Below are 72,089 nucleotides of genomic sequence, written 5' to 3' on the forward strand. Positions count from 1 at the left end.
AGGTGGGCACACAAGCCGCCCCATTGCCACACCCTGGTGCTGTAGGAAAAAGAGCTGTAGGAAAAAGAGATCTTTAAACATAAAAAAAGTCAAAGCAAATGCAAGCAAAAGCAAGAGAAACTGTAAATTTTAACTTATATTTAATAAAGTATTGATTTATTTTCATATAAATCTGTGTATGCAGTATGCTTGATACAGTCCTGATCAAAAGTTTAAGACCAGTTGATCATATTTAGCATGGCTGGATCTTAACAAGGTTCAAAGTAGAGCTTCAACATACAACAAGAAGAAATGGGAGTGAGACAAAACATTTTTGAGCATTCAATTTAATGAAAACAACGAATAAACTGAAACAGGCTGTTTTTCAGCTGATCAAAAGTTTGGGACCACACCTCCAAAAAACCTCTAAACCCCCCCAAAACAGAAATCCAACTTCCAAACATGAACTCTGAGTAGCTCCGCCGTTATTGTTTATCACTTCAAAAATTTGTTTCGGCATGCTTGATGCAAGCGTTTCCATGAGGTGAGCGGGAACATTTCCTAAGTGGTGAAGACGGCCGCACAGTCTGGAACTGTTGTCCATTTTTGTAAACTTCCCTTGCCATCCACCCCCAAAGGTTCTAAATTGGATTTAGATCAGGGGAATACGCAGGATGGGCCAAAAGAGTGATGTTTTTCTCCTGGAAGAAGTCCCTTGTCCTGCGGGCATTGTGTACTGTAGCATTGTCCTGTTGAAAAAAACAGTCGCTACCACACAGACGAGGGCCCTCAGTCACGAGGAATGCTCTCTGCAACATCTGGACATAGTCAGCCACCGTTTGACGCCCCTGCACTTCCTGAAGCTCCACTTCCACTGAAGGAAAAAGCACTACTGACCATTATGGCGCCCCCTCCACTGTGGTGCATAGAAAACATCTCAGGTGGGATCTGCTTGTCTTGCCAGTAATGTTGGAAACCATCAGGACCATCAAGGTAAAAAAAATTCTCATCAGAGAATAAAACTTTCTTCCACCTTTTAATGTCCCATGTTTGGTGCTCTCTTGCAAAGTCCAAACGAGCAGTTCTGTGGCGTTCAAGGAGACAAGGTCTTTGAAGACATTTTTTGTTTTTGAAGCCCTTCAGTCTCAGATGCCTTATGATGGTTATGGGGCTGCAGTCTGCACCAGTAAGGGCCTTAATTTGGGTAGAGGATCGTCCAGTGTCTTGACGGACAGCCAATTGGATCCTCCGGCTCAGTGCTGATGAAATTTTTTGGGGTCTTCCACTTGACTTTTTTGTTCCATAACCCTCAGGATCATTTAAGAAATTCCAAATGACTGTCTTACTGCGTCCCACCTCAGCAGCGATGGCGCACTGTGAGAGACCCTGCTTATGCAGTTCAACAACCCGACCACGTTCAAAAAGGGAGAGTTTTTTTGCTTTTGCCATCACAACGTGTGACTACCTGACAGAAAATAACACTGAATCCACATCTTTGCACAGATTTGGCCTTTTAAAGGCATGTGGTCCTAAACTTTTGATCAGCTGAAAAAACAGCCTGTTTCAGTATAATCGTTATTTTCAATTAATTGAATGCTCAAAAAATGTTTTGTCTCACTCTCATTTCTTCTTGTTGCATGTTGAAGCTCTACTTGGAACCTTGTTAAGATCAAACAATGTAAAATATGATTTTTTGCCATTTTTCAAGTGGTCTTAAACTTTTGATCAGGACTGTATCTATTTTTCGGTGTTTATCATTTAATTGCATCTTCCGGCAAGAAACAATCTTGGCCCTTTTTCTAGGTGTATTAGCTTTGGAAGTAGTCAACAACTCTGTCATGAAATTACCCAAAAATGTGGAAGTATTACTTTTTAAGATAGTGTTACACACCATAATTTTTCAAATCATTAATGAATGACCAATAGTTTGAAAAATCCTGGATATACATCATAAATTCCTCCCCACTGGGCAAGAAGCACCATTGTGTGCTAGGCACCAAAGCTTTTTGCAGGGGTGGACTGGGAACTTAAAGTGGCCCTGAAAAAAAAATACTAAAGGTGGTGCCATTTTGTAGTCAGGTCCAAATTGATGGATACTCACTGCAAATATAATTTTGCTAAAATGTTTTAAAATTAGCTTTTACAATTATCATGCTAATTACCAAAAATGTTGACCTATATCTGCAGTACACTTGTACTTATGGAAACATCGATCATTTAAACCCTAATTTTCTCTATTTCTGTGCGTAATATTATTTATTTTTGTCTGGTCTTTTGATCATTTTGCAGAGATCGATAAAAATAAGATCTGAATTTTCTCACGTTCATCCATCAAAGGCAGGCATCTTCCAGCATTTGAAGGTTCAGCCCTGAAAGAACATTTTCAAAGGTTTTCTGTAGAACCAAAAAAACAGCAAAAGAATTTGTGCCACAGTAAAAATCTGATTCCACCCTCACTGTAAAGTTCCCGTGCAGCCACCCATGTAGTTAGGTTAGAAGAAAGAACACTTTCAGTATACTTAGATTTCCTTAGGGTAGTGCCCAGCATGTGACCTCCCTACCTTCTCCACCACAGTGAGTCAGACTGATGAGGCTTTCATTTTGAACAGACAGAATGAGACCTTTAACATTTATGTGAAATAATGACTGCAGTTCATCTTTTTGCTGCACATCAAATCCTTTACAGCAATTCAAGACTAAATGTTCTCTACTAAGAGGAAGGAAGCTGGTAGGTTTGTAGATTTGCAAATATTTGGTGAAAAGTTGAGAATTGAGTAATGTTTATACAAAATCAATTTAATCGAAAATATATATAAAAAAAATCTAACTATATATATATATATATATATATATATATTATATATATCTTGCATTTGGAAAATCTTCGCACCCTTTCACCTTTTTCACATTTGGTTACGTTGCAGCCCTGTGCTAAAATAAAGATAAAGTTCAAAATATTTTCCCATCATTTTACACTCAATATCCCATCATGAGAAAGTGAATACAGAATGTTCAAAATCTTTGCTAATTTATTAAAAAAGGAAAAAGTATTCAGACCATTTACTCAGGACTTAGTTTAAGCACCTTTGGCAGTCATTACAGCCTCCAGTCTTCTTAGGTATGATGCCACAAAGTTTGCACACCTGGATTTGGAGATTTTCTGCCATTCTTCAGTGCATATCCTCTCAAGCTATGTTAGATAGCATGAAAACTGGCGGTGTACAGCCAAGTAATAGATACAACCACAGCTTGTAGATTTAAATTTTGAAGGTTGAGATTTTTTTATTCAACATACGGCAATTCATGTGTGTTACATTTCGGCATGCAGGCCTTCCTCAGACACTATGCCGCAGGTGTGGAAGAGGAAAAACAGAATAAAAGACGCAGTGTTCATAATTAGAGATGAGCGAATCAAAGTTAATGAAGTGGAATTCGATACAAATTTCAGGAAAAATTTGATTTGCACCGAATCAGAATGTCCTCATGCTCCGTGGTAACGAATCAATTTTTTTTCTAAAATGGCTGCTGCACGTGTTAGGACATGAAGCAAGGAACTTTGCAAACGAGGGATCACCCACAATGTCATGCATGCAGCCAATCAGCAGCCAGCCAGCCCTGTGATGTCACAGCCCTATAAATAGCCTCAGCCATCTTGGATTCAGCCATTTTACAATGTACTTAGTGCAGGGAGAGACGTCAGCAGCCGCTAGGAACAGTGACAGAAAAGATTTTAAAACTTTTTGCTGTATAGAAGTTCAGGGAAAGGATAAGGAGGAATCATTCCACAGTATTGAAGCAGAACAGGGTTCAGTAGGGGAGGTTACAATCCTATTACACCTTGCTGCACTGACTGCAGATCCAAATTGCCATTATACTGCTCTGTAATTCCAGCAAACCGTTCTTGTTATTGGGGTGCAAGTGCTTTTTGATACAGCCATTAATAGGGTTTATTACAAGGAAATTTTTCTACGTCTTATTTGCCCATATGTGGTGCAGTTATATGTTCTAAAACATTTTTTGGCCTGTATTAGTGGGAAAAAAGGGCTTATTTGCCGTTGTGTAGTGAAGTGAGAAAAATTACAGTCCGTTTTGACGTGTATTAGTGGCAAAAAAATATATATTTGCCACTCAGCGGTGCAGTTATATGTTCTAAAGCCCTTTTGTGGGTGTATTAGTGGCACAAAAAAAAGTATGATGCTGCTGCTGCCGCCACCTCCACATACTGTCATTGTGCCACTCTGTGGCCTCCTGATGTTGCTGCTACCTCCACACTGTCATTCTGCCACCCTCTGGCCCCTCCTGATTCTGCTGCTGCTACCTCCACACTGTCATTGTGCCACTCTGTAGCCTCCTCCTGATGCTGCTGCCACCTCGGCATTCTGTCATTCGGCCACTTTATATTCTCCTGATGTTGCTTACACCTCACCGGAAGTCATAGGGCAACTTTGTGGACTTCTCATGCTGTTCCCACCCTCCCTGCTTCATGACTGGGCCACTATTTTGCCTTTCGGCCTGGCTGAAATCATCATTTATTTGACCCTTCTTCTGATCTGTCAGAAGAAAGGAAAAATGAGACGCACAACGAATCCTGTCTATGTAACAGCTGTATGGCCTGAATGACATGGTCCCTATTTTGCATCAGAATTTTCTTATGATTTGATAGCCAAAAGCAGGAGTGGGTACAAAACACAGAAGACATGCAAATATTCCATTCACGTATCATCTCTGCTTTGGATCCATTCCTGTTTTTTTAGGCTTTTTTTAGGGGGTTATTGTTCTGATGGATCAGAGGATGGGCAAAATAATCAGTGACGTCAACACAAACTTACTGCTGACATCCTCTTCACTCTGTCGGGGGGCTCTACTTGTATAAGCGTTTAATAGAACAGGTTCTGTAGACATCTATGTGGAATCAGCTGCCGACGATGTAAAAGGAGTGCACTTCTTGATGCCAACATTGACCTGTAAGGCTGAGTACACACTTGAGCTTTTTGGTCAGTTTTGGCCCCGTAGCTGCCCAAATAAGTGAAGTGTGCAGGGATTCTAAGAGCGACGTCTGTCATCTGCATGTCATACTGACTCACAGTATTATTTCACTACCAAAGCAGGCTCCCTATGCGTGTTACTGCAAGGCACAGTGTTCTACACCACTATAATGACTCTCTGCAGCCAGGAAATAGCTGTTTTTTAACGCGATTCGCCGCAAATAAATTCATATCGAACCAAATATATTGGCGAACTGGCCAAATCTTTTTTTTTTTTTGTTTATTCGTTCATCTCTATTCATAATATGTGTAAACACATGGCATCATTTCCCTCACATGTGTTTACACATATTATGAACACTGCGTCTTCCATGCTGTTTTTCCTCTTGCACACCTGAGGCATAGTGTCTGAGGAAGGCCTGCGTGCCAAAATTTTATACATATGAATTGCCGTATGTTGAATAAAAAAATCTCAACCTTCAATATTTAAATCTACAAGCAGTGGTTGTATCTATTACTGAAGACAGAGTTCAAATCCTAACTACAGCAACATTACGGTGTGCGACAAAGATTTGTTGTCTGAGAGTCCTGTAAGTGCTTCTTTTGCAAACTTGTATGTATCTTTTACTGAGGAGAGGCTTCTTTTTGCCCATTCTACATCCATGTCCTGTTTAATGTAGTTCCTACCTTGGATCTTAGACACAGAAAATGGTGTTCTCCTTAGTGTCTTTTATACGTTACAGGACTGGAGGTAGTTGCTGGTGTCATTGAATGGCATTTTTTCCATACATGTATTCACTCCTTATTGGACTAGGCTTAACATATGGTGTCACTTATAGTATTATTATTCATGCATCCTGTGGGCATGTGCCCTGCTGTTGCTCTCGGGCGGTCTCTGTAATCAGCGGTTTAGGTGGAGGTATCCCTTTGTGTTTTTTTCCTCCCCCATTGATTGTTTTCACCCATGTAATTGTTTAATTATACTCATAAAAAATAAAAAAAATATTTATTATGATATTTTCTGTGAATTTGTTTGTGGCTATTAGTTAGTTCTATTGTAGGAGTTGTTTTATGGTTTACTAGGCCCCCAAGATATATTGCTTTATGTAATCTGAGGTACTGGTTGGTTCTAATTGTGCATTCTGCAATAAAGACCAGATTGGTAGAGTACTTCAGTGATGCTTTACCTTCTGGAAGTGTCTTCCATCTGCACACAGGATCTTTGGACCTTTTCTCTTGATTACATTGGTTACTTAGTTTGGTGGGGCAGTGAGCTATAGGAAGAGATTTGGTTCTTCAAAACTACTTCCATTTAAGAATCATGGACCATTGTTTCCTTGGGAACTTTCAGTGCAAAATAATATTTTTGTAGCCTTATCCAGATCTGTGCCTCCATGCAATCATGTCTCGGGGGTCTACACGAAGCAGTTTCCTTCTCTTGGCTTATTTTTTGCTCTGATATGCATTGTCAGCTGTGAGATCTTATATAAAGAGGGGTAGGTCTACAAATCATGTCCAATCAACTGAATTTAACACAAAGGGACTCCTATCAAAGAGTAGATGCATCTCAAAGATTATCAGGAGAAATGGGAGGCCCCCCAAAGCTAAATTTCAAGAGTCATAGCAAAGGGTCTGACTACTTATGTCCATGTGAAATTTTAATTTTTCCTTTTTTATATAAATTTGCAAACATTTCTAAAATTCAGTTTTCACTTTCTCATTAGAGGGTATTGAATGAGTGTTCTGAGATATTGTCACCATATTGTGGCAGAATTATCATCTCATTGCAAAGGCTAGACCAGTTGCAGAACTTTACATATAAGTTTATGTTGCAAGAGATGTGTGAAATGACCAACTTTAAAATGTAAAACACAACTTTTTACCTACAGTTAAATTTTAGAATTTAGCTTAGCATTCAACATAATTGCAGTATAATAATTTAATATAATTGGTGGTTTATATGGTATTCTATATGTGTGTATGAGTTTAGTGATGGTTAAAAGGCTTCCATGAAGTTTAAGACATTCCTTTGACACTCTTCTGGCTCCTTTCTTCTTCTTGTGCTTATTTGAAAGACACTGAAGTGTTGAGCAAAAGTCTGAAGTGGAGGAGCCACTCAGACTATAAGGTGTATGAAGTGACTTCTGACAGGATCTGTTACATAACAGAAAGAGTGTTTATTTCATGGAAAGAAATAACTTCTCATCTGGTCTCATCCGCCACTTTCTTTCCATGCCAGTCAAGTATTAGTTATATCCGGCTTCAATTTTCTGGTCTCACATTCTTGGAATTTCTTCCAGTTTCTGCTTTATCATTGTAGACAGTCCCTAAACTTTGTTTTTTCTGCTTAGGTTTAAATGATTAAAAATAATTAAAAATACAGAATTTTATAGTGGTTATATGAATTAGTTCCTGCTCAAGGGTACACTATAGGCCTATTTTAAGTTGTGGCTTTTTTGCATATTGGTTAATAGGTGCATTGATGGAAGACCAACCACTGGGACTCACAGAAATTCTGAGAACAAGGGTGCCAGATTACTGTTAGTGAAGAATAACTAGATGCATTTTGATAGATTAATAAAATTAGGGTTATTCATTTTAGAAATAAGACGACTGAGAGGAGATCTAATAACTATGTATAAATATATCAGGGGTCAGTACAGAGATCTATCCCATCATCTATTTATCCCCAGGACTGTGACGAGGGGACATCCTCTGCATCTGGAGGAAAGAAGGTTTGTACACAAACATAGAAGAGGATTCTTTACGGTAAGAGCAGTGAGACTATGGAACTCTCTGCCTGAGGAGGTGGTGATGGTGAGTTCACTAAAAGAGTTCAATAGGCGCCTGGATGAATTACTGGAGTGTAATAATATTACAGGCTATAGTTACTAGAGAGGGGTCGTTAATCCAGGGAGTTATTCTGATTGCCTGATTAGAGTCGGGAAGATTTTTTTCCCTCTTAAGTGGGGAAAATTGGCTTCTACCTCACAGTTGTTGTTTTTTTTGCCTTCCTCTAGATCAACTTGCAGAATAACAGGTGGAATTGGATGGACAGATGTCTTTTTTCGGCCTTATAAACTATGTTACTATGTTACAATTCATAATAGTACAATATTGGGGCTTTCACTAAGGTCAGAGATTACAGACTTCATTGATACCTTCTGACACATAGCTAAGATATATCAGAAGATCAATTGTGAATGGATTTCAAGCATAGCTTCATCCTCACTGAGATTTGCTGTAATTAAAAATTCAGTCACTGCATATTGTTTTTTTAAGAAGCCATAGACATGAGATAGATGTTGTCCATTTCCCATATAAACATGTGTACTTAGATTGGTCAAGTGAACATCTTTAGTGTAATAGAAAGTGAATACAATTCAACATATAATATCTGATCTGATCCTTATTTTAATTAATGGAAGATATTGGGGAACAGTTAGGCTTCCATTAGGCTTAAATTAGAATGCAGGTTCTTATGACATCTTGAAGCTCCAAAACCATGCAGAAAAGTGTAGCTTAATGGGTAAACACTCAAGAACATGATTTTATTATGGATTGTAGGACGCCATAAGAGAGGTAGATGAGCCCCGTTCCTCCTATGGATTATTTTTTTCTGCTTTAATTATTACAGACCTTATTATACATATCACAATACATTATAGAATATAATTAGTACCTGACCTCCCCTAATTCCCTGGGTGGCACAAAATATATATATATCAAAAGATACAACATATTCAGTAACATATAAATAAGTTTGAAACACATGAATAGAGACAAGCAATTTCCTAAAATGTATTTCTGCCTTCTGATCTATAAAAAAATTTGGCTGCCATTTTGAAAGTTATCATGGACGAATCAGAAAACTTTTGGATTCTCTAAAATTCATATTTTAGAAACTTTGTGAAAATTATCATTTGCGTAGAATCGATTAGATCAACTCTACACATGAACCCCAAATTTTTATAAACATGTCCAATTTGTTAATTTAGTAATAATTAATATTTTCTCAAACATTAGATATTGTGACGAATGCCATGCCTCGTGCCCGCTTGACGTCACCTACGTCGAGCTCACGAGACGCGGTATGGTCACGGGTTACAACAGCGTGACCTTACGCCCTCCAGAAGAGCAGGTAAGGTCAGCTTGGTACAGTTTACACAGACACCTCCTGTCCATGCGGGCACAGAGAGGCAACAAGCTGAGAGGGCCTTTTCACTGCCGCAGTGAAAACAGCGCCTCCTCAGCCCGGGAAATCTGCCACCAGCTCCTCGTTTGATATAAGCCCGGTCCGCTAACGTGATTATATAGGGTGAGAAAAAAAAAACGCGGTAGCTTATAATTAGGCCGAAACACGAATGTGGGGATTTGTGATCGAGATACAAGATAGCACAAGATTAAATTATATATTTAATTGCCTTAAGGGCACACTAGATATAACACAATATGCACAGAGAATATATACAGTGGTCTGAGCTTACAGATACAGGTGATATAGGTGCAACAGGGTTAAGCCAAACAAAAGTCAGTTACCGGGTAAGATGAAAGTTCCTTTGGGTTATAATGGTGGAATAGTCCTTGGCTGCGGTCACGTGGGAGCAGTGAGGTCAGCTGGTTCACGGTCTTTCCAAACACATTGGCACGATGTAACCCCCTTCAGAAAAGACACCGCCCGCTGGCTTGCATGGGCTTATGACCTGTAGCCGGCCGCTCCCCGCCTATGGGTAGATTCCACTCCTCTTTCTCCTGTTCTGGCAGCAAATGACCCATAAAACCCCCTAGGGCTCATAGCCTCAGACCAGAATGTCGCAGGAAGATGATTCCAGGCCCAATTGATCCGCCTGGGTTCTGGCTACAACTAGAGTCCAAACATGGTGCCGCTATGTGGTTTCTGTGGGGAGATATGTATATCTCCCCTCCGGGGCATCCTAGCCTGAAGCCAGGACAACGTGGATGTTTGCCTTTGCCCCAGGATCGCAAAAAGATAACCGAATTAGGGTTTTCCTGCAGGATTAGCTTGCTTCCAAACTGGCTGGTTGAGGTGTGACTTTATCCACCTGGGGCCTCCTTGAAGCCTGGACCCCTGGGGCTTCCTCCCTTGCTAGCTGACTGCAGATGGCTGGGGGGTGCGAACATATTATGCATGTACACTGACTGTGTACATGCCAAAAGGTGAATCAAATGACAATCAGGGATGCCAATAAATGATAATCCATATTCCTCACAGATATATCCACAATTCACAGTATGGGCTATCACTAGATATCTAGAGACATAAAATAACCTTACGGGCAGCATAAAGAGCACTCAAAATACCACATTTTTAAGTGGCTATATTCCTGGGAGTAGATAAAAAACAATGCAATGCAAAAAAAATAACATGGCATGGTCCTATAAATCACCTCAATCCTACAGTGAATTAACATGTACTGAATAATTCTATCTGGAATGGAAGGTGATAACTCCAACACTGACTTAACCCTAACCATGGAATAGGGCCACAAATCTACTGCCATTTTTCTCGAGCATTATGAACAACAACATTTTTATCATCTCCCAGTGAAGAGGTTTTTTTCTGTTTTTATAATTTTATTTTCAAATTGACTTTGAAGGTCAAAGACAAAAATATAATCAGTAGGAAATACCGTCTTCTGACAAGATGGGTTGAGTTGTGTCTTAAGGTGCCCATGCACTGCCAATAACTCATTCAGCTATCTCACCTGACTGCTATATGCACATACCATTGCTTGACAACTCTGCTGGTGGCTTTTATCCAGGAAGAACAAAAGCTGGTGTTAAAATTTAAAGCAACTCTTCCTTGCTGCTATCATCTGTTGGGGGAGAGTTGGGAGCTCACTATCAGATATTTAAGATTATTAACATTCAGTTTGGGTTTGATTTGTCCAAATCAACCTTGTGATTTGATTTGGATTTGGATTTTATGTATCCATTCTACTCAAATCGAAAATACTTTGCCTAGTAAAGTCTCTCTCACTCTACTTGATTCTCCCAAATTAGAACACTTAAAATTCTATTTTGGTAGAATCAGATTTTCTTGACAAATTTGGGTAGAATTTTTAGAATCAATTTTCTAATTTCTACTTGCCATACCCATCAATTTGTAGGCTGACACAGGTTTGGCTGACAATGCTCTAATATGTATGGGGCCTTTAGATTTCCACTGCCAAACATCTTCAATCAGCTCCCAAGGATTCAAAAACTTTACACAACTACATTTAGTAGTCCAAGTCCAAGGTTTCACAAGTTACAGATGACATCTTCAGACATGTTACAGTGAATTTCTTAAAGGGGTTTTCCAGGCTTTTGACATTAATGGGTTATCCTCAAAATATGTCATTAATATCCAATCAGTGAGGGTCCAACGAACCATAATCCTACTGACCAGCTGTTTCCTGCATCCTCTGGAAGCATACCTCCATTCAAAGTGTAGTGGCCATGGTAAGTTACTACAGATCAGTTCTTTCAATTTCAATGGAAGTTAAGCTGCATTAACCCAGCACAGCCACTACACTTTGAATGGAGCTATGCTTCCTGTTTCATTCAAAGAGCTAGTTTCAGTGGCAGAGCCTGCAGGGAACAACTGATTGGTGGGGGTGTAGGGTTTTGGACTCTCATCAATCAATATTAATGATCTATCCTGAGGATGTCATCAATATTAGGAGCCTGGAAAACCCATTTCATTCAATTTATTTTATTAAGAATTTTATTATTCAGCAATTTACACAGTCCCAGTAAATACATATGTAAGGACTAGAGAACATAGAGACTTGCACTCTCTATATAGTGTGCACTATTTTTGGTATGCGGTTTTGCATATCATGTATGTGCACTTGTGAAATAGCAAAAACAGACATTTCCGTAGAAAACTTGACATCCAGGAACTTTGCTCCAGGAAGTTTGAACCAGGCATAGTTTCCTATTTTGAGCATAGTTGGACAAGTAACTATTTGTTTTTGTCTTGTTGGAAAACTGAAGACTTTGGCACATTCCCTCCATCCCTTACTCCCTATAGTAACTATTATTTATTTTTCAAGATTGCACTTCCCATAAATTGTCAGAAACAAAAAACAGGAAATACTTAGACATTGTCCAGAGACAGAACATATCCTGTAGGGCTACTAATTGTGTAAAACTATACTCAATCAGAACAACAGGGCATAATTTCTACCCTGAGATAAATTATCTGGAACAAAATTAAGGGGGAAAAAATCCTATATACTCAATGGACATGATATTGTAATAAACAATTTTAAAGACGGCACATTATGTAAGATATGCATAACTGTAACCAGTTTCTCTGTTTGGAAAAGATTTGGCCTTGGGTTTGCTCTTGAGGGTGTTGTCAAGGTAGAACCCTAGTTTTCACCCTTTCACTCTCATACGGTGATATGGATTTCACAGTAGTACAGGCCACAACCTCTAGGAGTCGCCTCCATTCTGAAACTGCTGACCTAGGCAGGTAAAGAGACACAAGTGCATGGCATTAAGGGAACAAGAAAAAGCATGGTCATTGGATAAGCCATGGTCAGGACAGGCAGAGTTCTTGCAATACAGTAAACAGATATAGATACAGCAATAGATCAGAGCAGGCGGTACAGGGTCAATATGGTGATCAGAGGTCAGGCATGGGAGATTAGAACAATACAATAACACACTTTTGAAAGACTAGACAAGCTAGGAATCTTTGCTCAGACACCATCCCTGAAATTGGATGAAGAAAGATTATCTCATGTATGAGCGGGCCTTTTAAGAGCAGGAAAAAGCTCCCAAGTGCACCCTAAGTGCATAGCGATTTTGGCTGCAACAGCTGTTGTGTGACCAAAGATCGCAGTGTAGCAGGGCTGCCATAGAAATACATGAGGGGTTGCAGCATGACTTGCATGTTTGCTGCGACCTTGACATGAGAATCTTAAAAAACACTGCTGGATATTTTGTGATTCGCTTGTGGCAGACGCATGCAAGTCAACTGTGACCTCATTTACTCTTATGGCAGCCCTATACACTGCAATACTTGAGCGTGACACGTGTTGTGCCCAAAATCGCCATCTAAACATACCTTAAAAAAACCTCCTTTAATGATAAAGTTACATTTTTAGATGCTTAGTTTATACAGGAATTCACATCTTCATTTTCAGTTACCATTCGGTTAGCCAGGAAGCCAGTTTCTTCCGTTCCTCCCGTTCCTGTGCAGATGGAAACTACAAGCAGAGTCTGAAGGAAGCTCATCATCTGCTGTATCTCCGTCCCTAAGCAGCTCTTCGTTCCTCCCACTACAGCCCCCACCTCCTCCTTCTCCACACAGGCATAGAATGCCTGGGTTCACATCATGTTTTTGTCATATGTTTAATGTACACAAAAAAAAACGTATACGTTAACGGATGCCTCAGACGGTTGCAATGCTGTGGCATCCGTCACCATAGAGTTCCATTGTAAAAAAAAGTATACATTAATGTACACTTTTTTTGCAGGACGCTACAGGATGGGAAAGCATAGTATAGCACACTTTACCATCCTGAAAATTAAAAAAAAAAAAGTATACGTTCACTTTTTTTTTTTTTACAATGGAACTCTATGGTGATGGAGGTCACAGTATTGTATCTGTCTGAGGAATCCGTTAACGTATATGTTTTTGTGTATGTTAAACGTATGACAAAAACATGATGTGAACCCAGCCTAAGCTGTAAGGACTTTTTGACATCACATGTAACCAGATAAAGTCGCATAGGTTATACTTAGTAGATAAATGAAACAACCAGCACATAGATCTATGTTAGCTTTTCTCTAAGCCCCTTTATATTAGGAAATTAAACATAATAATTTAATTTAAAAAAAAATATGTTTTGATGTTTAGAAGTCTAACAACAGGTGTCATATGACCGAGTGACATCATAAGGTCCTGTCAGGATAATGAGAATACAGACTTCCAGGAGGAGGATCAGTAGGTGGAAAATAACATTACGGAGGAAACGCCCATTTTCATTTACACTCTCCCCCGTAGGACAGCAGCATTCTTGTACTTGTAGGCAAGACTGGCGCAGCTTAGGAAGGAATTTTGACAGCCATTTTTAATGAATATAGTAGAGTGAAAGGACTGATAAAAATGGAAGACCAGCTCAGGAAAACCAGAAAGCAAAAATCAGACATGTAGAAGGATTGAGGCAACAGTAAGAACGGTTTTGACATCTTTAGGTTTAGAGAGAAAAAAACAAAACAAAAACAATGGGGGTGCTACTTTATTAGAGCGAGAAACAGGAAGCAGGCTGAGAAAGACCTCAGTGGCCTGCATTAGTGTTGAGCGCGAAGGTTCGAATCACGAATTTTAATCGTGAATATTTAGAATATAGTGCTATATATTCGTATTCGCGAATAGTGTTAATCGTGAATATTCTAATCGCGAATATCGGCACTTAGCAACATCCCTAGCAACCAATAGGAAAGTTGCCTACCCCTTAGTGTTGATTGCGAATATTCTAATCACAAAATTTTATCGTGAATATGTTACATTGCCGATTTTCACAATGAAGAAAATAATGACTGGAGATCACAAATTATTGAATTTGCGACATTATGGCGAATATTCGGCCAAAAATTTGAAAATATTGCAAATTTGAATATTGCCTATGCCTCTCATCACTAGCCTCCAGTGTAGAGAAGGATGGAGGATGAATATTCTGATAACCATGCCCACCAAGTGGAAGGAGATGCTGGTGGGCACGGATCTATTCTTTGAGTTAGGGAGCAGATCCTTTGTTTCTCCCTCTACTCTATATGGGCAGAATTACAGACAAATTGCAGAGAAAAATTGCTAAAAATGCCAGATACAAGCCACAAGAAGCGTTATTCCTCATGAACACACAGCAGCTTATTCTAAAATATTGAAATGACAGTTGCACTTTAAAGCTGTATTCATCTCTCCTGTCGCCTATAGCTGGTATATACTGCGTCTTCTATGGTTTCAAATAAAGTTGTGACCAATATAGCATTAATACAGTATGTATTCGTTCGTTTCCACATATAAAGATATACAAAAATGACTTGCATTACCTTCTTTCTGAACGCTTTTAAATGTAAGAAAAAAAATACTTTTTTAAGCCCCTCTTTCTTTGTGAATTCCCCTTTGTTGCCCTCTATGTTAGAAAATGTATAATGAAGCGGTGAGGATATTTAAGGGTGGCTCAGTATAACAGTAGGCGCAGTCACAGGCTGACGAATGTGTTGCGGGGTCAGACAATAGATAATACATATAGTGCTATTAGTGCCCCTTTAAAACAGCAGACACAAGGCAATAAACAGTGCATTACAATAATATCTGGCTTTTCTTCAAGCTGTGAAGCCATTACTGATGTACTAAAAAGTTACTCATAATACAAACCACATTTCTCGTACTTATCTTAAACCTCCATTATAAGTAGCTGATGTATTAAACCTATCTCCGGTGCCAAATGTTAATGCAGAGGTCCCCTGAATGGGCTTGGTGAAAGGTTTAGGTGAGAATTAGAATTTCTGTGTAAATTACAACGGGAAGAGAAAATGTACTAGTAATGCAAAAGGGGAAAAGAACACCGCTCAGTCTTTGATATCACTGTGAGGTAGATATATAGAAAAAAGGAAAGTGTTATTAAAGGGTTGTGGAGTTTAGAAAATGCATTTTCTTTTATCCTATTAGGAAATGTTGAAATCATTAAGGAGGTGCAGGAGTAGAGAACAGCTACAAAGAGTGTCGCTCACTCTGGAGGACCTTTCCTGTCCTTCATTACACAGACAACCCATTGACTTGAAAGGCACTTTGTAATACTTAACTTCCCCTGTGGTGGCGCTGCAGGCAAAGTGAATGCTTATTTCCATGCTTTCTTCCTTACTGATTGCAGCTTATTGCTTGGAGTCCCATGAGAGGGAGATACTTTATAATTAGTGTTGAGCGAATCTCAAGATAGCGAATTTCAGGATACATTTGATTCGCAGCTAAGCCGAATTTCCTTGTGCTTCGTGGTAGCGAATCAATTTAATCTAAAATAATGTAACAAAACTAAAAAAATATACTTACCTGATCCATTAGCTGCTGGCTATCTTGCTTGAAGATCTCACATGAAATCCTGTGTGCGGTGATGTATCACATCACCACTCCGGCTTGCGAGATGACATCATCGGCGGCCAGCCCGTTGCGAGCAAATCGATCATGTAAGTATGATATATATATTTTTTTACACTCTGTTATTTATATCAGATGCCGCGATCATGTATGAACGCAGCATCTGAGGGGTTTAATGACCGGGGGGGTGGGGGTTTTTCAATCGCCACTCCCTGTCATTGCAAGTACTACTTACAAAGAAATGTGCTTTGTGACAAAGTAATTAATCACAAAGTGAATTTGTTTGTAAAATTTAGTGAAGCAGCCAAATCGAATTTTCCAATAATTCTCTCATTTCTATTTATGATCAGTTTATTGTCAAGGTACCCTACGAAAAAGTAGGGATTGTCCAAAAGTGTACAACCCCTTTAAATACATGATGATCCATATATATTTAGGCTGTCCGTTGACTTGAAATGTCTGAGCAACCGGCATATAAATCTTTTTTAGCACTTCACAAGTGATTGTGTATATACAGTAGTAACCCAGCTAACTATGACTGCCAAGGTCAAGATGAGCAAATCTTGGCATTTCACTGAATGGCAATTTTATTTATTTATTATAGAACGGTATTTCACACAAATAAGACAATCTAGGCTGAAATAGGGATCTGTAGTAAAACACCTCAGACTCCATTATCTTATATAAAAATATAACTCTGTAATAGGAAATTGTGTCCTTTGTTAAATTCCAACAAAAAGACTACTGTGAAAGGAGTGAAAAAGTAGTAGACGATCCTCATTCACGTCTATTTATGTGAAAAGTTTTTTGCTAAAAATGATGTAAAATGATTCTCCTTAAGAAGGAACAAAAGGGTCATTTCTATTGCCACCTATTGGAGCAAAACTTTTGAAAGAATGTTGTTTCGGATGGATGCCTATTAGTGGCGTGCCTAAGGTGTTTGGCACCCGGGATGGGTCCTTTTTCTGGCACCACATCCTCATTAAAACATTGTGCTCCCTCAGAGTAGTTATGACCTCACAGTATTTATTCTCTCATTGTGCCCCTTCACATTAGTTATGCCCTAAATACCCTCACAGTAGTTATGCCCACATTGTGCCCCATCATGGTAGTGATGCCCACACTGTGCCCTCCGACAGTATTAATGCCCTCATCGCACCCCTTCACAATAGTTATGCCCATATTGTGCCCCTTCATAGTAGTAATGCCCTCTCTGTGCCCTCTTCACAGTAGTAATGTCCTCTTTGCTCCCCCTTTACAGTAGTAATGCCCTCTCTGTGCAATGAGCAGGACACTGGTACAATGGCCAATTATGCAGTGGGTCAGGATATGTATAGATATATTTATGAGTAGTTTGTGACGCCAATTGCAGCTTGCGCAGGTACTGTAGCAGGGCTCTTTAAGATGTAATAGCTCAGGTACCAGGTGAGGAATGCCAGAGTGGGGATAATGTCTCTGTTTATTGTCAACAGTGTCTCCTACCTTGGTACTGCTGGACTCCTGTATCCTGGCTCACTTGCAATAAAATGAGTGTTGTTAATAGGAGTAATTGAGGAATTTTGGTAGTAGTAAATGAGGTCCCATATTGTTGAGTGGATTAGGCAGTGGCTGAGTGACAGACAACAGAGGGTTGTAGTCAATGGAGAACATTCAAAACAAGGTCATGTTACCAGTGGGGTTCCACAGGGATCTGTACTGGGACCAATTTTGTTTAATATCTTCATAAGTGATATTGCAAAAGGCCTCGATGGTAAGGTTTGTCTTTTTGCTGATGACACAAAGATATGTAACAGGGTTGATGTTCCTGGAGGGAAACGCCAAATGGAAAAGGATTTAGGAAAACTAGAAGAATGGTCAGAACTCTGGCAACTGAAATTTAATGTGGATAAGTGCAAGATAATGCACCTGGGGCGTAAAAACCCAAGGGCAGAATATAGAATATTTGACACAGTCCTGACCTCAGTATCTGAGGAAAGGGATTTAGGAGTAATTATTTCAGAAGACTTAAAGGTGGGAAGACAATGTAATAGAGCAGCACGAAATGCCAGCAGAATGCTTGGATGTATAGGGAGAGGTATAAGCAGTAGAAAGAGTGAAGTGCTTATGCCGCTGTACAGAACACTGGTGAGACCTCACTTGGAGTATTGTGCGCAGTACTGGAGACCATATCTCCAGAAGGATATAGATACTCTAGAGAGAGTTCAGAGAAGAGCTACTAAACTAGTACATGGATTGCAGGATAAAACTTACCAGGAAAGGTTAAAGGACCTTAATATGTATAGCTTGGAAGAAAGAAGAGACAGAGGGGATATGATAGAAACTTTTAAATATATAAAGGGAATCAACTCGGTAAAGGAGGAGAGCATATTTAAAAGAAGAAAAACTACCACAAGAGGACATAGTTTTAAATTAGAGGGGCAACGGTTTAAAAGTAATATAAGGAAGTATTACTTTACTGAGAGAGTAGTGGATGCATGGAATAGCCTTCCTGCAGAAGTGGTAGCTGCAAATACAGTGAAGGAGTTTAAGCATGCATGGGATAGGCATAAAGCTATCCTTCATATAAGATAGGGCCAGGGACTATTCATAGGATTCAGATATATTGGGCAGACTAGATGGGCCAAATGGTTCTTATCTGCCGACACATTCTATGTTTCTATGTTTCTATGTTTCTATGTTTCTATGTTTCTATGTCCAGATTGGAGATATAATCCAACTTGTCTTTACTGAATGGCAGCTTTAAATCCATACAAGTTACAGCAATAGTCTAGGGTCCCAGCAGGTATAGGCAATGTATGGCAGGGATCAATATCTCTTCTGCTTCTATACTATGTGCCTGGAGAATCTGGCAGGTATCTATCTTCTGCTCTGTCTGTCTTCTGCTTTGTAATGGGCCTGACTAGCTGAGGAGGAATTTGGCTTCTCCTGGACATTGGATATGTACTCACAGCTTGGCTCACATGGAATGCTTCTTTCTGGAGGCTGAAGATGGCTGTTTTACTTGTCAACCAGCTGAGGCTGATGGCTCAGGCTGGGAAGAGTGATCTTTGGCCTCAGCCGAGGCAAGATCCTGTCTTGGGATCCCTATTTTCTGAGAGCTCCTACTAACACAGCCTACCCCAAGCTGGGGTAGCTGGTACACTAACTTAACGTCCTTCTCCTCCCCATGAGACAGGACATGGGACCAGCCCACTTCTGCTCATAGATGAGGGGGAGCTAAAACTGGAATGAACTATTCCAGTCTAGCAATACTAAACTGGCTATGGTCCTGCTGAACACATTGCTGCGACCTGCTGGTGTACAGGGAAATTACAGCATAATATAAAACAGGCCTAGAAATACATTAAATGACATTAATGATAATATAATTATATAGACGGACAATAAAATTACACTTAACATGTTGTAGCAGGGAAAGAGAGTTTAGTAACATACTTCGGGATGTTACATCTGTCCCCCTCAATGTTAATAAAAAAAATAAAAAATAACTACTCACCTTATCCTGATGATCAAATCGCCTCCTGCACTCCCCTGCAGGCACAGATCACGCTGCAGCACTCTGTGGGAAGAGCACAGACAGATTCCTGGGCTCAATTACACAGTCTGGTAGTGCGATCTGTGCCTGCAGGCAGGGTCGTGCAAAGAAATCATTAGGCCCCATAGCAAGAATCTGAATTGGGCCCCCTAATTCCTCCCACTACCCATCCCTGGCCCAGTGCTGGATGCTGAGCAGTCTGTAAGGGAGCTGAAGGGTAAGTAAGTGAAAGGACCGCCTGCTCCCTAGCTCTCTAGAAATGAGTGCTTCTATCTGTATTGATAGAAGCGTTCATTGCATCTGGCACCCCACTGAGAGCTGGCACCTGGGGCGGACAACCCCTCCCCCCGGCTTGTCACTGATGCCTTTAGCTTAACCGATTAAGTCAGTCACTCTTTAAGGGGTTGAATATTAATGGCACTACAAAGAAAGTTTTCTTATTTCTGGACAAGAGCTAAACTATTAATCTTGCAAAGACCATGCTAAATAAAAGGTAATTTTTATGGAATTATTTCATTTTGGATTGAGGTTTAATACTAATCTAAGGGCTCTTGCCATGCCATACAATGGCGTTTATGTTTTCTATACAGTCTCATTTGGGTGCTGTCAGTACATAGAAATTCTCCCCTAGAAACGATATGGAAGGACGATAATGACCCATACACCTAAAGGGGTTCGCTGGGAATTAAGAAAATACTCAAATTCCATATTGCATAATTTAAGATGGAAGCATTAAAGGGGTTATTCCAGGAGAATAGTTTTTAACTAAAAACGGGGGTTGGCATGTGTTGAAACAAACAAACAAACCCTTAAAACTTACTTGAATGAAATAACAAACCCTCACTACTTACCTGACTGATACCCTGCCTCAGCCAATTCTCCTGTCCCTGCTCCTCTACTCTTCCTGGTCATCAGTTCCGTATGCTGGAAGTGGCTTGGATTGTCTCCTCAGCCAAGTATTGGCTGACGCAGGTCATCGCCGTTTCCAGTGTGTTGAACAAAAGACCAGAAAGTGGAGAGGATCTACCTTTGCTTAAGAAAAATATATAAAATTTGCTAACTTTTGAACATTTTTTTTTTTTCATATTCAAAACCATCTCACCTTATAATGTAATATGAATAAAGGGAACAGCACTCCCAGGTGTGGATGCATGCCACAACGAGATTTGGTCTAATTGACCCCAAATGTGAATTCCAAAATAGAGAATTCAGGGAGCACGCCATATGCTTTCAAAAAGATGATATGTAATTTAGTGCAGAACCAGATGCAACATTTCAGTTCTGAAGCTCGAGGAAGGCTTTACCGCCAAAATATTGCATCTGGTTCTGCAAAAAATTACATATCATCTTTTTGAAAGCATATGGCATGCTCCCTGAATTCTTTATTTTTTACCTTATAATCTATTGCTTTTAAATTTGACTTTGTAATATATAACTACTGACCAGCATCACATAGGCTTGTGCAGCTCACACACATCTCTTGATTGTAAAACATATGTAAGTGGACCGAAAATCTTCATAGTCCAAGAGACATGACCCCTTCCTTTCAACTTACGGCAGCTAATGCGATTTAAGTGGAGAGGCCATAAGACCCGCACATCAAGTCAAATTGTATTTAGAGTCTCCGTCTTTTTGGGGGGAAGTAGCCCAGTCTTAAACAATTTGTGTAATCAAGTGTACATGGTCGGTGAGCAGACAGCATGTTGTTTCTCCATGTGTTAAAATACAAAGCACATTTATCTTATGGTGCACTTGGGGATTGGATTTCGCAAGTCAACTCCAGCAGTGGATGGCACACATCATTAACATCCTTGATAGAACTGTTCTCATCAGTGGCTAAGACCAAAATAAACTAAAACAAAACAAAAAAATTATATAGATTTTTTTGTAAAATAAAACATTTTTCCCGAGTAGTAAAGTTAATTAAACAGATAGAAAATGAGAGCCCCTAATGTTAAGGGTGTACTTTCACAATCAAGCTAATTACTCTTTGGAGTTTCAACTCATTAAATCTGGAACGCTTTAAATAAAAGAGTCCTCATAGATAAAGAAAGCTGCTACTGACAAGTGTGGATACAATTTATTACGTTTTTTCTTAGCGATGAACTTGTAAAATACTTGGTGTTTATTGTTTATTATAACAGGACGAACTCGATGTGCCGGTAGGTAGTGGAATAGCAATTTAAAACACAGCGCCTGAAAAGTTCAGACCATGCACCTACTGGGAATTACATTACTGCACTGCCAGCTTTTTCCACAGGCAGTTATAATGAATTTTGCTGTAGTTTTACATGTTTGCCTCTTACCTCCCTTTAGAATATTACCGTTCTCCTGGGAGGGGTTCAGGAAGACCAGTCTATTTAGTTTCCTGGCATATATTTATATTTCTTCTAAATGGTACACATCTATGTACTCTTTCCAACAGTATAGTGTAATGGAGGCTTACTTTACCAGTTACAACAATATCTAGACCCCCCACCAAAAAAAAAAAGTATGAAAAACTACTGTATTTTTTGCCCTTTAAGATGCACATCCCCCCTCCCTGCAAGGTAGGGGAAAATATCAGTGCGCCTAATGGGGTGAATACTAATGAGCTCTTTGATTATGGAAGCGCTCATTAGTACAGTAGGAATGGAGAGTGGTGAATGCAACACTCCCAGTGTGGACTCTTTACTCACTGCTTCCTGCAGGGCTCTGCACGATGTACTGCAAACAGCGTGAAGATGTCGGCGTGCTCTGTGACCTCACACTGTGCAACGTCAGGTCACAGCACATCGGGGCAGGAAGAGCGCTGGATCTCAGGAGTGGCGGCTGCGATCAGAGCAGGAAAGGTGAGTTGTTTATTTATTTTTTTCCTGATCTAAGGTCTGATTGGGAGTCTGATCTGAGGTCTGAATGGGGGTCTAATCTGAGGTATGCATGAGGTTCTTCCTAACATTGGTCTGATCTGAGGTCTGACTGGAGGGGGGGGGGTCTTATTAACATTAAGGGTCTGATCTAAGGTCTAATTAGAGGTTTTATTAACATTGTGCGGTCTGATCTGAGGTCTGATTAACATGGGAGGTCTGATTGGGGGTCTAAGCTGAAGAATATGTTTTTCTTATTTTCCTCCTCTAAAATCTAGGTGCATCTTATGGGCAGGTGAGTCTTCTATGGCGAAAAATACAATAATTGGATTTTACCCAAATTTAATAAAAAATTCAAGGTGTATCTGAATCCAAATTCTTAGAGAAAAAATGAGTCCTATTAGACCTCAGGGTGTCATATACAAATTCTCACACCAATTGGAGCACTTTTGATTCAAGTAGAATTAATTTGAACATCAAATATAGATTGAATTTGGGAGACTTTTCTCATTTCCATATGTAACCTTTTGCTTTTGGTTCTAAATACTGATTGTTTCTTATTACAGTTAGTTATTGATACTTCAATCCTGAGTAAGTATTTCAATTTCAGCCCCTGGTAGTATAACTCCTGGGCAGCATGCCTACTGTCTTCCGGTTATGTTGAACATCTCAAGAACTTACCCTTTTCTCAATGTGGAAATAGGTAAAACTCTTTCTTTTGCTCTGATTTATTCTTGTCTTGACTATTGTAACTCATTATTAATTGGTCTTATCCTCACAAAACTCTCCCACCTTAAATGCAGCATGCAGGCTCATCCTTCTGTCCAACTGCTGCACCAGTGCCTCCATCCTGGACCAGTCACTTCACTGGTGCCTATCCACCACAGAATATAGTTTACAAATTTTATTCTCACCCATAAAGCTCTTCACAGAGCTACACCTCCCCACATATCCTCCCTTATTCCAGTCTACCACCCTACCCACCCTCTATGTTCTGACAATGATCGATCTAAGATTACCATTCTCCACAATTCATACATCTCACTTAAGACTTTTCTTGAGCTGCCCCAGTTCTCTTTAATGCGTTTCCCCAGAGAACCAAGTTAATTCCCAACTTCCTTAGTTTTTAGGCAGGTTCATCATAATGCCTAATATGACCCTTCCCTGTTTACCCCCTGCCCCTTATTCTTCCTAACCAGGTGCCATCATCCAACAGTAATCCCCAGGCTCAATGCACTTTATTTATGCTACTCTATTTAGTACCACTTTAGAAGACAAGCTATTTTTACCATTTCTGTCACCCCTATTTCTTCATAGTTTGTTAGCCCTCACACCTGGTGCTTGATTTGTGTATTAATGTGTAACTCTGTGATGTCTAATTTGGTTTGTACATGTGAGCTTAGCAACATCCCTAGCAACCAATCGGAAAGTTGCCTTCCCCTTTAGTATATAAGAACCTCCCCAGCAGCCCTCGTATGCAGTATTTTGCAGATCTGAGAGAGAGAGCAGTGTCATTGCTGTGCTCTCTGCTTTACTGTGTCATTACATTAGATAGTTAGTTAGTTAGTTAGTTAGTTAGCTCATATATATATTACAGATAGTTAGTGGGAGATGGTCAGTATAGGTTAGATAGTGATATAGTGTAGCTGGTTCTGCTGTCCATACATACATGCTACATACATAGTTCTGTGATGTCACAAGTTCACAACAATACTTAGTGCACCAATCAGTAATAAGTAGTCAGACCTGCTAAAATGTGAAGTTGCACGTATTGCGCCAAAATATTCACATCATTAGTGCCGATTTCGCAATTGCGAATATATTGGAGCGCTCTATCTGCATATAAAGCTATTGTAATGTTCTGCCGTGCCGACCATTTTCTCCAGTCTCAGGAAACTTCTAGCAGCTTGAAAAATGTAGCTATAGTGACCCACGCCTGTATTTCGCGCGAATTACGCTAATACTACAGTGTTGCTTTTTTGTGATGAAGAAAATAATCTCTGCCGCTCATCACTAGTTATCGATAACTAGCACGGCACAACCCCTTTAACTTTGTCACATAAAGGGGTTGCCTTATCACAACAACCGCTTTTAATAAAGAAGCTGGCCCAGTGATTACAATATTTTTGGACTTTAATACGCACTTTTTATCAAGAAAAAATCTCACGAGAGAGAACTGTGAATCTTCACAGTTCTCTCGCTGTCTGACCCTGATCTGTGTGATCAGTACAGGCAGGAGAGGAGGTTGAGCGATCATGAAGAGGACTGTGAAAAACACAGTCCTTTACATCCCTAAGGTCTCCAAGCTGCAGTGAAGAAGATGATGTCACAAGTGGGAGGGGCCAGACCAAGAATAAGAATGCTGTGGATCTGTGCATGTAGGTGTACAGCAATAGGATATTTTGTTTATTAAAGATAGTAGTGTGTATATATGTGTATGTGTGTGTGAGAGAGAAAGCTTTGTATGCTGCAGAGCTATGTGCATATATGTCAGCTGTCTATGCAGCAGATCTGTGTTTTTCAGCTATGTATGTAGCAGAACTGGATGTGTCTGTGTGTTTATAGTAAGTGTGTATGTAAAATGTGCATATTGACGAGCTGTGTGTGTATAATGTGCATACCACAGAACTGTGTGTGTATAATGTGTGCACTGCACTACTGTGCATTTGTATAATGTGCACACCACAGAGCCAATCAGCAGCCAGCCAGCCCTGTGATGTCACAGCCCTATAAATACCCTCAGCCATCTTAGATTCTGCCATTTTCCAGTTTACTTAGTGCAGGGAGAGACGTCTGCAGGCGCTAGGGACAGTGCTAGGAAAAACTTTATTGTGCTAAAAAACGATTTACAAATCCAGGGAAAGATTATTCAAGGTGTAGGGAAAGGATAGGGAGGAATCATTCCATAGCATTCATGTTGAACAGGGTTCAGTAAGGGAGGTTACAGCCTGGGTAATAGAAACAATCCTATTACACCTTGCTGTACTGACTGGGGACCCAAATTGCCATTATACAGCTCTGTAATTCCAGCAAACCGTTCTTGTAATTGGGGTGCAAGTGCTGTTTGATACAGCCATTAACAGGGTTTATTACAAGGAAATATTTCTATGTCTTTTTTGCCCTTGTGGAGTTATATGTTCTAAAGCATTTTTTGGCTTGTATTAGTGGGAAAAAGGGCTTATTAGTCGTGTGGTGAAGTGCGAAAATTACAGCCCTTTTTGTCGTGTATCAATGGCAAAATGAAAATATATTTACCGGTCAGTGGTGCAGTTATATGTTCTAATGCCCTTTTTGTTGTGTGGGTTTGTCAGATACTGGCAGGCCCTGTGCCCTCACCTGTCCTCAACCTGCCTGTGTCCTTTTCTGTTCCCTCAGCCAGAGAAGTACTATATGCTGTGGGCTCAGCTCCACTATACAGCGAGGACAAGCTACCAGAAGACAGTTAGCAGCTACTGGCAAGCCAAGATGTGGAGGAGACATTTGCCGCTTCCTCCGGTAGGAAGGCAAGTAGTGATGAGGAGAGTGGCGTGGGAGCTGGTGTTTCGAGTGGTCAGGTTCCTGACGAATAGATGGTTGAGGAGGACATCAGTGACGTGCAGACAGTACTCGATGATGATGAGCTAGCTGATTGCACTTGGGAGCCGAGTGACAAAGGAGCTTGCATTTTTTTCCTTTATATAATAATGTAATATTATAAAATCCGGTGTCTCCATGATAAATCTGCAGCATGGGGGCCCAGTGTGGCTTCTACACACTTTCAAAATAATCCTTCAGCGGGTTAACCACAGATAAGTCATTACAAGGACTGCCGCCAATTATCAGATCGTATTGTTCCCTTTTTTCAATCTGTATGTCGCCCACATATACAATCTGCCCTGGATGGCATACCCGTCCTCACACACCTCTGATGCCATATATTTTTCAACGTTGATTCTAAGATTTTTGAGAACCAGTAATCCTGTCTGTCCTTTTCAACACAACCGACACATTCCTGAAATACTCTGTGCTGCTGGGGACCCTGCTCTTTCCACCTTGCAACTCTTAGTCCACAATCTTCAACAAGATCAGAACACTCCTCTCCTGAAATACTCAGCACTGCTGAGGAATCCTGCTCCTTTCACTTTCAGTGTGTGATATGCTAGTCATCTTTTTATTTTTATTTTTTTATAATTTTCTTTATTAGACATTCAAACAATACAAATCCCCAAAAACAAAACAGTTTCTGTTATTTTTCCCCTAATAAATCCTACCCCCCTGTTCATACCCAACCAACCCTCTCCCTTGTGATGCGACTCCTGCCCCCCACCCATCATTAAGCGAAAAATATTTATATATAAGCGAGTGTAGGCAGAAAAAACTTCCATTCTCCCCAGATTTTAGTCAATTTTTCCTTAGTATTTCTCTGCTTATATAGAATGTTTTCATATCTCTTAGGCTACATACACATGAACGTTGCTTGTTTCTATGTCCGTTCTGTTTTTTTTGCGGATAGGATGCGGACCCGTTCATTTCAATGGGTCTTCAAAAAATGCAGACAGCACACCGTTCCGTTGCCCCGCAAAAAAATAGTGCATGTCCTATTTTTTTCTAGTTTGCGTACAAGGATATGCATTATTACAATGAATCTGCAAAAAAAATTGATCCATACGGAACGTCATCAGTTTTTTTGCGGACCGCAAAAGACATACGGTCGTGAGCATGTAGCCTTAACTTATTAACCAGTTTAACCCATGGAGTAATGCTTGGAGTATTTTGAGAAAAAAATAAACCCTAGCAATCAAAAGTCTCGCCAAGAACATTATTTTAATCAATAGAATCCTTTAATATGTTGGACATTCTACCTTGGTGAGGTCACTCAGTACCCAACATTCCATCATAAACGGAATCTCAACTTTCATTCCCCGGATAATAAAATTATAAATTGCCCCCCAATCTATACATGACCAAAACACATGCAAGTGATACACCCTAAATAAATCACACCGTGGACAATTAGAAGTGTCCCTTAAACCACATTTATTAAACCATAAAGGTGTGATATAGATTTGGTGCAAAATATTAAATTGAACCAAAACATGATTAAAATTATAAGAAACTAAACTTAAATTTGCCAATATATTATTACATATTATTACAATCTTCCATGGAAATTCACGGACAATCAATTTGCCAAGCCTTTTGTCCCGGAGAACGTGTATTATTAAATCGTGTTTTAAGCAACACTTTATAAAGTTGAGAAATTTTAACCTTCTGTCCCATATTCCCTGTAAATGAATAGATCAAGTGGGGAGATCAAGAAAACGATTACACAGGGCTTGGGGGAGGAGGGGTCAAACATGGAGGAAGAGAAGAACACGAAGCAACATATATTTGATACTTCTAACTTCAAAGCTGTAACCAGGTCCCAGCTGACACCGAAGATCCAAGGAGGGGGGCCGCAGAAAGCAGCGGAGACCAAAACATCAGAAGGAGGGCGACCGCCCTGACTGCGAGCGAGGCAGCAAGCAGACACCGCCAGACAAGGCTGACAAACGCAGGGAATCCGCCGAGAGTCCGGTCCAGCAGAACGCAAAGGGCCCAGAGGTGGGGGAGTCCCGCGGTTCAGATAGAGATGCTTGTGTCTTGCATAGTGTGGCGGGATACAACAGTCGGAGGGAGGAGCGAGGTAGCAAACCTACGTCACCAAGTCTTCACCCCCTCCGACGTAGGGGCTTCGTCATCAGGAGAAGAGGGTAGCACCTACTCGGCGGTGTGCCAGTTTTTTGTTAAGCTGCTGGAGGAGGTGAACATGGCCATATGTAGAATCTGTGGGCAGAAGGTGAAGCGTAGCCACACAGAAGACATGCAAATATTCCATTCGCGTGTCATCTCTGTTTTGGATCCACTCCTGTTTTTTTGGGTTAGCAATACTGATGGATTACTGACCAAGTGCTGACAGATGCAGATGCTCCACAGACAGGATCCGTTTTTTGGGGGTTATTGATTACAGATCAGAGGAAGGGAAAAATAATCAGTGACGTCAACGCAAACTTACTGCTGATGCTGACATCCTCTCCACTCTGTCGGGGGGCTCTACTTGTATAAGCGTTTAATAGAGCAGGTTCTATAGACATCTATGTGGAATCAGCTGACGACGGTGCAAAAGGAGTGCACTTCTTCTTGGCACTAACATTGACCTGTAAGGCTGAGTTCATACTTGAATTATTTGGTCAGTTTTCGCCCCATGACTGGCAAAATAAGTGAAGTGTGAAGTGATTCTTAGAGCGACGCCTGTGATCTGCATGTCATACTGACTCACAGTATTATTTCACTACCACAGCAGACTTCCTATGCGTGTTACTGCAAGGCACAGTGTTCTACACCACTACAAAGGCTCTCAGCAGCCAGGAAATAGCCGTTTTTAAAGTGAATCGCAGCAAATAAATTCGGATCGAACCAATTTTTTTTATTAATTTTTTGGGCAAACCGGCCGAATCAAATTTTTTTAAAATTCGCTCATCTCTAGTCATAATTATGGGGAGTAAAGTAAAAAAAAAAAAACCTACAAAATAAATGATATAGTAGAACAAGCATGGCGGGACACTAGAGAGCAATGATAGATGACACATTTACTTGGATACATATAATGAGGTGACCACATACTGCTTTGCTGTTTGTTACAATGTTCAGTAGATGACACATTAAGGTTTATCAGGAGCTGACACAAACCATTAACTCCATCTAAGCTAGGTTATATGTAAGTTATTGACCTTGACCCCTCCAATTCATTAAAGGGAAGGATTAATAAGTAGAAAATATTTTTTTCTAATTTTTCGCTGTCTAAACTTATAAATGGCTGACCTTATCAAATATAGATGGCTGTATATCTGTATATCCCTTTAACTTTTAGTAACTTTCCATTTTTTCATCCCAGCCCTCCCAAAGCCATATTTTTATTTATTTTTTATTTCACATAGCCATATGGGTGTCACGCTGGACAGGATACAAGATACACAGAATACCACCAAACAAGTGTCTAGGCAAGAAGCTAGGGATAAAGGTCACCTCCTGACAAATCCCTACCAGCTCTCCCTAGACTTCTATGCCCACGTTCAGACCCTGAAGGTGGGAATGAACGTGTCCCCGTGCCTAGGCTGAAGATTCCCTAAAATCCCTAAGATGGTGAAAGGGGGAACAAGGCAGCCAGCTCCCGCAGGACCTGGAGGGGGCAGGCGTCTCTCTAACAGCCTAGACAGACAATCACAAGAAAAACAAACCCAACTTATCTTGTTACTGAGCAGGAACAGCAAATCCTTCCTTCCTTCCACTGAGTAAGACAGAAGCTATAACCCGCATAGGACACTGGGAGTGGGCGTAATTTAAACTCATACCAACGACCCCACCCAGTGCACCTGGGAGGGAGGCGGATACAGCTCAACTCCAAAACAAAAACAAAAGGCTACATTCGTGCTGCTAACCTGGCAGACCTCCGCACATAACCTGAGCAGGGCATGACAATAGGGGCTTGTTTTTTACAAGACAAGATGGACTTCCTAATGGCACTATTCAATATTGCATACAGTATAATCTAGTGGGGAGCCGGAAAAAAAAACACCATTTCACCACAGATTTACAGGGCTTTTTTTTTTTTTAACACTGTTTCCTAGGCAGTAAAACTGACCTGGTACTTTTATTCTTCAGGTCAGAACAATTACAGAGACACCACCACCCTAATTTAGTTTTTTGCTTTTTAACACTGAAACAAAAATCTAAACTTATTTTATTTTCAAAGTCATATTCTGACCCCTATAACTTTTTTGTAGTTACATGCGCAGAGCTGAGTGAGGGCTCATTTTTTGCAAAGCAATCTGTTCTTTTCAATGATGCCGTTATGTGTGTCTATGAATTTTTTTGAATAGTTTTTATTATTTTTTTGTGGGAAGTGAACTTTTTTCCATTTTGCCTTTTGCCGTATGAAAAAAATATTTTTACATTTTAATAGTAAGGGCGTTTTGCATGTGGTGATGCCGTAATGTATATATTTTTATAGTTTGCATATTTTTATTCACATTTTGGGGAAAGGTGAGTGAATTTACATTTTTTATATTTTTTTATTTTATTTTATTTTGAAAAATATATTTTTTTTTCGTGACCGGCATTACCACTGGTCTCGGACATTAGTCCCAATAAATTTACATGGGGCGGTCGGGAAGGGGTTAAAGCAAGCAGAATTGCAAACAATTAAAATGGCAGAAGACATCTAGTGTCAAGAAGACTTGTCATCAACTTGCTTTTTGATTCCAACCTCGTTCTGTGAGATTTCATTCTGAACCTACAGTGAACAATCCCAAAAACAAGAGTACTGGCATTTTATAAGGTTATTTGGTACAACCATGGGTGGGCTGAGTTCTTTTTAGCACAAGGTTTCTACTTTCATGGATCATTTTGTGGGTGTAAATTTGTCCACTAGGTCAAGAGTTTGATCACCCATGTGCCCTAACTAATAAGAATTTGACCCGGTGGCATGTCCCTTTAAGGGAAAAAATGAAATTTCTAAACACTTTTTTCAGAAAATTAATATAGACCTTTTGTGACATGTTGCTGATATTGTATTTATTTTGGCTGCCGAGTATATGTGTACTTGTGGATAATTTTACTTTCTAACCTAAAGCCTCAGTGCAGTCAACCGCAACACATAGTTATCAAGCCCATATACTGGAATTTTGGCCTCGGCTGTACATCTGGTCAACACCTGCCAATAATGCAGCTCCGTAAAATAAAAGCATGTGTGATATCTGTATATACATGCATATATTTTACGTCTAAAAACAACTTCATTCCAGTTTAGTCTGTTTGCCCCGCAGTATATAAATTAGTCACGGTTCGTCAGTTTACATGTTAAAATTATGCACAAAAAAAAAAAGAAATTGATCCAGTCCAATAACATTGTTCTAGAGTCTTTTTAAATGTAGAACAGCTGCAAATATAATAGATACGGGAATCTAATCTAATAAAGGTTCTGTGTAATGAGTTCCTTAATTGATATAATGGAAGATATGGAGGTGTGAAATTTAACAGACGATGTTCCCAAGATGGAAGTCGTTATCATGATGGGATATATCCTGAATAGAATGAAAAAAAAAAATCATTAAAGGGAATGTGTCACCGAAAATTTTATCTGCCAGTTAGGCCTCATGCACACGGTCGTTGCCCGGCCGTGGCCCCATTGCGGTCCGAAAACAGCTGGTCCGTAATATGCGGGCACTGACCGTGTTCGTCCTGCATCATGGATGCAGACCCATTCACTTGAATGGGTCCGGAATCCGGAGCTGAGCGGATGCACGGAGCCCCACGGAAGCACTATGGAGTACTTCCGTGGTGTTTCTGTCCGTGCAGAACGTGTTCTATTTTTTTACGGTGCGGACAGATCACGGACCCATTCAAGTTGAATGTGTTTCCATCCCGGCCGCCACACAGATGTTGCTCGTGCATTGGGGACTGCAAATTGCAGTCTCAAATGCATGGAACGGCCGTGTGCATGAGGACTTAAAACCAGATAGCAACACATCTCCTTTTTTGTAATCTGATTTTATTTTCTGATTGCAGGTATTTTTTATTCTATTTCCTGAACATGCTTATGGGGGGCGGCCATCTTGCCTGAGCTATTGTTAACAGCATTTACAAAGCATTAAAAAATGAGCTTTACGAGAGCCATATGGGCCATAGACACAATGGACAGGAGGGGACCTCATTGACTTCTATGGGAGAGTTTTCTAGGCATGCTCTATGACCTGTGCAGAGAAAAGAATAGATAAGCTCTGACAATCGCCAATTCTAAATGGTGTATCCTGTCTGATCTAAACGCAAAGGTGATATTATTAGAGGCAGGATTAGAATGACAGATAAGCAGATAACTGCAGTAAAGTGATCTGTACAGACCAAGAAGTGGCGCCTATCATTAGGCTCAGTGGCCAGTGCAAAAACTGCAGGATTTTATGGTTTTGTTTAAAAATAGATATTGACATAAAAAAAAATAACCGTCAAAAATTTATAAAAAATATGTTAAACTTTAAAACATGATTGAAATAATGATGACACATTCTTGCACACGACCGTATGTATTTTGCGGTCCAAAAAAAAAACGTATCCGCCAAAAAAACGTAATGCACATGGATATCATCCGTATTTTTTGCGGATCCGTTGACCCTTCATAGAACAGTACTATCCTTGTCCGTAATACGGACAATAAGGCCTCTTGCACATGACTGTATGGCTTTTTCAGTATTTTGCGGTCCGCAAAAAATGGGTCCGCACAAAATACGGATGACGTCCGTATGCATTCCATTTTTTGCTGAACGAAACAGCTTGCCCCTGATAGAACAGTACTATTCTTGTCCATTATGCGGACAATAATAGGACATGTTCTATTTTTGAACGGAATGTAAAAACGGAAATACGGAAACAGAATAAAAATGCATAGTTCCGTGTACGGACTGTAAACGGAACACAAAAAATGGAACGGAAGCGTAAAAAAAAAAAAGTTTGTGTGCAAAAGTCCTAAGGGTCCATTCGCACATCCGTAGTATATTGTGTATGCACAATTTGCGGATCCGCAATACACCCGGCTGGCACCCCCATAGAAATGCCTATTCTTGTCCGCAATTGCGGACAAGAATAGGACATGTTCTATTTTTTTCCCGAGCCGCGGACCGGAAAATTGGGGGAGCGCTCCGGAAATGCGGATGGGAGAGCACATAGTGTGCTCTCTGCATCCATTCCGTCCCCATAGAAAATGAATGGGTCCGCACCCGTTCTGCAATTTGCGGAATGGATGCAGACCCATTATTACGGATGTGTGAATGGAGCCTAATAGGACTTGTTCTATTTTTTTGCGGAACGGGAATATAGACATACGGAAATGGAATGCACACAGAGTAACTTCTGTTTTTATTGTGGACCCATTGAAGTAAATGGTTCCGCATACGGTCCACGAAAAAACGGAACAGACACGGAAATATTGATGATCTATCCTCTGGATAGGTCATCAATATCAGTTTGACGGGGGTCTGACATCCCTTCTCTCTTCCTGCTCGCTGATGCTATGTCTATGTACTTTCCATTCATATAGCTGATCGGTGTGGTTGCCGGATGTCGGACCCCAGCCAATCTGATATTGATGACCTATCCTGAGGATAGATCATCAATATTAAAAGCCTGGAAAACCCCTTTAAACATTGTGCACTTCATTATCTGCAGTTTAATATATCTTTATAGCATGGAGATTTGCTTTTATGATAAAAAGCTCCAAATCCCCTTTATAGATGTGACATTAAAGGATCAAATTCATACAATGTAAAGAGAATTTATGAGCATTAGAGTATTACCATGCAAAACTACTGACAGCATTAGGTAGGGGCTGGGGTGTGTCAGTCAAATAAACATTTAGCAAATGACCTGTTAGTGGAGTTTCACTGTGAAGTGCTCTCTGCTTTCTGCATTCAGCTGATTTACAAGCCCCCTTTTTGCCACCTGGGACACCACTGCTTACTTTGCTATTTGTATTGTTGAATTCAAGGCATAAGACAAGAGGTATGCAATTAGCTCCTTAGCTACCCCTAGTGGTGGCTACAGGCAAGTATAATTTTATTTAAAGGGCTTGTCTTGGATTTTTATATTGATGACCTATTTTTAGGATTTTCGAAAAGTGACATACCCTGTCCCAAAGTAGCTCTATCACCAGAAGCACTGGAAATATACAGCTCCATCCAACGTAATAGTGACATGTACAGACTCAAATTGACAGAATAGGTAAGGAATAGACCCATAGTTCAGAAAAATAAATAAAGTAAAGTCTCTGTTAGATCTACTTGTCTTCTCTAGCGCTGCAAATCCGGAGACAATGTGGGAAAAGTCAAATAAGTAAAGTTTTGGAAAAGGATTGCGCTGCAGGAGAAAATTCTTTTGTATAAAAATATAAAAATATATAATAAAAAGTTCCTTTGGTAGATCTTCAATCAACGTGGTCACAAGCCAACCTCACAACTTAACACTGGTATGGAAATCTGTTCTGAAATGAAAAAGCGCACTATGGTGTAGCAAGTTCCACAAACTTAGCGCCCCTGCGATTAGATTATACTCACAGGGTATCTTGCGAGTAAATGCGTATATGAATGGATGGTGTCTTCAATAGTACTCTGTTGAAAAGAGAGGACTATAGTGTAGCATGTAATTACACTTAAAACGCTTGCTGTAAGGTTATACTCACAGGATGTCCCTTATGAGAGGCTTGGAAGGAATCTGTGCAATCTTCACAGGCAGCTGGGCGGGTGGAGCAGGCAAGGATCAAGATACTCGAGTAGGAATTTCCAAATATCGATCCGACGGATGGAATGCTTCTGCACCTAGATGGTACTAGACCTCAGCTACTCAGAAGGACTGGTTAGTGGAACGGATGCGCACCAAAGAGTCGGATAAAAATTATTTAATGAGAAATAAAATTACAGCTAAAACCACAAGACTAAAGTCTCTGAAATGCCCGACCCGGGTTTCGCCGTGATGCTTCGTCTGGGGCGTTGATTGGTGATTGGATTCCACAGAGTTTAAATTAGCAGGAGACCTCCCTTCTACCACGTCATGACATCCTTCACAGGAGTGCAAGGCAAGACCAATTATACATAAGCAGACACACATGAACAAAAAATGTATATGTATATAAAATCCACATAAAAACATAAATAATTAAAAAATTAAAATTAGTATATGGGGCAAGGTGCTAAAGGAAGATGTGTTAAAAAAGACAGGCATTAACGTCACATTCTACATTCAACCCTTGGGGTTGGATAGTTCCTAAAAGGAACATCCATTCAACCTTCTTTTTTATTTATTAAGGAGATGAAGTCCCCTCCACGAGTAGGTGTGCGCACAAGTTCTAATCCAAAAAAGCGCAGACCTCTAGGGTTTTTATTATGACAAATTTTAAAATGTAACGAGACACTATGGGTCTCGAGACCCTTTTTAATATTACGTACGTGCTCCTGCACTCGAGTTTTTAGGCTTCGTGTAGTCCTGCCGACATATTGGAGGCCACAAGGGCACTCCAAAAGATAAATTACGCCAACACTATTGCAAGAGAATTGGCCCCTTATTTTCAAGGCAGTGTCTTTCATCTTATTGGTTTTGATGGTCTCCACAAACCTTTCTCGGTCTTTTTGGATGCGGTTTTTGCAGGGCAAGCAAAAACCGCACCAAGTAAACCTGCCTTTATGTGCATTGATGCGTTTTTTACTAGTTGCGAGATTAGCACTACGGACCAGTTTATTAGTCAAATTGTCGGCTCTAGTGAAGACTACAGGAGGCTTAGTTGGTAAATCTTTACTGAGTACAGGATCGTTTTGAAGGATATGCCAATTTTTACTGATCATATTTTTTATACAGCCCACCTTGCTGTTATAGCGAGTCAAAAAGGTATATCTAAAATCCTTCTTCTGTTCATTTTTATTCTTACTTGACTGAAAAGTGACATCAGTGCGTTTCCGTTCTACCTCCTCTTTACAATGATCCAACAATTCTATCTCATAACCCTTTTCCAGGAATCTGTTTTTGATCAATTGTCCTTGTTCTCTAAAGTCTTCTAACTTACTGCAATTTTTTGAGATACGTTGAAATTGGTTTTTAGGGATATTTTTTAGCCATGATGGATGATGGCAACTATTCATCTCAATGTATGTATTTACATCAACCGTTTTGAAGAAGGTCTTAGTTTTTAATCTCCCCTCTTCCACAAATATAACCAAATCTAGGAAGTCCACAGAAACCGCACTGATGTGACTAGTAAATTTTAAATTAAAATCATTTATGTTAATGCCTGCTATGAAGGTATCTAGACCCTCCCTCTCACCTAGCCAGATGAGAAGGCAGTCATCTATATATCTTCGCCACACTAAAAGTTGTCCCTTACCCAACTCTTTTTTGATAATTGGATCAATATTCTCCCTCTCCCACATAGTCATAAAAAGATTAGCGAGGCTCGGGGCGAATTTCGCCCCCATCGCCACGCCAGAATGTTGAAGATAAAAATTATCTTTGTAAAGAAAATAATTGTGAGTCAGACAGAAGGTTACACAATCCAGAATAAAGGTTTTCTGGTCCAACCCCATATTCAGATCGGTATCTAACGCTTCCTGAACCCCCCTAATACCCAAATTTTGGGGAATACAGGTATAGAGGGAAGAAACATCCACCGTAGCTAGCCATAGAGATCCATGGATTTCTCCCATGTCATTGATTAAATCAATGAGACTAGTAGAATTCTTGAGATAGGAGGGGGCCACTGTCACATATTTCTGCAAGAAGAAATCGATATATTCGGAGACTCTACTGTTCAGGGAATTATCCCTGAAACAATAGGTCTCCCTGGTGGATTAATCGGATCTTTATGGATCTTCGGCAGAAAATATATGACAGGGGTGACAGGGCATTTTAGACACAGGTAATCAAGTGCTAAACAAAAAAGAATTTGATTACCTGTGTCTAAAATGCCCTGTCACCCCTGTCATATATTTTCTGCCGAAGATCCATAAAGATCCGATTAATCCACCAGGGAGACCTATTGTTTCAGGGATAAATTCCCTGAACAGTAGAGTCTCCGAATATATCGATTTCTTCTTGCAGAAATATGTGACAGTGGCCCCCTCCTATCTCAAGAATTCTACTAGTCTCATTGATTTAATCAATGACATGGGAGAAATCCATGGATCTCTATGGCTAGCTACGGTGGATGTTTCTTCCCTCTATACCTGTATTCCCCAAAATTTGGGTATTAGGGGGGTTCAGGAAGCGTTAGATACCGATCTGAATATGGGGTTGGACCAGAAAACCTTTATTCTGGATTGTGTAACCTTCTGTCTGACTCACAATTATTTTCTTTACAAAGATAATTTTTATCTTCAACATTCTGGCGTGGCGATGGGGGCGAAATTCGCCCCGAGCCTCGCTAATCTTTTTATGACTATGTGGGAGAGGGAGAATATTGATCCAATTCTCAAAAAAGAGTTGGGTAAGGGACAACTTTTAGTGTGGCGAAGATATATAGACGACTGCCTTCTCATCTGGCTAGGTGAGAGGGAGGGTCTAGATACCTTCATAGCAGGCATTAACATAAATGATTTTAATTTAAAATTACCTAGTCACATCAGTGCGGTTTCTGTGGACTTCCTAGATTTGGTTATATTTGTGGAAGAGGGGAGATTAAAAACTAAGACCTTCTTCAAAACGGTTGATGTAAATACATACATTGAGATGAATAGTTGCCATCATCCATCATGGCTAAAAAATATCCCTAAAAACCAATTTCAACGTATCTCAAAAAATTGCAGTAAGTTAGAAGACTTTAGAGAACAAGGACAATTGATCAAAAACAGATTCCTGGAAAAGGGTTATGAGATAGAATTGTTGGATCATTGTAAAGAGGAGGTAGAACGGAAACGCACTGATGTCACTTTTCAGTCAAGTAAGAATAAAAATGAACAGAAGAAGGATTTTAGATATACCTTTTTGACTCGCTATAACAGCAAGGTGGGCTGTATAAAAAATATGATCAGTAAAAATTGGCATATCCTTCAAAACGATCCTGTACTCAGTAAAGATTTACCAACTAAGCCTCCTGTAGTCTTCACTAGAGCCGACAATTTGACTAATAAACTGGTCCGTAGTGCTAATCTCGCAACTAGTAAAAAACGCATCAATGCACATAAAGGCAGGTTTACTTGGTGCGGTTTTTGCTTGCCCTGCAAAAACCGCATCCAAAAAGACCGAGAAAGGTTTGTGGAGACCATCAAAACCAATAAGATGAAAGACACTGCCTTGAAAATAAGGGGCCAATTCTCTTGCAATAGTGTTGGCGTAATTTATCTTTTGGAGTGCCCTTGTGGCCTCCAATATGTCGGCAGGACTACACGAAGCCTAAAAACTCGAGTGCAGGAGCACGTACGTAATATTAAAAAGGGTCTCGAGACCCATAGTGTCTCGTTACATTTTAAAATTTGTCATAATAAAAACCCTAGAGGTCTGCGCTTTTTTGGATTAGAACTTGTGCGCACACCTACTCGTGGAGGGGACTTCATCTCCTTAATAAATAAAAAAGAGGTTGAATGGATGTTCCTTTTAGGAACTATCCAACCCCAAGGGTTGAATGTAGAATGTGACGTTAATGCCTGTCTTTTTTAACACATCTTCCTCTAGCACCTTGCCCCATATACTAATTTTAATTTTTTAATTATTTATGTTTTATGTGGATTTTATATACATATACATTTTTTGTTCATGTGTGTCTGCTTATGTATAATTGGTCTTGCCTTGCACTCCTGTGAGGGATGTCATGACGTGGTAAAAGGGAGGTCTCCTGCTAATTTAAACTCTGTGGAATCCAATCACCAATCAACGCCCCAGACGAAGCATCACGGCGAAACCCGGGTCGGGCATTTCAGAGACTTTAGTCTTGTGGTTTTAGCTGTAATTTTATTTCTCATTAAATAATTTTTATCCGACTCTTTGGTGCGCATCCGTTCCACTAACCAGTCCTTCTGAGTAGCTGAGGTCTAGTACCATCTAGGTGCAGAAGCATTCCATCCGTCGGATCGATATTTGGAAATTCCTACTCGAGTATCTTGATCCTTGCCTGCTCCACCCGCCCAGCTGCTTGTGAAGATTGCACAGATTCCTTCCAAGCCTCTCATAAGGGACATCCTGTGAGTATAACCTTACAGCAAGCGTTTTAAGTGTAATTACATGCTACACTATAGTCCTCTCTTTTCAACAGAGTACTATTGAAGACACCATCCATTCATATACGCATTTACTCGCAAGATACCCTGTGAGTATAATCTATCGCAGGGGCGCTAAGTTTGTGGAACCTTGCTACACCATAGTGCGCTTTTTCATTTCAGAACAGATTTCCATACCAGTGTTAAGTTGTGAGGTTGGCTTGTGACCACGTTGATTGAAGATCTACCAAAGGAACTTTTTATTATATATTTTTATATTTTTATACAAAAGAATTTTCTCCTGCAGCGCAATCCTTTTCCAAAAAAAAAAGGAATAGACCCATATTCACACACTTACACTCAAAGAGATGCAAAGAGTCTCATCGAAAAGCACAGACTAATCATGAAAAAAACTGACAAAGAACTCTAAAGGAACCGTAGAGACCAGCATGGCAATATGAAGAATTCAATTTATTCACCAGACATAATGGTCCACAGGTTGAATTAGATCTAAGCACATAGACCAACACTGACAAGTGTCCATCTTCTTTTATGTTCTGTCATGACACCTGCCATGATCCTCTGTCATTTTCTCTGTTTGACACCAATTAAAGTCTGCTCTCTGTGCTATTGTTATATCTGAGCTCCACCCTGGGGTGCTATTAAAAATTAACTTGCTTTTTTAAGTAGCTGAACCTAAATAGGAATATATTTAAAATGCAGGTAAACAAGTCATTGAAGCATCTGTCTATTCATAGTAGGTAAAACCTCTTTACATGAAATCATATATTTCCGATTATTGGAATGCTATTATCCACCCTATGTAGCAGTATTCTCAGCCTTATTGTTGAACTTGGTTGAGCAATAAAGTCATAAAGGCCAACTGGAGAGGGATCTTTAGTTGTCACGGCGCGGTGTGGGTGGTAAACTCCACACCGAACACAGGAGGGAAGGGAAAAGGTACTTGGCCTGGAAACTAGGGAAAGGGGAGAGGTCACCACCTAGTGAATCCCTAAACCGAGCCCTGACTACTACCAGTATGAACAGACCTCGATGGTAGGAATATTCATAAACAGGAACCTAGAGCCATATAGGACAAAAGGTGACCTGTTTCTACCGAGCTGAAGGAACAGGAGACTCCCTCAGGCCTAATACCAAAAGATAGGGTAATACAACAAACTAGAAATAGGAAAAAGACACTTAACTCCGAAGTACACGGACGAGCAGGAACTCAGTGGAGAACCAAACACCAGCACTTCCAAAACCAGAAAGGATCTATCAACCACATAGCATGATGGGTGAGACCAGACTAAATACAGGAGTTGGAATGACCACTTAAGCTACACCTGAGACAAGAGGTGTGGTCATCACCAGCAACAACACTGAAACAAGTGAAACCAAAGAGGCTGTCAGATCACATCACGAGCAGCCAGTCTCTTAAATCTTCTGACCTCTGTCATGGGAGAGACAATGACATTAGTCTTGCCAAAGCTGCCAGATGTTTCACCATCATCAGCGGTCAAAAAAACATCTATCATTGAACCCATTGAGGAGATAATACTCCTGTTGTGATTGCATAGCTATGCTTTCTTCATGTCTCACTGTATAAACAGTTGTGCAGAAGGAATTTTTAAATACATAAATAATGCTGATTGGTTCTGTCCCCTGTAATTATTATAGTATATTCTATATTCCTTGCAATGTAGTGAGTTAGGGAGAGTTAGATAACATATACAAAGCTATTGTTCTGTGACAGATGACCACCAGGCCACATTCCAGATTGGTTAACTCACAGGACATGCATACTCCGCACTGGACATCTGTAACATCTATGGGTAGGGACAGACAAGGACAGTGAACCCTAACTTAGAACCCAGCCCACTTTTCCTACCTACTTGCTATATAAGTCCTACTTGGCAGAACCCCAACTGGATGATGGTATCTGCTCTTAATAAGCACCAACAGACAAACAAACACTAAAGCAGAGTCATACGGTAATCGGTCAGAACCAGACAGGCTACGCAGTACCAAATGAGAGACAGAGGGTGGTCAGAAGCACAGAGGGATCAATATACACAAATTCAGGAACAGGGAACATGGAACATGTGCCAAACAAGACTATCACTGGCAATTGTGTATGGCCAAAAAGGGATTTAAACAGAGAGCCCTGACATCTGATTCGTCCCTTAAAAAATAAGATTTTAATTGTTTTACCAGTTTGGGAACATACTACAAGTACTTTCATGATATACAGAGTGCCATGAATTTCCTCTTCTCTCAAGTTCATCCAGGACCGGGTTCACAGCAGGACAGAGCAGATCATATGGGAATCTCTGATGAGTGGCCAAAGCATGGCAGAGAGACAGAGGTGTCCAAAGGTGCTTGAGTTTCATGAAAGCCTTTGGATTTAATTTTAACAGTTTTAAAAACTCCATCCACGTGTACTGCACTAGACAATATCCACGAGGAAATCAAAGCATGCAGGACTTTCACCCACCATTTGGGTAGGAGACACAATTGTACATATACCCATGAATGTGGCATGCACAAACAAAACATGCATGCTACATAGAGAAAAACATAGTTTAGGCATCGGGGGCTGGATTGAAAACAGGTTCTTAAACCTCTGCCTCGGGCATCCCTAGTTCTTACATTAATTTCCTTAAAGCCGCACAAAAAATTCACAAACAAAAAAATCCAGGCTCTTCATCTTACCTTTTCCTTTGGTCCTATTTTTCCCATATTACGGATATAATGCATTTGGTCTACAGACCCTTTCACTTTTTCACATTTGTTTATGTTGAGGCCTTGTGCTAAAACAAAAAAAATTAAGTTTTTCCTTATCATTCTGCACTCAGTATAATATTGACAAAATAAAAACAGAATCTTCAAAATTTTCACTAATTTATTGAAAAGGAAAAACTAAAATCTTGTATTGACCTAAGTATTCAGACAGTTCTTCGCTGAAGCACCTTTGGCAGCCGTCAGTCTTTTTGAGTATGATGCTACATGGTTTGCACACCTAGATTAGGGAATTTTTTGCCATTCTTCCCTGTCAGGTTGGATGACAACTGTTGGTGGACAGTCATTTTAAATGGTGTTAAGCGAACAACTTAACTTCTATCCGAATTTCAGGTAAAATTCGATTCGACGTAAAAGGTGAGTTTCATGGCGGTTTGTGATAACTAGAGTTGAGCGAACACCTGGATGTTCGGGTTTGAGAAGTTCGGCCGAACTTCCCGGAAATGTTCGGGTTCGGGATCCGAACTCGACCCGAACTTCGCCCCGAACCCCATTAAAGTCAATGGGGACCCGAACTTTTCGGCACTAAAAAGGCTGTAAAACAGCCCAGGAAAGGGCTAGAGGGCAGCAAAATGTAAGTAAATCCCCTGCAAACAAATGTGGATATGAAAATGAAATAAAAATAAAATAAATTAAAATTAACCAATATCAATTGGAGAGATGTCCCATAGCAGAGAATCAGGCTTCAAGTCACCCACCACTGGAACAGGCCACTGTCAGATATTTAGGCCCCGGCACCCAGACAGAGGAGAGAGGTCCCTTTGCAGAGAATCAGGCTTCATGTCATAGCAGAGAATCAGGCTTCACGTCACTCACCACTGGAACAGGCCATTGTCAGATATTTAGGCCCCGGCTCCCAGACAGAGGAGAGAGGTCCCATTGCAGAGAATCAGGCTTCATGTCATAGCAGAGAATCAGGCTTCACGTCACCCACCACTGGAACAGGCCATTGTCAGATATTTAGGCCCCAGCACCCAGACAGAAGAGAGAGGTCCCATAGCAGAGAATCAGACTTTATGTCATAGCAGAGAATCAGGCTTCATGTCATAGCAGAGAATCAGGCTTCATGTCATAGCAGAGAATCAGGCTTCATGTCATAGCAGAGAATCAGGCTTCACGTCACCCACCACTGGAACAGGCCATTGTCAGATATTTAGGCCCCGGCACCCAGACAGAGGACAGAGGTCCCATTGCAGAGAATCAGGCTTTATGTCATAGCAGAGAATCAGGCTTCACGTCACCCACCATTGGAACAGGCCATTGTCAGATATTTAGGCCCCGGCACCCAGACAGAAGAGAGAGGTCCCATAGCAGAGAATCAGACTTTATGTCATAGCAGAGAATCAGGCTTCATGTCATAGCAGAGAATCAGGCTTCATGTCACCCACCACTGGAACAGGCCGCTGTCAGATATTTATAGGCCCCGGCACCCAGACAGGGGAGAGAGGTCCAATAGCAGAGATTCAGGCTTCATGTCATAGCAGAGAATCAGGCTTCATGTAACCCAACACTGGAACAGGCCACTGTCAGATATTTTTAGGCCCCGGCACCCAGACAGAGGAGAGGTTTTTTCAACTTTGGGTTGCCCCGCAATATAATGGTAAAATGAAAATAAAAAGAGGATTAAATGAGGAAGTGCCCTGGAGTACAATAATATATGGTTAAGGGGAGGAAGTTATGAATGTCTAATCTGCACAAGGGATGGACAGGTCCTGTGGGATCCATGCCTGGTTCATTTTTATGAACGTCAGCTTGTCCACATTGGCTGTAGACAGACGGCTGCGTTTGTCTGTAATGACGCCCCCTGCCGTGCTGAATACACGTTCAGACAAAACGCTGGCCGCCGGGCAGGCCAGCACCTCCAAGGCATAAAAGGCTAGCTCTGGCCACGTGGACAATTTGGAGACCCAGAAGTTGAATGGGGTACGTGTAGGGGTGTGCACACCTACTGTTCCACCATGTTAGTGAAATTTGCCTCCTGCTAACACGTTCCGTATCAGGTGGTGGTGCAGTTAGCTGTGGCGTGTTAACAAAACTTTTCCGCATCTCTGCCATGCTAACCCTGCCCTCAGAGGAGCTGGCCGTGACACAGCTGCATTGGCGACCTCTTGCTCCTCCTCTGCCTTTGCCTTGGGCTTCTACTTGTTCCCCTGTGACATTTGGGAATGCTCTCAGTAGCGCGTCTACCAATGTGCGCTTGTACACGCGCATCTTCCTATCACGCTCCAGTGCAGGAAGTAAGGTGGGCACATTGTCTTTGTACCGGGGATCCAGCAGGGTGGCAACCCAGTAGTCCGCACACGTTAAAATGTGGGCAACTCTGCTGTAGTTGCGCAGGCACAGCAGCATGTAGTCGCTCATGTGTGCCAGGCTGCCCAGAGGTAAGAACAAGCTGTCCTCTGTGGGAGGCGTATCATCATCGTCCTGCGTTTCCCCCCAGCCACGCACCAGTGATGGGCCCGAGCTGCGTTGGGTGCCACCCCGCTGTGAACATGCTTCATCCACATACTCCTCCACCTCCTCCTCATCCTTTTCCTCCTCGTCCTCCAGTAGTGGGCCCTGGCTGGCCACATTTGTACCTGGCCTCTGCTGTTGCAAAAATCCTCCCTCTGAGTCACTTCGAAGAGACTGGCCTGAAAGTGTTAAAAATGACCCCTCTTCCTCCTCCTCCTCCTCCTTGGCCACCTCCTCTTCCATCATCGCCCTAAGTGTTTTCTCAAGGAGACATAGAAGTGGTATTGTAACGCTGATAACGGCGTCATCGCCACTGGCCATGTTGGTGGAGTACTCGAAACAGCTCAACAGGGCACACAGGTCTCGCATGGAGGCCCAGTTATTGGTGGTGAAGTGGTGCTGTTCCTCAGGGCGACTGACCCGTGCGTGCTGCAGCTGAAACTCCACTATGGCCTGCTGCTGCTCGCACAGTCTGTCCAGCATGTGCAAGGTGGAGTTCCACCTGGTGGGTACGTCGCATATGAGGCGGTGAGCGGGAAGGCCGAAGTTACGCTGTGGCGCAGACCGGCGAGCAGCGTCAGGATGTGAACGCCGGAAGCGCGAACAGACGGCCCGCACTTTATGCAGCAGCTCTGATATGTCGTGGTAGTTGTGAATAAACTTCTGCCACACCAAATTCAGCACATGCGCCAGGCAAGGGATGTGCGTCAAACCGGCTAGTCCCAGAGCTGCAACGAGATTTCGCCCATTATCGCACACCACCAGGCTGGGCTTGAGGCTCACCGGCAGCAACCACTCGTCAGTCTGTTGTTCTATACCCCGCCACAACTCCTGTGCAGTGTGGGGTCTGTCCCCCAAACATATGAGTTTCAGAATGGCCTGCTGACGTTTACCCCGGGCTGTGCTGAAGTTGGTGGTGAAGGTGTGTGGCTGACTGGATGAGCAGGTGGAAGAAGAGGAGGAGGAAGCCGAGTAGGAGGAGGAGGCAACAGGAGGCAAAGAATGTTGCCCTGCGATCCTTTGCGGTGGAAGGACGTGTGCCAAACAGCTCTCCGTCTGGGGCCCAGCCGCCACTACATTTACTCAGTGTGCAGTTAGGGAGATATAGCGTCCCTGGCCGTGCTTACTGGTCCACGTATCTGTGGTTAGGTGGACCTTGCCACAGATGGCGTTGCGCAGTGCACACTTGATTTTATCGGATACTTGGTTGTGCAGGGAAGGCACGGCTCTCTTGGAGAAGTAGTGGCGGCTGGCAACAACATACTGTGGGACAGCAAGCGACATGAGCTGTTTGAAGCTGTCTGTGTCCACCAGCCTGAATGACAGCATTTCATAGGCCAGTAGTTTAGAAATGCTGGCATTCAGGGCCAGGGATCGAGGGTGGCTAGGTGGGAATTTACGCTTTCTCTCAAATGTTTGTGAGATGGAGAGCTGAACGCTGCCGTGTGACATGGTTGAGATGCTTGGTGATGGAGGTGGTGGTGTTGGTGGTACATCCTCTGTTTGCTGGGCGGCAGGTGCCAACGTTCCTCCAGAGGCGGAGGAAGAGGCCGAGGCGGCAGCAGCAGAAGAGGTAGCAGGGGGAGCCTGAGTGAGTTCCTTATTTTTAAGGTGTTTACTCCACTGCAGTTCATGCTTTGCATGCAGGTGCCTGGTCATGCAGGTTGGGCTAAGGTTCAGAACGTTAATGCCTCAGCACATTGTTTGAAGAACTGCCACGCCAGGGAACTCCTTGAAGCTGCCTTTGGGGTGCTCGGTCCCAGATGGCGGTGGTCAGTAGCAGACGGACTCTCTTGGCGGCGGGTCTGCTACTGGCCACTGCTCCCTCTTTTGCTACGCTGTTGGCTCGGTCTCACCACTGCCTCTTCCTCCGAACTGTGAAAGTCAGTGGCACGACCTTCATTCCATGTGGGGTCTAGGACCTCATCGTCTTCTTCATCGTCTTCCACCCAGTCTTCCTCCCTGACCTCCTGTTCAGTCTGCACACTGCAGAAAGACGCAGCAGTTGGCACCTGTGTTTCGTCATCATCAGAGACGTGCTGAGGTGGTATTCCCATGTCCTCATCATCAGGAAACATAAGTGGTTGTGCGTCAGTGCATTCTATGTCTTCCACCACTTATGGAAGGGCTAGGTGGATGCCCTTGGGAAACCCTGCCAGCAGAGTCTTCAAACAGCATAAGAGACTGCTGCATAACTTGAGGCTCAGACAGTTTCCCTGATATGCATGGGGGCTTGGTTTTCAGGCGCCATCTGTGCGCTTTCTGCAGAAGACTGGGTGGGAGATAATGTGAACGTGCTGGAGCCACCCAATTGACTAATGCCTGTACCTGCTCAGACCTTACCATCCTTAGAACGGCATTGGGCCCCACCAAATATCGCTGTAAATTCTGGCGGCTACTGGGACCTGAGGTAGTTGGTTCACTAGGACGTGTGGCTGTGGCAGAACGGCCACGTCCTCTCCCAGGGTCCACTAACACCACCACGACCATGTCCGCGTCCCTTACTAGATGTTTTCCTCATTGTTACCGTTCACCACAATAAGAAAAAATGTATTTGGCCCAATGTATTGAATTCAAATTCAGGCCTTTTTTTACAGGCACCTAACACTATCTGGCTATCTATTTAGGTACCGTATTACACTAATACAGGCACAGCAGTAACGACAGATTTAGCTGAATATAAATTGTAGGCCTAGTATTTAGGCCCTGGATGACAGGTATCCCTTTTACGGACAGAATTAGACTTGGAAATGCACGGTAGCGTGTGAAGTTATTGAGAATGACCCTATCAGCACCTTCAATCTAATATACCCTTTTATGGATAGATTTAAACTTGGCCTGATACAACAGAAACCACTGATTTAGGGAATTGCCAAGTTGGGAATTGTATTTCAACCCAGAACAAAAATATATCCTTTGCCAGACAGTATTACAATTGGCTAGCCACAGCTAAAACACCAGATTTAGGGTACTGCTATTTTGGCAATTGTATTTCACCCCTCAATAAAATAGCAAGCACAGCCAAGCACCTGATGTAGAATATAGCAAAAAAAAACACACTATTGATGGTTAAATGTATTTGGTGGCAGCTTGTGCTGGCGCACCACAAGACACAAAATGGCCGCCGATCACCCCAGAAAAAAGTGACAGAAAAACGCTCTGGGCAGCCTAAAAACAGTGAGCATTTAAATAGCAGAGGTCGAATGATTTACAGCTGTAGATCGATCACTTCATTAAGTGTTTTTGAAGAATAAATCACTGCCTAATCTGGCCCTAACAGCAGCAGCTGCATCCTATCCCTACACTGATCAGAGCAGAGTGACGTGCGGCGCTACGTGACTCCAGCTTAAATAGAGGCTGGGTCACATGCTGCACTGGCCAATCACAGCCATGCCAATAGTAGGCATGGCTGTGATGGCCTCTTGGGGCAAGTAGTATGACGCTTGTTGATTGGCTGCTTTGCAGCCTTTCAAAAAGCGCCAAGAAAGCGCCGAACACCGAACCTGGACTTTTACGAAAATGTTTGGGTTCGGGTCCGTGTCACGGACACCCCAAATTTCGGGTGTGGTAAAAAAAAAAAAAACATACTTAGCTCACGGAGATCTTGATTGAAGAAAATGCTCCAACTCTCATGCTCGCTGACGTGTGATGTCACCATGTACGGCGGTGACATAATCGGTGATCAGTAACTGCATCACGTCAGCGTGTGTGAGATTTGACTTGTTTTCTTATAACAAGATGACCGCGACAGCCTCTTTGCATTCAAATTGATGAAGTGAGTATGTATGTTTTTAACGCCTGAAAGGCCTTAATGTGACTATCAGATGCCGTGCTCAGCATTGAACGTGGCATATGAGGGGTTCAGTGAGAGTAGCGATGCAATCGCCGTTCCCCATCATTGCACCCGCTACTTATAATAGATTGCGATTTGTGACAAAGTAATTTGTAATGAATAAAAATTATTGGTGAACTTTGGCGAAGTAGTCAAATATTTGATAACTTCGTCCATATCTAATTTTCAGGTCTCCAGAAGTCAGGGCTCTTGCTTGGCCACTCAAGCCACTCTTATGTTGTCTTAGCTGTGTGCTTATGGTCATTTTCTTGTTGGATGTTAGCCTTCGGCCCAGTGTGTGGTCCAGAGCACTCTGGATCAGGTTTTCATCACAAATATCTTTATACCCCACTCCATTCAGCTTTGCCTCAATCCTGGCCAGATTCTGTTTCCCAGCTGCTGAAAAACACTCCCACAGCATGATGCTGCCATCACCATACTTCATTGTACGGGTGGTATGGGATAGTGCCTGGTTTACTCCCAAAATTGCACTTATAATTGAGGCAAAAAGTTCAGTCTTGGTTTTATCAGACTAGAGAATATGGTCTATCAGTATGAGAGTCCTTTAGGTGTTTTTTTTGTGTGCAAACTCCAGGTAGTCTATTAGGTGTGTTTTACTGAAGAGGGGCTTTCTTCTTCTTTCAGAGCTGCAGAGAGCTGCAGTGATGGTTGACCTTCTGCAAGTTTATCCCATCAACGCACATGATCTTTGGAGCTCAGCTCGAGTGACCATTGGGTTCTTGGTCGCCTCTCTTATCAAGGCACTTCTCCCATGATTACTTACAGGGAGTGCAGAATTATTAGGCAAGTTGTATTTTTGAGGATTAATTTTATTATTGTAAAGGGAATGACTGGGCACACCTAAAATATTTGGAACTAATATTTATTGAAATAATTGTAATTCTAAAATGACAGTATAAAATCAAGGTATAGCTTAAGTTGCTGCCACACTGTTTAACAGTATGCCGTCTGGATTAAAATAAAATAAAATAATTCTTATTAAAAATAGAATAAATTAAAATTCTGTTTGATTGTGGTTGGGATGAAGCTGAATTGGTCATACACTGTTTATACCCATCAGTCTCACCTCAACCCAATATAGGCAGAATAATACAATACATACAATACATAATGTATTTCAGTGAAAAAACAGATGAAAATAAAACAATATATTAGCGGAGAAAATACGTTAGCACTCCGGTGGCAATAGGATATAATAGCAGATGATGGTGGGATATGTAGTCAGGTGACAGTAAGATAAAATTCGCCTGACTTAAAAGGTTCTAAATATCCAGGTGTATCAAAGGCGCTCAAATGTGGAAAAAGGCGCTCGCAAACACTTGCTGCCCATTCAAAGTAACAAGATGATGTTATATAGTATATTTGCGGCAGTGAGGTATATCAATTCGCTTAGTCATTGGCCTAGCGGCGTCCCGCTTTCGGTCCAAAATCAATCCAAGTAAGGCAGTAGATTAATGAAGGAACACTCTTACCGATGTTGGAGGTTGTCACAAGTAAGAGAAACCTCTGCCGTCTATCGAAGCCTATTCCCGGTTTTCTTATCACTGTCAGGAGATTGCGGTTAGCAGTGTGGATCACCTGTTTCCAGTTAGATCACCGCACAAGATCCCGCTTGCTTTGAATCCAGATGAAGTCTCCCAGCCTTCCGGGTGGAGGTTTCAGACCGGCTGCACTTTATATGTTAATTCAGAGTTGTTCCTAGATGAAGTCAATGCGATGAACTCGCAGAAAGTTACACTTGGGGGGTCAGACCAGACGCGTTTCGGGGTTAGAGTATCCCCTTCCCCCGAAAAAGGCCGAAAAAAGACATTTGTCCATCCAGTTCGGCCTGTCATCCTGCAAGTTGATCCAGAGGAAGGCAAAAAAAACCTGTGAGGTAGAAGCAATAAATTTGAGGTATCTTGGGGGAAAGGAAATAGTAGGGAATGTGGCCCAGGTACCTGGAGCCAACAAGCCACTTTGCCCAAATGAGGGTGTTTAAATATGCTGTATAAGGCCCATATACGGAACCATTCATTTCAATGGTTCCGCTAAAAAAACAGAATGTACTCCATATGCATTCCGTTTCCGTTTTTACGTTCCGTTGAAAGATAGAACGTGTCCTATCATTGCCCGCAAATCACGTTCCGTGGCTCCATTCAAGTCAATGGGTCCGCAAAAAAACTGAACACATACGGAAATGCATCCGTATGTCTTCCGTATTCGTTCTTTTTCGGAACCGTTTTTTTTTCCGGAACCATCTATTGAAAATGCTATGCCCAGCCCAATTTTTTCTATGTAATTACTGTATACTGTATATGCCATACGGAAAAACGGAACAGAAACGGAAACACAACGGAAACAAAAAACGGAACAGCGGATCCGTGAAAAATGGACCGCAAAACACTGAAATAGCCATATAGTAGTGTGAAAGAGGCCTAACTCTATTTTTGCCCCGGGCGAAGGATACCCTGGCTGACTTCACCACACGTACAAGGTAAGATATGCTCCATTTTTACATTATTTCAATGAAACTTTTATATTATAAATGAAAACATTAAAACTAGAACTTTTTTTTTATTTTCATTGTGCTGGGATGAAATCTGCACAGTCTCTACTTTATATAGAAAATGTTGAACTGCTCTAAATTATGTTGTTACATTGATTTGGCACAAAATGTTCTACGGTAAGGTAATAGGAGCTGCAATCTGCAAACAGTTTTTGTGTTCTGAACTAAAATCTCTCCTGTGCTGTGCAAGCATAATATGATTGTCATTTATATAATAATTATGTTGTCACTTGTGACGCTACCGCATTCTATGGTGGGTGAGAGATTTTCATAATCGTTCCATAGAAGTGAATGGGGACGCCATACTGTAATTACACCTGCTCACTAAACAGACCAAAGAAGGCAGCGCTCGTACGAAGATACAGCGATCAGCGATGAACATGGTATCTGAGGGGTTCAATGACGAGGGTGGCCCGATCGCCGTTCTCTGCCATTGCACCTGCTACATACTGTCGAATGCAATTCATGATGAAGTAGTTCATAACTAGGAATGAGCGGATCTGTGGGAGTTCGGGTCCGCCGGGTTCGGCCGAACTTCAGGTCAAAGTTTGCATTCAGGACCCGAACTTGACCTGAACTTCACCCTGACCCCAATTGAAGTCAATGAGGGCCGAACTTCACTTTATAATTTTCCGTTATAACAGCTCTCTAGTATTAGTTCCTGTTACTATGCTCACTAGTTGCCTGTGCTTTTTGCACCCACAGGCATTCATATAATATGATATAAAATATGATATTACATTACAGCAAAAGTTATATTTAAAGGGAATCGGTCACTTGCACAATGCTGACCTCACTATAGTGACAGACATGCGGATTTCAGTGGGCTGTCACTTATAGTACTGACATGATGAACCTCGAAGCACATACCAGTGCTGCCATTGAGATGAGTCACATGAGATTCACTGGTCCCACTTCCCCCGCCTCTTGACCATGACTGGCTTTTTCCTGGTAAGCATAAGAACTAAACCTGCCAGTCATGGTCAGCAGACAGGGGAAGGACCGGGATATCAAGTCTCATTGGACTCATTGGACGCTGTGAGGTTTGGCATGTTAGTACTATAAAAGTACTGACTGCCAGCTCAAATGCACCAGCCTTCTGAAATCAGCACATCTGTCACTATACTATACTCAGTGAGGGCAGCATTGTACAGGTGACAGGTTCCCTATAAAATAAAAGTCCTCTAACTGGACTTAGAGATGTACAAAACCAAAAACAAATACAATTTAAGTAAAATAACAATGCACAGTAATATCAAACTATGTAAAATAACTACAATACAATAAACACAATTGTTTTCAAATAATAACTCAACAAATAGCAAAGAAAAAAACATACATTTTTAGTATCCCAAAACCCCATCCCTTGTAGGAAGGCAGAATTACTCACCTCCGCTTGTTTCAATGATTGTGATAAAGTGTGCCGGTTCAGATCGCCAGTTGGAAAGCCTTAGACTAAGCTCAGGGCTTGCTTTGGACTTCATTGCCGTTGTCTCTATGGTATGTATTGTAGCCAGTGTTTCCCAACCAGTGTGCCTCCAGCTGTTGCAAAACTACAACTCCCAGCATGCCTGGACAGCCTTTGGCTGTGCGGGCATGCTGGGAGTTGTAGTTTTGCAACAGCTGGAGGCACACTGGTTGGGAAACACTGTTGTAGACGATGATGAGATCATATTAGGATATCATTTAAATTTGAAAACATTTAATTTCAGTATAAGGAGGAACGCTCTTGTGAGATTAGATGAGGTTTACGCTGACCATGATACATTACATATAAAAGCAAAGATTTTGATCTACTGATGCGAGTAAGCTTAAACCGTAAACAAATGTATTAGTGTCATTTTTGCCTGATAATTACCTTTGTGCGTGGTACCCCTGAGTCCTTCCATTTATAGATGCAAAATAAACACAGAAAAATAGGGCAGCCTTAAATAATGTACCAGATACTGCGGGGACCTTATCATCAGTCTCTGTAATATTAATAAGCTGTCTATTTCAAGAGCGGAAAGGCTACAGATATAAGGTAGGAAGCCTCTTACTGTCTGTGTACAGACCATATTTAAAGGGGTTCTGCACTTTGTTTAAAATGATGATCTATCCTCTGGATAGATCATCAGCATCTGATCGGCGGGGGTCCGACACCCGGGACCCCCGCCGATCAGCTGTTTGAAAAGGCAGCAGCACCGCGGCCTTCTCACTGTTTACCGCCGGCCCAGTGACGTCACAACTAGTATCAACTGGCCTGGCCGTGGCTAAGCTCCATTCAAGTGAACAGAGCTTAGCCTCGCCCAGGTCAGTTGATACAAGTCGTGACGTCACTGGGCCGGCGGTAAACAGTGAGAAGGCCGCGGCGCTGCTGGTGTCGGACCCCCGCCGATCAGATGCTGATGATCTATCCGGAGGATAGATTATCAGTTTGAACAAAGTGCAGAACCCTTTTAAGGCGAAAATAAATTATATAGAAAAAGTATAAAAACACAGGAGGTACAGATATGAATTGTGGTCTTTTTTATTTTAAGTTGTGTATCTTCTATGGTTTAGTAAGGGGTTGATACATAGGTTAGTATTAGTAATCCAGATTATAGAGACACAGGTACGTTGTCCGATATGATCAGTGACAAGACCTTTAATGAGCTCTCGTGACAATGAAGAATCTGTCTAGCATATTGTACGCTAACAACCACACTAGTGCTGCAATGGAAAACAGCTGTGGAGCGCTGCACAGGTTCTACTGATAGGATTTTTTATTTCTTCGTAGAAATGGTATTCCATTCACATCAAGAAAATAATTGAAATACTTGTGAGGTTGTGTCTTTAAAGACCAGGTATACTAATCCTACTGAGTACAATGATACCCGTCTTGGTTGTGGTGCACTTTAGAAAATTAACTTTTATTCTTTATGCAAATGAGGGCTTGAGTGCACTGAGAAAGCTGAGGAACTGAGGTGCATCGAGGGGCAGGGCTTAACAGGAATTTGACTGTCGCAGGCCTGGGAGCCTTCAGAAGACTTCTCACTGCCATAACAACCAAATGGTTCCTGCAGTCTCATCCTGCTCCTAGTAAATGGCCCCTCAGATGATGTGGTCACACTTGACCATGGGATCTAAGGCGTTAAGTCAGTAATTATCTCTGATCACAGACTCTGCTGGCAAATGTCTTCTATGTAAAACAGCAGCCACCCACTGGCTATGGTGCCTGCTCACCTCTTGACCAGACCCCATCTTTAACCCTTGGAGGAACTAGCGCTTTTTCATTTTTGCATTTTTGTTTTTCCTCCCTGCCTTTCCTGAGCCATAACTTTTATATTTTTCCATTCATATAGGAGTATGAGGGCTGTTTATTGCAGGACAAGTTGGACTTTAAAATGGCAATGTTTTACAATGTTGCGAGAAGCTGGAAAAAAATTCCAAAAAACGCATCTCCACCACAGTTTCATGGATATTGTTTTTACAGCATTCCCCATGTGGTAAAACTGACTTGTTACCTTTATTCACCAGTTCAGTACGATTACAGAGATACAAAATTTGTATAGTTTTTTTTGCGTTTTAATAAAAATAAAAACTTTGGAAAAACATTTTTAATTTTCACCACCATATTTACCCCCATAGCTTTTTTATAGTTAAGTATACGGATTTGTGTGAAGCCAATTTTTTGTGGTGCAAACTGTTCTTTTTATTATGACTTTTTGATCACTTTCTTTTCAATTTTCTGGGGAGAAGAAGCTACGAAAACTGCATTTTGGGTTTTCCTCCGGTGGCGCAGTTTGGGGTTCAGGATAAATATGTTTATAGTTTAATATTTTGGGACGCGGTGACCCCAATGATTTTTTTCTATTGTTAATTTTTAGGTTTACTTTTTATGATTTTTAAAAACTATTTTTTCCCTTTTTTTTTAGGCCCACACAAGGGCCTACCAACATACAATCATCACAATGTCATTTCTATTTAGCAATAGGATTTTAAGCACTGCTGAATAGAAAATCCTGTTTATTCCAATTCAGTGCTGCCAAATGCAGGCCTACAGTGGAATATACCTGTGATAGGCATTAGTACCTCAGGTACTGGAGCGCAATGCTCTTGGATTTTAATTACTCAGATGCCAATTGGGGGTGAAATGCCTGTGATTTGCGTTATTGTGAGAGGGTGCCATATTTAGTAACAACTTCCATCGTACATGTACGGTGTTGGTTGTCAATGGGTTAAAGATCCAAAATCCTCAGTAAATATACGGAATAGTTTAATACGTAATATGAATGAGATATTAGCCACCAGTAGTCTCATATCATAGATCTGAAGTCAATTTGAGCAAATACATTTTAATGGTGTATCCGTATAACGTTAAAATGTATGGAGCCCAAAGTTGCACGAGTCTTCAGTAAATTCCTACTGTATGCATTTCTGCGTATTGAAAAGCAATTTAAAACATGCATACTGTAGGAATTCACTAAAGTATTGCGCTACTTTTGGCGAAACGTACTTAGACTTCACGGAGCTTATACGGAAACAGCATTAAAATGTTAGTATTTAAACAAATCAACTTTGGATCTATTACCTAAAGCTCAATTCATTCGAGCCTAGTTACTACCATGGATACAAGCAGTGTATAATGTGATGGGAAAATGACGCAATATGGACAATCACAATACATTAGTAAGTGCCTTTTATTAACTTTCTCTACAGAATAAATACCACTTGCTGAAGTAAGACAACCCCTTTAAAGGGGTGTTACGGTTACCATAAATATAACTTATGTTTTAGACTAATTCATCATCAATAATGACCTAATATAATGTCAATTTCACATATTTACAGTTCAGCAGTTATAAAAGTAGTTTAATTCCTCTGCTACCCGCTGTGTTTCCACATAAACTTCTGTGGCATCGACCTGTAGTTCTGAACCTTTATAAGGTCGAGCATGCTCAGTGTGTTGCTATCAGTTCTTAGTGTGCTGGTGATTACTGAGCAGAGGGGGCGTGACCGGACTGTATATCAGGCAGCCAATCAGTAAACATCAACACTCAGAGCAGGAAAGCTAGGGATTGTGGGGATTGTAGTCTGTGAGAGAGATCAGGCGCCATGATACTCTGTGTGTTGCAGGCTCACACAGGAGCTAGACAAATGGATTGCAAGGTAAACTAAAACTCTGGTTATATGTATAGGTATGGGTTCTGGTTGGGTCACAGTTTGCAGCCTTAATGCAGTTTTTTTTTTAAAATTCAGATACTTTATGGAATACCCCTTTAAGTCCATTTTACACAGGCTGATGACCAGGAAAAAAACGTTCAGCCAATCAATGGCTAGTCTAAACATGTCAGCAATCAGCCAACAAATTATCAAATGTGGATAGAGCTGCAAAATCATTGTTTGAGGGCAGCGCATCTTCCCATGTAAAAAGGACAAAAGGGCAAACCACTTGTGGGCTAAATAATTGCATTAATAATTACTCATCCACCGCTGAGTTTGCATGGAAAGGCCCTTTAGTCAAGCACAGATCGACTAGTAATAAGGTTGATGGCTCTGCTTACGGCCCTGCTTCAGGCCATAGTTACAAACTGTAGTTACATAGTTAATATGGTTGAAAAAAGACATCAGTCCATCATGTTAAACCAAGGGATAGGTGGGGACGTGAATCCCAGAAGGAAATTAAACTAAGATTTGTACACATTTTCATAAGCATTAATGTTGTTTACTTTTAGAAATTAATTAGTGATGATCGAGCATTCTCCGCTGAACACCAGTTCGGCTATGCTCGGCACATGGCGGTATTCGGACGAATACCGCATGTGCTCGAGCGCAATGCTCGAGTCTCCGCCCCACACGTATCTTGGCTGCTAGCCAGCTAATAAACATGCAGGTTAGTGCTGCTTCTCAATGTAATGCCATAGCCATGTTGGCTGCTGGCATTACAGTGATTGGCTGGACGGAATGTGTCATCAGGTGCTATATAGCACCCAATCATGCATGTTCGGCTCATTCTTAGTCAGGGAGAGCTGTACTGAGGAAGGGACAGACAGTGTGGGGAGTGATTTAAGAATATTTTTACCACCAAAAATTTTCATAAACCCAAAAGTCCTTTTAAGGATGATTGTGTGTGGCAGCAGCAATCTATATTTTTAGCGCAAACTGCGCTAAATAGCCAAAATGTTATAGACCCCAAAATACTTCTAAGGATTATTGTGTGTGGCAGCAATATCTCTTTTTAGCGCCTCCTGCACTAAATAGCGTGCAATAGTTAGGCCTCTGCAGACAGCGACATTAGCTGCGCCACATCTCCAGTGTAAAGTGTGCGCATCCTAAAAAAATCTGTGATATCCAGTGTACTTTTTCCATAGAAGGTGTCAGCTTCTGACAGTGACATTACCTGCACTACATCTCCTGTCTAAAGTGTGCGCATCCAAAAAATATCTGTGACATCCAGTGTACTTTTTCCGTAGACGGTGTCTGCTGCGGACAGTGACATTAGCTGCACCACATCTCCAGTATAAAGTGTGCGCATCCAAAAAATATCTGACTTCCAGTGTACGTTTTCCGTAGACGGTGTCCGCTGCGGACAGTGACATTAGATGCGCCACATCTCCTGTGTAAAGTGTGCGCATCCAAAAAATATCTGTGACATACAGTGTACTTTTTCAATAGACGGTGTCCGCTTCTGACAGTTACATTAGCTGCTCCACATCTCCTGTGTAACGTGTGCGCAGAAAAAATTTATCTGTGACATCCAGTGTCCTTTTTCCGCAGACGGTGTCTGCTGCAGACAGTGACATTAGCTGCGCCACATCTCCAGTATAAAGTGTGCGCATCCAAAAAATATCTGTCACATCCAATGTACTTTTTCCGTAGATGGTGTCCACTGCGGACAGTGACATCTCTTGTGTCAAGTGTGCGCATCCAAAAAATATCTGTGACATACAGTGAACTTTGTCAATAGACAGTGTTCTACATTACCAGGGCCACATCTGCAGTGTAACGTGTGCGCTTCAAAAATTTATCTGTGACATACAGTATACTTTTTTGCGTAGACGCTGCGGACAGTGACATTACTGGTGGTACCTCTCCTGTATAACGTTTCCTCATCCCAAATACCTGTTACATTCCCTGTAATTTTTCATTAGCCACTGGTTACAGCATTGATATTATCTGCAGGCTATCTCCAGTGTGACGTTTTCACATCCCAAATACCTTTTTAAATTTGTTTGCGCATACACTTTCAAATCCTACGCTACGGTAGGTATGACATACTTTCAATCATATATAACATTTTATATGAAGAAGGTGAGCAGTAAAAGATGTGGGAGTGTCTGTGATGCTGATGGTGCACGCAGAGGCCGTGGCCCTGGGCCCGTTGAAACTGCCTGCTGCCAGAGCAAAAGAAAAACAATCATCTATGATACCTAGCTTCATGTCCAAGTTTGCAGGGTGGCACAGTGACCTCGTCATGTGGCCCACGTAGCCACCGCCGGCCGCCAGCCTTCACCTTTTATTATCACTTCCTGCAGGCGGCCCCTGCAGGAAGTGATAATAAATCGCATAATGAGCGGCAGGGCTTTTTTTCTGGCGGAACGCACCGGAACGGCGTTCCGCCACCTTTTGACATCGCAGCCTGCCATGCTCCAGCATCGCAGGCTGCGATGTATCAGCGGGGAGGGACTGGGAGGAGGAGCTGGGGGCCGGTGCGCTCACTGTGCTCCGGCCCCCAGCTCCAGTAGTTATAAAATGTGTACAATTAATAAGGATTCTATTCATGAGGCCCCCTCTGCAGTAGAACATTCAATATAGCCACATCCTACTCACAGGGCTGTTATCTTAATGCTGGCCGGCCGGGCAGACGAGCGGCAGCGTCACGACTGACGTCATGTGCCCGGCCTACTTTCTGAATGAAGGAGGCGGCGCAGGCATGTGACGTCAGTCATGACGCTGCCGCTCGTCTGCCCGGCCGGCCAGCATTGAGATAACAGCCCTGTGAGTAGGATGTGGCTATATTGAATGTTCTACTGCAGAGGGGGCCTCATGAATAGAATCCTTATTAATTGTACACATTTTATAACTAGTCTGTACTGGAGCTGCAATGGGGGGGGTCTGTGGATGGCACTGTTATGGGGTGGGTGGGGGTCTGTGGATGGCACTGTTATGGGGTGGGTGGGGGTCTGTGGATGGCACTGTTATGAGGTGGGGGGGTCTGTGGATGGCACTGTTATGGGGTGGGGGGTCTGTGGATGGCACTGTTATGGGGTGGGGGGTCTGTGGATGGCACTGTTATGGGGTGGGGGTCTGTGGATGGCACTGTTATGGGGTGGGGGCTCTGTGGATGGCACTGTTATGGGGTGGGGGGTCTGTGGATGGCACTGTTATGGGGTGGGGGGTCTGTGGATGGCACTGTTATGGGGTGGGGGATCTGTGGATGGCACTGTTATGGGGTGGGGGATCTGTGGATGGCACTGTTTTGGGGTGGGGGGTCTGTGGATGGCACTGTTATGGGGTGGGGGGTCTGTGGATGGCACTGTTATGGGGTGGGGGGTCTGTGGATGGCACTGTTATGGTGTGGGGGGTCTGTGGATGGCACTGTTATGTGGTGGGTGGGTCTGTGGATGGCACTGTTATAGGATGGGGGGGTCTGTGGATGGCACTGTTATAGGATGGGGGGGGGTCTGTGGATGGCACTGTTATCGGATGGGGGGGTCTGTGGATGGCACTGTTATAGGATGGGGGATCTGTGGATGCCATCCCCAGATCCCCCATTAACAGTGCCATCCCCATCTGAGGGGTTTCTTTGCTGGGCTGGACTTTTATAGCCCCCCCAAATTTTACTTGCATCCCTGTTCTCTAAAGGGGCGGTTTTAGGGGGCGGTCCAAGGGGTGGGCAGATCCCCCATAAGTGTCACCCACAGATCCCCCATAAGTGTCACCCACAGATCCCCCATAAGTCCGATACAACCGGCCCTTTGAGGATGACCAAACTGCTGATGCGGCCCCCGATGAATTTGAGTTTGACACCCCTGATCTACAAGGACACCCACATCCTTCTCTATAAGTGACTCCCTAAGTGTTACATCCCCTAGAACATATGAAGCACAGAGATTATTACTACCAAAATGCATAACTTTACATTTATCCACATTGAACTTAAAGGGATTCTGTCACCTCCCCTCAGCCAAAAAACGATTTAAAAGCAGCCATGCAGCACAGCTTACCTGGATTAGGCTGTGCTCTTTTATCTTGAAATCCGTCCAGCAGTTACTTCAAAAAACGACTTTGATCAATAAGGAAATGCGTCCTGAAGGTGCCCAGAGGGGCGTTTTTTTCTTCCTAGTGAGCCCAGTACCGCCCCTCTTTCAGTGCCCAGCCCGCCTTCCTTGTATTTTCTAACCGCCGCCCCCAGCCTGCCACAGCCTCCCCTCCCTCTCCTCCCCCTCCCTCACGCCGAACGAAGTCTCGCACAGGCGCAGTACCCACTGAGGGCTGCGCCTGTGCGATCATCAGGAGACTGAGGGCGGCAGCTTCATCTTCGTCACTGGGCATGCGCCGAGCCCAGTGACGTCCGATGCTCGCTCTTCCCTGGTGACTGAGGGAAGAGCGAGCATCAGACGTCACTGGGCTCGGCGCATGCCCAGTGACGAAGATGAAGCTGCCGCCCTCAGTCTCCTGATGATCGCACAGGCGCAGCCCTCAGTGGGTACTGCGCCTGTGCGAGACTTCGTTCGGCGTGAGGGAGGGGGAGGAGAGGGAGGGGAGGCTGTGGCAGGCTGGGGGCGGCGGTTAGAAAATACAAGGAAGGCGGGCTGGGCACTGAAAGAGGGGCGGTACTGGGCTCACTAGGAAGAAAAAAACGCCCCTCTGGGCACCTTCAGGACGCATTTCCTCATTGATCAAAGTCGTTTTTTGAAGTAACTGCTGGACGGATTTCAAGATAAAAGAGCACAGCCTAATCCAGGTAAGCTGTGCTGCATGGCTGCTTTTAAATCGTTTTTTGGCTGAGGGGAGGTGACAGAATCCCTTTAATTTGCCAAGTTTATGCCCAATCACTCAGAGTGTTCACGTCAGCTTGTAGTTTATGGACATCTTCCATAGACTGTACAGTTCTACATAGCTTAGTGTCATCTGCAAAAATAGAAATGGTGCTATTATTCCCATCCTTGATATAATTAATAAATAAATGAAATAACAGAGGACCCAGCACTGAACCTTGGGGTACACCACTTATAACCCGGGACCATTCTGAATAGTAATCATTGACTACAACTCTCTGGACACGGTCCTTCAGCCAGTTTTCAATCCAATTACAATCTATACTTTCCAAGCCTATAGACCTTACTTTACCTATTAAATGTCTATAAGGGCCAGTATCAAAAATCTTTGCAAAATCCAGAAACACTTCATCCACAGCTGCCCCTCTGTCCAGGCTACTACTCACCTTCTCATAAAAACAAATAAGGTTAGTCTGAGAATTTCTGTCCTTGGTAAACCCATGTTAGTTATCACTTAATATAATAATATATAAAAATAATAATAATAATAATATTTACAGTCACATACCTTGCGCCAATTACTTGGCACTGCACCAGTACCTAGAGAATCTTTAAAAATTATAAACAGGGGAACAGCAATGATTGAACTGATCTCTTTAAGCACTCCTGAGTGTAATCCATCTGGACCCAGAGCCTTGTTCACATTTACCTTATTTAACCCCTTTACATATGCCCATGTGATATAAACGTCCTATGGGTGGATGTTTATCTCTGAATGGACGTTCTGGAACGTCCATTCAGAGATGGCAGCTGCACGCTAATGTCAGTGAAAGCAGGGCAACCCAGAGAGAAGTAAACGACAGTTACCAGGTGTCCCTGCCTTCTAGATCACTGCATACACAGAGCTCAGCTGTCATGTGACCGCCTTGGCCGGGAGAGTGCAGGAGCTGTCGGGTCTTCTACAGACCTCGATCAGCCCTGCACTAAGGCTGTACAGCGTTGAATTCTGCTGTACAGCCTCTCTGGGGGGTGTATATTATATTTATATATATATATATATATATATATATATATATATATGAGAAAAATGGCAGCACTGGCAAATGATGAAAAGTTGGGTGCACGCTCTTAAGGAAATAGGCTTCTTACCCCAATGAACAGTCCAGAAAATGAATGGCACTCCAGTAAATCATGAACAAATGAATCCTTTAATCACCCGTGCGGTACAACGTTTCGGCTCAATACTAGAGCTTTTTTCTGCTTGAAAAAGGCTCTAGTATTGAGCCGAAACATTGTACCGCACGGTCAATAAAGGAGTCATTTGTTCATGATTTACTGGAGTGCCGTTCATTTTCTGGGCTATATATATATATATATATACACACACACACACACACATTATACTACTATGTCAGTTACAGGAGAAATCAATGGTAGAAAAAAAAAAAGTGAAGATAAGTGTCGCCCAGAGGTCTTGTATTACCTTATGGGGGATGCAAAGTGTAAAATAAAAAAATAAAAAATGTAAACAATAAAGTATTAAAAAAAAAAAAAGGTTTCACATGTAAAAAAAACCAAAAAACCCAATTAAGTAATTAAAAAAGTGTTAAAAATAGAAATAAATAAAATATACATATTTGGCTTTGTCGTATCCATAACAACCGGCTCTAAAAATATATCACATGATCCACCCTGTCCGATAAATACCATAATTTTTTTTTTTATTGTGTAAAAAAAAGCCATTTTTGTCACCTTACATCACAAAAAGTGCAACTCCAAGTGATCAAAAAGGCCTATGTCCCACAAAATGGTACCAATAAAATCGTCACCTCATCCCGAAAAAAATTAGCCTCTACATAAGATAAAAAAAACTATGGCTCTCAGCCCACGTTTCAAAAATGCTGCTATTGTGTTAAAGTGAACTAAATAAAAAAATGTAGACATATTAGGTACCATCGCGTCTGTAACAACCAGCTCGATAAAAATATTGCATGACCTAACCCCTCAGGTGAACACTGTAAAAAAAAAAAAAAACTGCTACAAAAAAAGCTACAAAAAAACATCACAAAAATTGCAACACCAAGCGATCAAAAATCCTCCCAAAATAGTACCAATTAGTCACCTCATCCCGCAAAAAAAAGACCCTATCTAAGACAATCTGTCAAAAAATAAAAAAAATATGACTCAGACAATGGAGACACAAAAATATATATTTTTTCTTCAAAACTGCTATTATTGTGTTAAAGTGAAATAAATAAAAAAGGAGTAAACATATTAGGCATCGCCACATCCATAAAAACCAGCTCTATAATAATATCACATGACCTAACCCTTCAGATGAATACCATAAAAATAAATAAAAAAAACCTGAGCCAAATAAACCATTTTGGTCACCTAACATCAAATAAAGTGCAACACCAAGCGATCAAAAAGGCGTATGTCCCCCAAAAGAGTAGCAATCAAATTGTCACCTCATCCTGCAAAAAATTAGACCCTAACTAAGACAATTGGTCAAGCTATGGCTCTCAGACTTTGGAGACACTTAAGGCCTCTTTCACACTTGCGTTGTCCGGATCCGTCGTGTACTCCATTTGCCGGAATTACACGCCGGATCCGGAAAAACGCAAGTGAACTGAAAGCATTTGAAGACAGATCCTTTTTCAAAATGCTTTCAGTGTTACTATGGCAGCCAGGACGCTATAAAAGTCCTGGTTGCCATAGTAGTAGTGGGGAGCGGGGGAGCAGTATACTTACCGTCCGTGCGGCTCCCGGGGCGCTCCAGAATGACGTCAGAGCGCCCCATGCACATGGATGAAGTGCCATGCGATCACGTCAGCTTAAGGCCGGATCCGGATTAATGCCTTTCAATGGGCAATAATTTCGTATCCGGCCTTGCGGCAAGTGTTCAGGATTTTTGGCCGGAGCAAAAAGCGCAGCATGCTGCGGTATTTTCTCCGGCCAAAAAAACGTTCCGGTCCTGAACTGAAGACATCCTGATGCATCCTGAACGGATTTCTCTCCATTCAGAATGCATGGGATAATCCTGATCAGGATTCTTCCGGCATAGAGCCCGACGACGGAACTCTATGCCGGAACAAAAGAACGCAAGTGTGAAACAGCCCTAAAACATCATTTTTTTTGTTTCAAAAATGATATTATAGTGTAAAACCGAAATAAATAAGAAAAAAGTATACATATTATGTATTGCCATGTCTGTAACTATCTACTCTATAAAAATGTCATATGAACTAACCCCTCAGATGAACGCTGTAAAAATAAATAAATAATTTTTGATCACCTTGCCCCATAAAGTGAAATAATGAATGATCAAAAAATCATATGCACCTAAAAATGGTACCCATAAAAACGTCAATTCTTCCTGCAAAAACTAGCTTCTGCAGGCAGAAAAATAAAAAAAAGTATTGCGTTCAGAAAATGGAGACGCAAAAACATAATTTCTTTTTCAAAAATGCTTTATTATGTAAAACTGAAACAAACTAAGAAAGTAGACATACAGTACTTGATATCATTGCGTCCGTAACAACCTGTTCTATAAAAAAGCACATGATCTACCCTGTCAGATGAATGTTGTAAAAAATAAAAGATAAAAACATTGACATATTTTTTGGTTACCTTGCCTAACAAAAAATGTAATATAGAGCAATTAAAATTTATATGTACCCCAAAATAGTACCAATAAAACTGGCACCTTATCCCCTAGTTTCCAAAATAGGGTCACTTTTTGGGAGTTTTCCTTTAATTCTTGTGGAACACCTAAAGGGTTAACAACGTTTTTAAAATCTGTTTTGAGTAACTTGAGGGGAGTAGTTTCTACAATGGGGTCATTTATGGTGGGTTTCCACTATGTAAGCCCCACAAAGTGACTTCAGACCGGAATTGGTCCTTAAAAAGTGGATTTTGGAAATTTTCTTAAAAATTTTTTGCTTCTTAAATTCTAAGCCTTCTAAAGTCCTAAAACAAATTACATTTCCAAAATGATGCCAACATAATGTAGACATATGGGAAATGTTAAGTAATACATCTTTTATGAGGTATCATTTTCTGTTTTAAAAGCAGAGAAATAGAAATTCTGAAAATTGTGAATTTTTCAAAATTTGGGGTAAATTTTGCATGATTTTATAAATAGAGGTGAAATATATCGACTCAAATTTACTACTGTTGTGAAGTGTGTCACGAGAAAACAATCTCTGAATGGCTTGGATAAGTAAAAGCTTTCCAAGGTTATTACCGCATAACGTGACACATGTCAGATTAGCGTGGTTACCTTATCTTGGACCATATCTACAGTAAGCCAAGTGAGTATATTACTGGATGTACTAACAGCCCCAGCACCACAGATATCAGCTTCTTTATCTTCTTTTGTATAAGGACCCTTAGTAAAAGCTAAAATGAATACAAAAATGACATAGAATTGTGAAAACTGTTTAGAAATTTGCCGATTGAATCCCTTGCTTCATATTCCACTTAGCAGTACTGTCCATAATTACATATCTATTTTTATATAGAGGAAAAGTTCAATTTGAAAGTATCTTTAAACTCTTCATTATGACTTCACTACATTAAATAAAACAGCATCACTATAATTTAGAAACTAGATATTCTATCTAATCTCTTTGCAATTATAGACAATTTAATTATGTAGTAAACACCATACTGTGCCAGGGCAATTTCATGGCTCTTTCGCACATACATACCATCACTTTACAATCAAATTTAAAAGTTGTCGTTATAGCGCTAATTAATTAAAAGCTCTACGCAGCAATAGTAATTGTTTGTACTACATAATTACTGGTGCGTGTAGTTTTCATGTACTCTTGGAGTGTAAGAAAAATATATATGCTAATGAGGATTGAATTACAAGCACAGTGGTAATTTCTGCTGTCTCATGGTAGTAGGTGAAGCTTGGAGACTAACTTGTGTTGTGGCCAATTAGAACTCGAGGGGTGAAGGAATAAAAATCAGGCAAAATTTTATTGGGGGAAATGGTCCAATTCAAATCCAATTAGAACTCTTTGCATAAAAGCATTGTTAAAATACATTGTGGAATAGTGATGTATTGTAAGAGTATTTTGAAGAACTGATGGGTTCTGCCTCCTTTAATTCTGTCTCTTTTATATTACCTTTAACATTCTGTTTATTAAAGTCGCCTTATGTAACTAAATGCTCCTATACATATAGGGGCTCATTTATTAAGAACATCTACTTACACGCTGGTCTTAAGTGCCTCTGTACTGCTGGAAGAAGTGCCAAAGTTATGTGAAGGTGGCGGCATTGCGACAAACTTAAATCTACACCAGATTCCTTGTTGGCATAGATACAAGCAAACTGGTATATAAAATGACGATTGAAGCAGGCTGCCTATTCCCCGCACACACCTTGCCCCCTTTTCCGTAACTGTCGGAAAAGTGGTGTGAGTGGGGAAAAGTGGCAGATTTTGTTGGAAAATGAAAAGCAACTGGTATACGCCACACAAGTGAAGTATATCAGTGGATAAACGAGCCCCATACTGTAAAGTGAGAAGATAGTAGTCGATGGGCATTACAGGTTTAAAGTTCCTTCTTCTGACTATACCGTATATAGTATTCCTGATAATTCAGTTTTACCATATATCACTAGGAGAAAATGCTAATAATCCTTTTTTTCTGACATTCTCTTCTTGTGCCTCGTGCACGGTGCATATGTCTCTAATAAATGCTTAGCCAATGCTCAAATTGCAATGTGTTTTTTCTTAAGTGATTCCTTTGATGTTCCCATTTTTAATGTCGTATGTGGACCAGTGACTGTTTCCAAGAAGAACCAGAGATTTTATGTTAATAATCATTGTGGGTTTTTGCATGGTGTATCAGTCTACGACAGGGCCAATTAACTTTTTTTTGTGGTTTTCCACTTGAGATTTTAATCACTTGGAGGTCATGCTATTGGTTAGAGCTTCTTTTATGATAGTTTTTTTTTTTTAGTTGCAGCAGGCTCTATGGTTAGCACTGTTGCCTTGCAGAGCTATGGTCCTGGGTTTAAATCCCACAAAATGAAACATCTCCATGGAGTTTGTATGCTTTCCATCATTCTAAAACATCCTGATAGGTTTATGGAATTTAGATTGTGAACCTCATTGGAAACAGGAACCAATGTAAGTGATGAGATGACAATCTCTGTACAACGCTATGGAATATGTCAGTACTATACAAAAATATGATATTCTATTTTGAAGACACAAGCATAAAAGTCTAGTTGTTTTTAGCTTCCTACTGAATAGACTGTTAGAATTTGTATTATGGCAAGAAAAAAGCAGCTAAGTAAAGAAAAACGAGTGTCCATCATTACTTTGAGAAATGAAGGTCAGTCAGTCTGAAAAATTGGGAAAACTTTGAAAGTAAGGGCTATTTGACCATGAAGGAGAGTGATGGGGTGCTGCGCCAGATGACCTGGCCTCCACAGTCACCGGACCTGAACCCAATCGAGATGGTTTGGGGTGAGCTGGACCGCAGAGTGAAGGCAAAAGGGCCAACAAGTGCTAAGCATCTCTGGGAACTCCTTCAAGACTGTTGGAAAACCATTTCAGGTGACTACCTCTTGAAGCTCATCAAGAGAATGCCAAGAGTGTGCAAAGCAGTAATCAAAGCAAAAGGTGGCTACTTTGAAGAACCTAGTTGCTTCACAGTTGCTTCACACTTTTTTGTTATGTATATAATTCCACGTGTTAATTCATAGTTTCGATGCCTTCATAGTCATGAAAATAAAGAAAACTCTTTGAATGAGAAGGCGCGTCCAAACTTTTGGTCTGTACTGTATATGTTTGTTTTCTTAGTCTCAGCAGCATTACAGATCATAGCGTATACTTTAATATGAGTTTGTTTTGCCTTTGTACTGTTGGTATTCATACCATGCTTTTTTATCTGTATTCTTGCGGCACATATTCGGAAACACTTTGTTTCCATACATAGAAAATGTCTGTATTCTATTTTCCATGGCAGCAGCATTACAGATTATTTGCTATTCTATGGGTCACATTTATTAAGATTGGCGTTTTAGACGCTGGTCTTAATAAGGGCCTATAGCTAACGGTGAATCTGCTGAAAGGGGCGCCGGCCTCTCCATAACTTTGGCGCATCCAGCGCCAGTGTAAATGTAAGAAAGCTTCTGAGCTGTCTTACATTTAGACCATTTTCTATGCCTATAACAGTGGTAGAAAATTATGAATGAGACTGGCCTCCCAGTCCTACCCGTTCCGCGGCCACACCACCCACAATTTTAGACCTCTCGTGAGCGGGGTGAAGTTGCAGATAGCAGAGCAACTAAGCGTTGTGCCACCATCTGCGCCTAAAATATGCCTAATTTAGGCATATTTCAGAATAGTATGTTCTTATGGGCTGTGGATCTGGTGTCCAGGTTTAATCTATTTCCCCACATATCTGGACAACTTATTTAAAGGGGTTGGCAGAACCATTTTATTTCATTATGACTAAGGACATGTAGACTTTCCGAAACGCGTCAATGTTTTACCCAAGTGCCTTCTCCTCATATGTGTATTGCTATGAGTTCATCTCTCTTCAGAGTCTGCAATATCGGACTGTGTCTGATATTGCAGCTCACCTCTATAGACGTGATTAGAGATGCAATACTCGACACAGCCCAGCGATGCTGTTTTTGGAATAAAGCAACCATGTTTTTTTTTTGTTTTTAATATTTCATTATAGCCCTTTAATGGTTTTTAATTTGGAGACCAGGCCACATACCCATTTTTCTTATAAGACTGCTGCAAAACTTCTAAAGACACCTCTTAGCTGTTGTCAATCTTGTGCCAGACTGTGAATAACTCTGAGTTATTGGGGTTGTAACTGGACAGTGGCTGAAGAGCTGCAGGTCTTCTAACTTTACATAAATCTCTCGTAACATTTTTATTTGCCTGTGTGCGATGTTGAGAAAGAGTTCATCTTCCAGCCTAAAAATCCATCTCCACACAGCATTGTAGGCAATGTGCTATTACGGTGGAAGAAGATTTCCGATCAGTCCCAAGTTTCATATAGCAATCTTACTGACAGATTGACAGCTTAGAATTCATCTTGACTTCTGATTCGTATTATTTGCTTCTTACGGGTGTTTTTTTGTGCAGGAAAATAACAAGTTGCTGTCTGGACAAGAAATCACTTTCTTCTAATAAATTGTTCCATGTTCAGCCATCATCTTTCTCATCTGCTGAAATCTAACAGGCACAACGGCAACATGCAGTACATATCCAGAAGGAGAGAGGATTGTCTGTGTTTTTACATTTATATCATACAAAAAGCAAAAAATTCATTGAAATCACACTGCTGTTACTTATTGCATGCTCTCAGAGTAGAGTTTAGCATTTATTACTCTTTGTGAGCAGCCACCCTTGGGTTGTCTTAGTGTTTGGTATTTTCGGATTTACCTTGTTTTGGACGAATTAAAAATATTTTTGATTCTTTCACTAAACAGTATGAGTTCCCAATTGCTGTACCTTTATTATAGAGTATGGGATCTGTTGCGGCCCATACACAACTAATACGAACCCTAATTTGTTGATTGTGCCGCAATCCATAACGATTCTGGGTTCATATTTATTGAGTAACTAGACATTAAGCCCCTTACAATAACGGGCGCTAGAACATTGTTATGGAGGGGTACCTGTGGATGACACTGTTATGGGGGTACCTGTGGATGACACTGTTATGGGGGTACCTGTGGATGACACTTTTATGGGGGGGTACCTGTGGATGACACTGTTATGGGGGGGTACCTGTGGATGACACTGTTATGGGGGGGTACCTGTGGATGACAATGTTATGGGGGGTACCTGTGGATGACACTGTTACGGGGGGTACCTGTGGATGACACTGTTATGGAGGGGTACCTGTGGATGACACTGTTATGGGGGGGGTACCTGTGGATGACACTGTTATGGGGGGTACCTGTGGATGACACTGTTATGGGGGGTACCTGTGGATGACACTGTTATGGGGGGGTACCTGTGGATGACATTGTTATGGGGGCGTACCTGTGGATGACACTGTTATGGGGGGGTACCTGTGGATGACACTGTTATGGGGGGGTACCTGTGGATGACACTTATGGGGGGGCATCTGTGGATGGCACTGTTATGGGGGGGCATCTGTGGATGGCACTGTTATGGGGGGCAGCCTGTGTGTGTGTCCGTCCGCTGCGCATGCACACTTCTATAATCGGCACGCACGCACGGACACCAGCCCTGAGCACGTACACAGGGCTTTTATTAGTATAGATATTTATCCTCTAGAATAAAGTCCCTGTGTGCATGTGCGACCGTGCGTGTGTGACGATTAGTTAAGTGCGCATGAGCGGTGGCCAATCAACACACGGCGCTCCGCACGCACCGCCCACCCCTACGCATCGGCCCGCTGCTGTGCCCAGCTCCACCGTGCCTCCTCCTCCCCCTCCGACTTCCTCTGCAGCTGACTGACACCCCGGGATCTGGGCCCGGCAACCACCGCCTGCCACAACGTATCATTCACCGAAACCCGTATGCCCTTATTGACTGCCCACACCTGCACACAGGGCAGAGAGTGGCCCGTACCTGTTGCAGCATTGCATACTGGAGTTCATAGAACTCCCAAAGAGCCTGGGAGGACCAAGCTGGGAGCACTGGGGATGGGGACCTCCTATTCTGGACCCCGGGTATCTGTCAGCACAGGGGGCACATGTTAGTCTCCGCAGCGGCCGCATCCTACTCGCTCCTATCTCACCCTAACCCCGTACACCAAAGTCAGGAAATGGCCGCACAGTAGCATGTGAGGGAAGCTATCACAGGCAGAGAGCATTACACATGTATTACACTCCAACCCCTATCATTACACTACAACCCTCATTGGAGTGTAATGATGGGGATTGGAGTGTAATATGTGTGTAATGATGGGGGTTGGAGTGTACTATGTGTATAATGTTGGGGATCCTGGGGTGTAAGGCGTCTGCAGATGAAGCTGGAAGGGGAGGAGGAGTCACGGCGGAGCTGGGCGCAGGTGCGGGCGGCGTGTGGAGCGCTGTGTGCTGATAGGTCCCTGCGCCACGCATGCCCAGTATAACAAACGGCGCGCACGCACACACACACGGACACAGGGCACTCACACAGGGATTTTATTATGCAAGATTACTCTCCAGCCCCATCACATAAAATAGTCTGTGTGCCGTTTGTTATAGTGGGCATACGCGGTGCAGGGACCCATCAGCAGCCCCCTCTGGTAACTCAAACCCACCCCCCCTCCCCAGTATTAATCATTGGTGGCAGTGGCCACAGGGTCCCCCTCCTCCCCCCATCATTGGTGGCAGTGGCCACAGGGTCCCCCTCCTCCCCCCCATCATTGGTGGCAGTGGGCAGTTCCGATTGGAGTCCCAGCAGTGTAATGCTGGGGCTCCGATCGGTTACTATGGCAGCCAGGAGTCACGCTACTGAAGTCCTGGCTGCCAAGGTATGTTAGTGAGCAGCATTATACTCACGTGCGCCGTGGCCGCCGGGCGCTCCTTCTTCTCATAGGTCTGTGCAGCGCATTGCTAATGCTATAAGCATTAGCAATGCGCCGCACAGACAGAAGAAGGAGTGACCGGCGGCCACGGCGCACGTGAGTATAATGCTGCTCTCTGCTTACTAACATACCATGGCAGCCAGGACTTCAGTAGCGTGACTCCTGGCTGCCATGGTAACCGATCGGAGCCCCAGCATTACACTGCTGGGACTCCGATCAGAACTGCCCACTGATATGGCCTCTCACCTCCACTCACAGAGAGTGCCGCCGGACTCACATGTATGGGCGCTGAAGGCGGTGTCCGTACGTGCGTGCCGATTGGCCAGCGAGCCGCGCATGCGCACTTAACAAATCGGCACGCACGCACGGACACCACGTACACAGGGCTTTTATTAGTATAGATAGAATTCAGCATGTGCCACTACTTATAGTAATGGCTCAGGTCAATGGTGTACATAGAGAAGTAAGGGCCCCATAGCAAGGATCAAGCCAGGCCCCCCCACACAGGACAGAAGGGTTTCGGCCTAAACCCTTTTCAATAGCCCTTGGGCCATTTTTATACTGCCTTATTTGCTAAAAGTTGTTCCTTTAGAGCAGGCATCCTCAAACTGCAGCCCTCCAGCTGTTGTAAAACTACAACTCCCACAATGCCCTGCTGTAGGCTGATACCTGTAGGCTGTTCAAGCATGCTGGGAGTTGTAGTTTTGCAACAGCTGGAGGGCCACAGTTTAAGGA

Source organism: Bufo gargarizans, chromosome 5 (genome assembly GCF_014858855.1).
Source record: "Bufo gargarizans isolate SCDJY-AF-19 chromosome 5, ASM1485885v1, whole genome shotgun sequence".
Classification (NCBI taxonomy): domain Eukaryota; kingdom Metazoa; phylum Chordata; class Amphibia; order Anura; family Bufonidae; genus Bufo; species Bufo gargarizans.